General features: G+C 38.7%; 2 protein-coding genes across 4 annotated transcripts; one reads left to right on the top strand and one right to left on the bottom strand.

Annotated features, from left to right (window-relative positions):
- The first annotated feature begins 22,483 nt into the window (after positions 1-22,483).
- Positions 22,484-38,592, top strand: UBXN2B (UBX domain protein 2B). Of its 2 annotated transcripts, none has more exons than XM_085313567.1 (9): positions 22,484-22,632; positions 24,648-24,748; positions 27,124-27,195; positions 28,698-28,857; positions 29,394-29,471; positions 31,725-31,834; positions 32,381-32,518; positions 34,773-34,934; positions 37,151-38,592. In XM_085313567.1, exons 1-9 carry the CDS (start codon positions 22,513-22,515, stop codon positions 37,311-37,313), a joined length of 1,104 nt encoding a protein of 367 aa, XP_085169693.1. In that variant the 5' UTR covers positions 22,484-22,512; the 3' UTR covers positions 37,314-38,592. The 2 variants fall into 2 exon arrangements, with proteins under 2 accessions (XP_085169693.1, XP_085169694.1); XM_085313568.1 differs by having other exon boundaries at positions 34,773-34,959; positions 37,151-37,207.
- Positions 38,593-56,307: 17,715 nt separating this feature from the next.
- On the bottom strand, positions 56,308-62,735 carry CYP7A1 (cytochrome P450 family 7 subfamily A member 1). 2 transcript variants are annotated; one of them, XM_085313564.1, is made up of 6 exons: positions 62,653-62,735; positions 61,122-61,362; positions 59,817-60,427; positions 57,922-58,052; positions 56,887-57,062; positions 56,308-56,607 (listed from the first exon to the last, which is right to left on the bottom strand). In XM_085313564.1, the coding sequence occupies exons 1-6, from the start codon at positions 62,733-62,735 to the stop codon at positions 56,308-56,310; spliced, it is 1,542 nt and encodes a 513-aa protein (XP_085169690.1). The 2 variants fall into 2 exon arrangements, with proteins under 2 accessions (XP_085169690.1, XP_085169691.1); XM_085313565.1 differs by having other exon boundaries at positions 62,656-62,735.
- Between the last annotated feature and the right edge of the window lie 9,354 nt (positions 62,736-72,089).

Here is a 72,089-nt window from a genome sequence, read left to right as displayed (position 1 = left end):
TACTCTTAAGTCTCCCCCATTAAGTGTTTTTAATACATCAGTCAGACTACCCTTGCATTCATTCAGGGTGGAAGCAAAAACGGCCTTCTTGACCACCAGGGTTGCAGACTACCTGCAGAATTACAATTCAGTGTGATTTTCCCTCTGCTCTGTGCAGGATCTGCTATCAGCTATGTCTTCTTTAGACCCTTGTCCAATTCACCCCCAAAAGTACAAATTCTTTCAGAATAGTACCTATGCAATTTTGAATATAATTTCAGTTCAATATGGGTATGTGCTCTGCCCACTATAGCTTTCTCAAAATGTTTTATGATTATTAAAAAATTAAAATACATTGAAAAATGTATTGTACATCCTGCAACACAGTTCTCGAAGGTTCATAACTAAATCAAAACAAGTCTTAGCTCAGAGACGTGAAGGGAGAGCATTGTTTTTGTTTATTTTGCTCCAGAAGAGCAATGCAAAATGTTTAACTTCCTATCTGTCTAACATTAAATCTCCTTTTATTTTTTAAAAATATCTATAGTATAGACTGATACATTATGTATACAAAGAACATACATCATTTGTGTTCAGGAATAAGCAAGTCAGTTTTGCTCACATCTGCAGAATAAACTGCATACGTTTTAAAGTTCTTTCCTGTTGCCAGAAGAGTGTTTGGGAATCAATGTAAATGAGAATTACATCCTATGAGAATTAGATATTTAGAAATTTGACATGGATAAAGAGGAGAAATGAGTAAGTACCTGAAAGATATTGATGTCTTAATGGCTATTAGAGAAGGCAGAGAGAATTAATTATTTCTTACCAATTCCCCCAAATAAAAAATTTGAAATTTCATTTAAGCTTGAAGTGCATTCATATGACCTGATGGTATAAGAATTGAAATCAAGTCTATAGGATAAATGCACGTTCATCATTTCAAATGTCATGCTAATTATTTAATACAAATATTTTCCCCTAGCATCAAGCAGGAAGCCTACACTAACATTAAAATCATTAATATCTGCAAGCTTAACGAGAGGTTGAACTAGCAGAATTTATTACAGTTCAATCAGTATGAATAGTTTGTCCATTTTGCACCTGTTCATGTCAGCTGAAGGTGGACATTAGATATCTGATTCTGCATGCAAGCCAGTAAACATGAGAATTTACTAAAAAGAAACCAAGAAAAGAGAAAGGGTACTTTTCTGGCATCATTCTCATTGCTAAGGAAACCATCTCCTTGTTTTGTAAGTGTACAATGCCTAATGTATCTCTAGAGTCTATTACATTTACTCCAGTACAGCTCATTTCATTGTATGATAGTAGAAAGAATTTAAAGTCTTATCACTACTAATGGGTACATTTTAAAGCATTGCCTGATAACTTATTCAGATTCTCCAAATTTTCACTTTATAACCTCTTTCTCTCTCTCTCTCTCTCTATATATATATGTATTTCATCTGACAATTGATAAGGTTCATAAGTAGATATATTTTGCATCTGTTTACATTCTAGAAAATGTAAAAACAATATTCACTACCTGGGAACACATATAAATATTTTAAATAATATATGCAGTGCAGTGACGAATGCGTCCATTTTTATTTATTGCTTTCAAGCAACGATAGCATATACATCAGTATATAAACACCACTAGGACACTAAACTAGAATAAAGTAGCAGCTTATGCAGACTGGGATAAAATAATTGAATTACTTTGTACTTTATGGGCAGGACTATGCTGCGAAGCAAAAAAAGGGCATAGAAGTGAGTTTAGATGCTAGAATCCAGGGTGTCCACATTACTTAATTGTCAGCCTGCTCTGATTGGGACTGTTTCAGTGAGATGTCTCCAGGACAAATCTGCTCTAGAGGAGCCAAATACTAAGCACTGTGGATGCAAGCAAGACAGCATCACTCGAGGCTAGGTCCTCTTTAATTCACCAGGCTACATATAACCCAGCGTACCTACGCAAGAAAACGGAGTCCTTGCACAAATCGCTAGACTAACAGGAGCCTGAGGGCCTGAGCGACTACATGCATGCACTGCAGCCCAAAACAACATGGATTTTATCAGTCTGGCTGCGTCGGTTGGCAGAGCTGATGCCGCACAGTGAGACTTCATCTAGACCTAAGGTGATACGTCGCATGGCACTGACTGGCACCCTGCGCATTCGTGGCCCACATACTGCCAGCTCTGGCTTCTCTGCTCCGGGCCCTATACTGTTTCATTTTACAGACATACACTAAGCTTCTATGTTAGGGAGATTAAACTGGTATCACCCACAGTGATTGAAGTGCTGAAATTTGCCACAGCTGCTAGAGACTGTTATATGAGGACCATTTCTGTTGGTTAAGAAGAACAGAAATCATGAGGAATCTTTTGAGAAAGTGAGACTTTTTAACCCTATCTACTTGACATTTTGATTAATTTCTACTGTTGAATTTCTATGCTGTACAGTGAATGTTGCCTTGAAATATCTCATGATATCATTTCCTTTAACAAAACGTCTTTCTCTCTTAGCCTGGAGATAAAGAATGAGGGGATAAGTCTGATATTTTCTCCCCCTTAGAGATGTTGCACTTGCACTCTTTATTAGTTTTGTCTTCACTAATTGCACTGATATTTTTGGACATGACATGACGTGATCGTGACCAGTAAGTTGTGATTTAATCACGCTGACTGCCACAAGTGTTTTCTGTCTCCTTATGTTGTTTGCCCACAGACCTAGCGATAACATTTTCTCCAGTTGTCTCAGCTAAGTCTGCTCTATTGCATGCAGCCCTGTTCAGTATGTAACCACTTGACATATTCTTGGAACAGAGTAGAATAGACTGTTGTATAGGCTTTTAAGACTTTGCTGCCTTTGATGAATCTAGATATAAATATTTAAGGGAAAAAGAGGCAAAAAAAGTTACTCATTCTCTTGATCACATTTTTAGTGTAATAAAAATTACCCTTAGCCTTAAGTTTGTAAAATAAAATATTGCTAAAATTGGAGGTTCAATCCTACCCTGACTCTAGGCTCAGAGATAATGTAATATAAATCTGTCTTGTAGAATACTACTTACAAAAATAAAAATAACTCAAGTGATATATATCAGAATGATAATTTATAGCAGCAGGGCTCATGTGATGCTTCATGGGATAAACCCATCTGGTCTACCACATCTCACAAAGGAAACATAGGGAAGACTTTTAGACCAAGAACTTACAGCCCAAATATTTATGCAAGAGAACTGTTTAGTACTGTATGTACACAGGAAAAAGTGAGACTACAGGCATTTCTTCTCCATATGCATTTGCATAGCTCGACACTTAGTGTTACATCAACACAAAACATTGCAGGAGGCCTCAAATTGGAATCCAACCACTGCAGCTGACAGGATTGGACCATCTCAAAGGTTTCATTGTATTGTTTTCAAAACTAACATTTATAGTGTAGGCAGGACATTTATATCCTTTTCCAAAAATAATATACATCTACAGTGGCTGGGATTTTCAAAGGCAGCTGGGGGAATCAGGCCTGCTGCTGAGAGTTTGAAAGATATTAGATCCAAAATCCCTTGATGCTTAGAAAATGCCAGCCACTGTACATCATCCAGACATATCCTTTTTTTTGAGTGTAGCACCAGTGATAGCCCAGATAACAACATGGAGGATCATCCTAACCAGACCCCTAGATTTGGCAGTTCTTTGGATTTTCTCGCTGGCACCTTCCTATTTGCTTCAGCTCCACTAGTTCCCATTGCCTCAGAGAAAAGCTCCAGCCTCTGTTGTTGAGGAGAAAAAATACCACCAGCACCAGCAACAAAACACAACAAAAAAACACTTCTGCATGTCTCTGCTCTATATGGGCACCTACTCAAAGGAAGAGCCCCACATCCCTTAGCAATGTCCTGAGCTTGCTTTCTCCTTCTAACAAACTCTCACCACACAGAGGAAAACCTAGAATCCTTCCCCTTCCCAAAGCGCTTTTGCCCATAGCATAAAGTTGTGCCCTCAAGTTATTCTTTGGAGCATAGCTAGGTGAGACTACTTCAGCTGGTCCATCTTGATTGCTGTAGTACATGGATGCAGTGTTTTGCCTACTGCTTGTACAGAGCACCGATAAGTCTAACACCGTTGCCAGTGCTGTCGTGAGTAACAGGAGGTTATGGGGCTGTATAACTGCCCATTTTGCTCAAGCCAAAAAGCAAATGAGAATATCAGCGTTTGGCTACTACCAGCACCATCTGGAGATGAGAGAGAAAACAATAAGCAAAACAACACCAACGCAACAGCGTAACCAGGAGAGGATGATAAAGCGACTCGTTCCTCCCCACCATTTCCTGAAGGTGTAATTGCTTAGGACCTATAAAATTATCTCATTAAATATAAAGGGCCTTAGGTCAAGTCTGTTGTTATCTTGAATGCTTTTCCCATATTTCTGGCAAATAAATCGTGCTGCTTTTTGACATTTTCCCTGTTCAATAAGCAGTTGCTTATACTGTGTTGTGAGGCTTGTCAGAATGCTGCAGTCTGAATTAAACAGCAATTTTAACACAAATGCCAGCTTTCTGCAAAAGCCTTCCCTTCAAGGGAAACTTGTTTTCTGTATGTTCTCCATCACTCTGAGGGCATCTGCTTATTTAGTGGAATACTTGTAGATTATATAAAAGTAGATTTAAACATTTTATTTTAACAGTTTGGGAGTATTTAAACAGTTCCAGACTTTTGTACCTTTAAACCACTTAGCATTGGTCTTTTGAAGTCTGGTGGGAACCATACTTGTAACTACTCAGAACAAAGTGGTGAGGCAGCTGCACAGCACTTTTTAACCTTATTTTGTATTCTAAAAGCGACATATCCAATCTGGACAGAGGCATAAAAGTCTAATAAAATTATCCTTGCACAAAAACACACTGAGCTTCCATGATTTCTTTCCTTCTTACGTAAACTTGTCTAGGATTAATTCTTTTAATTAGAGTAGAATCTTCTAAGTGATGCATATATTGCACAATCTTATCTGTTTCTCAGATACTTCTCTTCTGCATAGATACGTTTCTTATCAAGAGAATTTCCTCCCCATCTGTTCAAATGCATTTGTAAAATGAAATGCTAAAATCAGCAAAAGGTATATTAAGCATATTCATCACTAAGTCATAGAGCCACAAAAGTATCAGAGGTGTCTCTAAAAGGTATCTATCTCCTCCTGGTTTCATGTGAGGTAGGCACCTAAATACTTTTATGGACCCACGCTTTTAATAACTGTAGTGTCTTGGGGTCTATATTCTTTTTAATTAGAGTTGTTTTTCTCTTCTTTCCATATGTTACATTTATCCAGCCATAACTTTGTCCTACTCATCTTACTTGCTGAATCTAAAGTTAATGAAGTAATACACTTAGCTTTATTGTTAATAAAGAGAACTGGTATTTCAGATTCTCTAAATGCTCTGCCCAAATTTCTGTTTGGTAAAACACGCTGTGAAACAGCCTTCTGGAACTTGGTAATTTCCTTCCATCTCCAAATTTATTACACTTGTATATTTTGATCAGCAGAGCAAATTAAGAATAGTCTATGCTGGTTTGAACAGAAATATTAATGTGTCATGTATAAATTAATTCACTGCATTCCACAGTGCTAAATGCAAATCATTTCCTTAGCCAGTTTTTGTCTAATTAAAACAAATACCTATTAGAATTTCCTCAAAATAAGATTTTATATCGCTTTTAAGTTGATTTCTTATATATTGCATTGCAACATCATTCCATTTTCATTTTAGGTCATTTTTGTGTCTGTGACCAATGGTTTAGAAAATTCTACTTTCTTTCAGCAGACATATCCACCTCCAAATTGTATCATAATACAACCTTCAAGATGCACACTAAGGGAAAGAAAATTGTTAATGTGCTCATAACTTATTTCAGAAATTTCCTTGGCATCAGATATGCTATTTGCAGAAATGAGCATAAGTTCAGCTGTTCTCAGATCCGCTTCTTGAGTTTTTGAGGCTCTCTTGGGGACATATTGGCCTCTTTAAAGTCACAAGACTATCTCCCCACTTCTCCCCACATCCTATCTACCACACTTATAATTATTAGCTTTCTTTTTTACCCTTCCTTGTACGTTTGCATGTCTCTGGGCCAATCCATTGACTTGTATGGAATTCAGACATTCAGTAACACCAGCTAGCAACTCTCCTGCTCAGTAGGTGACGGCCTCCTCTGCCCACACATCTAGGGACCAAGCATTCACTATTTGGCTCTTGCCAGAATGCCCCTATATTTCGTTCAGAACACAAATTTTCTTTGTAAGTGTTGATATTTCCAAAGAAACAGAAAATTCTTATCTGTGACCAGAAATAGGCAGTGCTGCTCCTTTTCAATTGCGCAGTGGAGCACCTCTACCACAGTCTTGGTCTGGAAGCCCCAGACACCATCTGGGAAGAGAAGAATATGCGCTAGTGGCTAGCTGGAGGGAGCAACCTCTTCTATTCATTCAGATGTATGCCCTGTTCTGGCAGCAGGGCCACGTAATCACTTACCTGCTCACACACTACACACGGAGAAAGGTGTGGCATGTCGGTTGGCACTAATGGGAGTAAAAGCCCTCTCAGCATGTCCTTCTCCTATAAATCTGCAGCTGGGCTTGACAGTCATAGTGGCTCTCGGTGTGATGGCCTCACTGCAGCATTTGCAAGGTTGTGACCTTGGAGCTGACCTTGAAGAAAATGTATGAGATTATTCTTGTGTCATGCTCAGAATGACTGCATGTGCTGATGCACATGGCAGTATGATGCTAAGACCAGAGCATGAACCTCATCTGTGTACCATATCACAGCCTGTGTATATATTATTACTGAACTAACACTAGAATAAAGGTTTCAAGCGACTATAATAAATGTTAAACTTTTCCACAGTAAAAATGGTTGATAACAGTGTAACAGGGGATGAGAGGTTCAATATAGGCCAAGAGATAGTTACTAAATCCTGTTGTATCAGTTGTAGAGCTGTATTACACAATGCAAGGGAAAGATTCAATATCCAATAGTGCCAATAATCAAGATGTGTTAGTGCTGAAGTCACAGAATCACGGAATGGTTGAGGTTGGAAGGGACCTCTGGAGATCATCTAGTCCAACCTCTCTGCTCAGCAGGGTCACCTACAGCACATTGTTGAGAATTGCGTCCAGGCAGGTTTTGAATATCTCCAAGGAAGAAGACTCCACAACCTCTCTGGGCAACCTGTTCCAGTACTCTATTACTCACACAGTAAAGTTTTTCCTCATGTTCAGATGGAATGTCTTGTGTTTTAGTTTGTGCCCATTGCTTCTCGTCCTATTGCTGGGCACCACTGAAAAAAAAGTCTGGCCCCATCCACTCTAAGCCCTCCCTTCAGATACTCATACACACTGATAAGATCCCCCCTCAGTCTTCTCTTCCCCAGGCTGAACAGGCCCAAGTCTTGCAGCCTTTCCTCATATGAGAGATGCTCCAGTCCCTTAATCATCTTAGTAGCCCTCCACTGGACTCACTCCTGTAGCGCCTCATCTCTCTTGGCCTGGGGAGCCCAGAACTGGACACAATACTCTAGATGTGGCCTCACCAGGGCTGAGTAAAAGGGGAGGATCACCTCCCTTGACCTGCTGGCAATGCTCTTCCTAAATGCAACCCAGGATACCACTGGCCTTCTTAGCCCCAAGGGTACATTGCTGGCTCATGGTCAGCCTGCAGTCCAAGATCATACTTTTTGCCTCGCTTCCTCCTCATAGAATCCTGAGCTCCACCATCTCATGGTCACTGAAGCCTAGGCTGCCCCCAGCCTTCGTATCTCCAACCAGCCCTTCCTTGTTTATTAATACAAAGTGCACTTCAACAGTCCACACCATGTATAGCAGACAAATAAAAATATTCATTAACTTTGTCTCATCTTTAGCTGAAAAGTAGTTGCTTACCTCTCAAATAATCACATTGATTTCAGCATATCTCTCAATCTGATTTCGAGTGACAAAATGAGACTTTATCCAGGAGGAAATCAATATATTTTCTGTGAATTATTTTTAGACAAGTATCTCTTAGGTGGAACTGAAAAGTTCAATACTATGAAATCAAAATAGCAATATACTACAATACCAAAGCATGCTGAAAGTCAGTTACGAAATGCAGTCTTTACTTATATTTCTGGAACAACAGTTTTATGAAACAATGCATTTCTGGATGCTAGTTCAGAATATGGCCTTTTGTGTCATTTTAACCTCTTGCACAAATCTCAATAGATAGACTCTATAATCCAACAATCACAATCAATGCCTTGTTATACTGTTGAGCGGAAAATGGTTCTTTGACAGGATGATTCAGTATTATACATGCTAATGTGAGCCATAGCATCTACAGAATAGCTCATGAATATCCCAAATACTGTTCAGCACTCCAGTCAGAGATGTGTTTTACTTAGCTATAGTGTCAGATGCAGTTTCATTAACCTTATTTCTCTTTCTTTTCTGTACAGAATAATTCTGTTGAAGCTTAGACTCACCAGGATACAATGTCATGGATACCAAGTAGAGTAAACAGTATTAACATAATATGCACAGTGCTTCCAATTTCCACACTTCACACGGGGAGATGTGTAATGACTACAGTCTGACAGTTTAATTTATTCAGCCTTATTACACTGGTTTGTTAAAAAAACCCTTCAATTTCAGATTCATTTTGCTTTTCTTAAACCATGAACAAGGAAGTAATTTACTTCCATTCTGTCTTAATTTTTAACTGACCCATATTGCACAGTGCAGTGCAATAATAAACTGTTTTGTAGTGCAAAAATAAATATAGACTAGGGACCCAGTCCCTAGCCTATATTTAAAATTCTAGCTACTTCTTGTTATTGGCCTCATCCCATAGTTGCTCAAAGTCACAGAAAATTACCAACAAATTAGTTAAATATATATTCAGAAGATGAACAAATTTAGAAATATGATCTTAGAAATAAGTTTCAGGATACAAGGAGACAGTTTGTCATAACAGGAAGAATGTTGTTCTATCTTCAATTTTAGCAAAGTTTTAAAAAGAAAAAAAAACATAAATCTATAGTATGTCAGAAGTTGATGGAAATAAATTCATTGCAAAAATTAGCAAAAGTATGCCTCTGGAACAGAACTTTCTCAAAGAGTACTAACTTGAAAATTTAGTTCAAGAGTACATCATAGGTTTGCTGTGTAATCTTAATCATTTCTGGTCATATTTTTCAGTGTATTTAGACACCAAATCCCATTAGTCATATCTAAATATCTGTAGCCACCTAAATAACTTAGAAGATAATCAGACTGTCTGTGTTATAAAGTTCATTTCTAATGCAAGGTTGATGGGTATGCTGACCTTGCTCAGAGCTGTGACAGTAAATACATTAAATACTGGTGTTATTCTGATAACACATAAAACACATGGAAGAAAATTTGCTTGTGAAACACAACTTTGCCAACATTCATAGAGCTCAGATTTTGATTTTTGGCTTTGCACAGTTCTCTGACTGTCAATTTCTAATAAATTCCCCTTAAGTAGTAACATAAAGTACAAGAATTAACTATCTTGGAATAGTTAACCCATCTAGATCACATTATAGCCTGAAGACAAGTTTACCTGTGAAAAAGTTTTGAAAGTTCTAACAGCATAATTATTCTGATGATTAAACACGATTGGTACATAATGCCTCTCCGAATGCTCTTATTTTTAACCTCATCTAAAGTGTCATACCCAAATCAAAATTCCCTGTCTTTTTGCTTGCACTTTGTGTAAGGTAATAATGATCTTTTATGTGGATAAGTCATGCTATCTTGCATTTGTTACACACTAAGAACACACATAAATAGTTACCACTGCTCAGTTGATAAATAGTGACTTCTCAAGTCACAGATCACATATGTATATCCAGAAATAGCAGTGCACCCTTACGAGTAAGAAGTGCAGCAAAAGGGGCAGGAGACCTGCATGGGTGAGCAAGGAGCTCTTGGCAAAATGCAGTCAGAAGAAGAAAGTACACAGAATGTGGAAGAGGGGACAGGCTACTTGAGAGAATTATAGGAGTGCTGTCAGAGTATGTAGAGATGCGGCGAGGAAGGCTAAGGCCCAGCTGGAATTGAGTCTGGCAAGGGATGTCAAGGACAACAAGAAGGGCTTCTTCAAATAATACATCAGCAGCAAGAGGAGGACTAGGGAAAATGTGGGCCCGCTACTGAATGGGGTGGGGGCCCTGGTGACAAGGGATACAGAGAAGGCAGAATTACTGAATGCCTTCTTCATTTCCATCTTCTCTGCTAAGGGCAGCCCTCAAGAATCCCAGAGCCTAAAGACAAGGGAGAAAGTCTGGAGAAAGGAAGACTTTCCTTTGGTTGAGGAGGATGGGATTAGAGATCGTCTGGGCAAACTTGACATTCGCAAATCCATGGGCCCTGATGGGATGCACCCCTGGGTACTGCGGGAGCTGGCGGATGTTGTTGCCAGGCCTCTCTCCATCATCTCTGAAAGGTCCTGGAGAACTGGAGAGGTGCCTGGGGACTGGAAGAAAGCCAGCGTCACTCCAGTCTTCAAGAAGGGCGAGAAGGAGGACCCAGGCAACTATAGGCCGGTCAGCCTCACCTCCATCCCTGGAAAGGTGATGGAACAGCTCATTCTGGAGGTCATCTCCAGACATATGGAGGAAAAGAAGGTGATCAGGAGCAGGCAGCATGGATTCACCAAGGGGAAATCCTGCTTAACCAATCTGATAGCCTTCTCTGATGGAATGACTGGCTGGGTAGATGAGGGGAGAGCAGTGGACATTGTGTACCTTGACTTCAGCAAGGCTTTTGACACTGTCCCCCATAACATCCTCCTAGGCAAGCTCAGGAAGTGTGGGTTAGACGAGTGGACAGAGAGGTGGACTGAGAACTGGCTGAAAGGCAGAGCTCAGAGGGTCGTCATCGGTGGTGTGGAGTCTAGCTGGAGGCCTGTGGCTAGTGGCATTGCCCAGGGCTCAGTACTGGGTCCCATCCTGTTCACCTTTTTCATCAGTGACCTGGATGAGGGGACAGAGTGCCTCCTCAGCAAGTTTGCTGATGCTACCAAGCTGGGAGGAGTGGCTGACACACCTGAGGGCTGTGCTGCCATTCAGAGAGGCCTGGACAGGCTGGAGAGTTGGGTGGAGAGGAACCTCCTGAGGTTCCACAAGGGCAAGTGCAGGGTCCTGCACCTAGGGAGAAACAACCCTAGACACCAGTACAAGCTGGGGGCTGACGTTCTGGAGAGCAGCTCTGCAGAGAAGGACCTAGGAGTGCCGGTGGATGACAAGTTGACCATGAGCCAGGAATGTGCCCTTGTGGCCAGGAAGGCCAATGGTCTCCTGGGGTGCATTAGGAAGACTGTTTCCAGCAGGTGGAGGGAGGTGATCCTGCCCCTCTCCTCAGCCCTGGGGAGGCCTCATCTCRAGTMYTGTGTCYRGTTSTGGGCTCCCCAGGACAAGAGAGACATGGAGCTACTGGAGAGAGTCCAGTGTAGGGCTACAAAGATGATCAGAGGGCTGGAGCATCTGCCCTATGAGGAACGGCTGTGAGAGCTGGGCCTATTTAGCCTGGGGAAGAGAAGACTGAGGGGGGATCTTATCAATGTGTATAAGTTATCTGAAGGGAGGGTGTCAAGGGGACGGGGACAAACTCTTTTCAGTTGTCCCGTGTGACAGGACAAGAGGCAATGGGTATAAATTGAAGTACAGGAAGTTCCACCTGACCGTGAGGGGGAATTCCTTTCCCGTGAGAGTGACAGAGCACTGGAAGAGGTTGCCCAGAGAGGTTGTGGAGTCTCCTTCTCTGGAGATATTCAAAGCCCGCCTAGATGTAACCCTGTCTAACATGCTCTAGGTGACCCTGCTCGAGCAGGGAGGTTGGACTAGATGATCTCCAGGGGTCCTTTCCAACCTTACTGATTCTATGATTCTATGAAATCCACGCTTTACCTTAAACCAGCATATGCTTTCCATGCAGTCAAGCCTTTACACTCCAACACAAATTTAACTTGAAATTGTAGTCTCATCACTTAGTATCGAAAGTAGTTTCTGATGAATGAAATGATGCAGAAGTTCAACAGTTCAATCCAACAGTCCATCATGTTCAGAGAGAAGTGGAAGAGTTTTAAAAATTCAGGAGATACTTAGACAGGTAAATTGATATTAATGTCAATAATAATAAAAGAAATTCAAAAGGGTACCTTAAAGACCAAAATATGTTCATTTTTAATTACTTAATGCAGCAATATTCTATTGCGTAATCCACCATCCTTTTCCCCTTTCTTTTATTTCACAATAAAAATGGGTTCATTTGTTTCCTGATAGAAATGTGATTATATCTAATTGCTTCACAAACATGCTGTGCCAGTGCTATCACTACAGAATGAATCTCTCTGTTGAACCGAGATCTCTATCTGGTTATTGTTTCTCTATCGGAAATGGTATCCTGCCAAACACAGCTCACTCACAACATTTGCCCCAGCTCTGCTAGACCAGTGTCAACATACTTGAAAGCTCCGAGGCTTCCTAATATCTTATCTTCCTGGACCAATGCCAGCTACTTTGTAAGGTAACTAAGCTAGTCATATTGAATGTAATTTCACAGTCACAAGTGTAGAGACATGTAAAGGCATCCCTCAACAAACCAAATGTTCCCAGGAGCCCATAAACTTTCAAAATTTTGACAGCAAATTGGATAAAAAGCTGATAGACCAAGGAGTTGATGCCATGTAATACTAAGTAATTTCAAACAAGGCCAAAAATGCTCTAGAGCAACTGACTACTTGTCCAGCCACACAAAAGATTAGGACTACATAAAACATTTCACAGGAAAACTTTTTCTAGGGAGTTTAGCTCCAATGTCATGCACTGCCTCTGTGTGTCTGGCTCATGAAAGCTTTGCCCCTGGCTACTGACTCATCACATAGAGTTTCATAATACATCAGAAAGTGCTGAGTGTTCAGGACCTCTGTTATAAAGTAATTTTCATTTAAATGCAAAACAAGTCAGAAGAAAATCAAAGTTTGCATAAACACCTTAAAGGAAACTTCCAACAACCTACTTTCTGAAATCAGGCTGACCTGTGAACAGTTTGTAGCTCCTAAATGACCACTTGGTACAAAAGCATGATTCAACTCTTCAGCAATTCTTTTAATAATCTAAGTCCTGCTAATGCTGCTTGTCTGTTCTGTAGCAGCCAGCAACTCTTCCCAGATAAAGGGCTCTCCAAAAGGACATCCACCTTCACATGTCACCAGGATAAATACAAATCTCAGTCACTGTCCATCCTAGGACTGTTTTTATCATACTGTTTTAACTGGCTAGACCACATGTTATTAACAGGTTTATTTGACAGGAATATAATTTCACATTGGACAATCTGAAATACAGTGCCACAGCAAGGTAACAAAATAGTACCTTCACTCAGACGTGAATTATTAGGTGAATTTGGAGCACCTCAAGAGTATTTTGGTAGTCAGCTGCGGGGAAGAAGAACAATGCAACAGGACTGCAGAATTGCCTTATTCTACTCTATTGTAAATAGTTGGGTAGAAATTCCTCAGTCAAGCGATTCTTTAACTGCAAAATGGCAGATTGTCAAAAATGACATGTTAGTGAGGAAAGGGCTTTCATTTCAACACATATTTGTTCTTGAAAACATTTGAGGAAAAAACATTCTGAATCTGTCAAAATATCTATTAGCATCATTATCAATTGGGAGATTCCAACTAACCTCTTCTAAACTACTACTTATTTCAAAATTCAAGCTATCTCAAACTACACAAATCAACCAACGAAAAATCATTAAAAATAAATGATCTATTTCATTTTGCTCATGAATACTTTCCCAGATTTTAATTTTTCATGTGGATTTCAATAAGGGTCAACACTTATATTAGAAAAAAATACATGAATGTAAGAAAAGCCTTTTACTTCCAAAAATGAGTTGCAGTTGACTCCTACTGTGCTAGTTTGCAGAGACCTACGAGCAGCAGACTACTATCTTATACCACATCAAGTGACCTTTCTTACCACTCCTTCAGTTTTGTTTTCTGCAGAGCACTTCAAAAACTCATGGGAGCTGTCTCTTTTTCTAGGATGCTTTCTTCATAGATATTTTTCAGGTGATTTCTTTTTCCAGAGTTCAAATGCATCGTAACAGCACAGGCAGCATTCATCATCTCTCAGCCTGCAAGGTGTGACAGGTTCTGTGACTCGACTGTGGGCCAACCCTGCTAATGCGGATTAATGGGGAGGAAGTTTGTATTTCCAGATTTCTATCATTTGATTGTAAGTGTCTAGAAGATACTGTCATGGCTGTCGAGTAGCATGCCAACAGCTGCCTCTTGTTATTCATCTCCTTTCATTCTTTTTTCCTTCCTCATTGCTTCCACTTTGTTCGACAAGTGTACAATTATTTTTAGCTATACGTTTCCAAGCATCACTCCACAACCAGAACCTTTCTTAAAAAAAGAAATTTCAGTTATTTCCAAAAGAAACAGAAATTTAATAAAACTCCGTAATATCACACAATGCAAATAATGCAAGCAGGAGAACTTCACATAATTTTACTTATAAGCTACAGAAATTTACAACTAGTAAATTAAAGAATAAATTAGTATTGCCTGGGATTAAATTCCTTGTGATGCATTGACTGAATTTGGAAATGATGTTACCCAACAAACATTTCACATTAAGCTCTGGTAGAGCCATGCACTGATAGACAGGAGGAAAAAGAGACCCAAGGATGTGTATATTGTTTTTCCAGCTAAACAAAAATGCTTTCTACAACCGGAGGAGGCGTTGAGATATTTACATGGAGGGCACTTTGCAGAGAATATACATTTCATTTATAATTTACAGATAAATAATTCAGTTTCATAATTCAAAGTGGTAGGGAGGATATTCTACACAGAGAATATCTCTCTATGAATTATTTTTAAAGTGCCTGCCATGTAACACAACTTCCAGTTCCAAGCACATGCTCTTTGTGATAATATAGAGGTATATTAAATAGGTGTAAACTATTTAAAAGGTACAGAAATCATCTCAATTTGACCTTCAATCTACTGGTACCATTTTATCAAAATTCCTGAGAATTCCCATGACTGCTACAAAACACACTGCTAACCTGTTTGCTTAAACCAGTGGAAGAACAAAATGCTATACATTGTCTTCTTGTTTTATATTTATATAGAACTTAATACTGTGTAGCCTTGGTACATCGCTGCAGCTCTTAACCCCCACAGCAATAAAATTACAATATTTAAAATTAGAAAGTGAGGTAGAAAAGGTATCTGCTCAGAGATAATGTTTTGAATTGTTGATTTCAAAATTCAGCCTCCAGTTACTGCTTACTGTTGTATCAGCACCACCTATGGGTGGATCATAGCCTTTTTTTTGTAGTGCTCTCAGTTTTACTTTCCCTTTACTTTTTATTTGAGCTCTGAAAATATTTGGGGGACATCAGAAAGAATGATTGTTATTTTCTAAACGCTGTTGATGTCATGTAAAACAATCTGTCCTGAACATTATTTGTTGTAGTGAGCGTAGAATAAGTAAATTACCAAAACATTTTAAATCCCGATTTAGACAAAACTTGCCCTGAGGCAGACAGTTTACTGATATAAAGGTAGAAAGAGGAGTTGGCTTCTGGCTTGCACAATTTTGTGCATGTAATCTAATTCATCATCTTTTTGCAACTGAAACAAAATGAGATTCATTGGCACAGTGAACAATCCTGAAAAGATTAGTATATATACTTTATTTCACATGTGACTGTTAATAGTCTCAGCATCTCAAGGGAGAGATTCAACTCATCTGACCTAGTCGCATCCCAACTCATGCCACCGATGAGCTGAAAGGGTCTGACTAGACCCTACAGTCACCAGGAAGGCTAGATCCCTCCAGTCCCAACCCTTCTTCTGCCAGGCATTCCAGTTTTGTGGATCCATCTCTCCCCTTACTGCAGCTGAAACTGCTCTTTCCTGTCACTGAGCTAAATCCCTTCAGTTCAGTTTACTCAACCCAGCAGGAACTATCTATGATCAGAGGGCTGGAGCATCTGCCCTATGAGGCATGGCTGCGAGAGCTGGGCCTCTTCAGCCTGGGGAAGAGAAGCCTGAGGGGGGATCTTATCAATGTGTACAAGTACCTGAAGGGAGGGTGTCAAGGGGAYGGGGACAAACTCTTTTCAGTTGTCCCGTGTGACAGGACAAGAGGCAATGGGCAGAAATTGAAGCACAAGAAGTTCCACCTGACCGTGAGGAATTTCTTCACTGTGAGGGTGACAGAGCACTGGAGCAGGTTGCCCAGAGAGGTTGTGGAGTCTCCTTCTCTGGAGATATTCAAAGCCTGCCTGGATGCAACCCTGGCTAACACGCTGTAGGTAACTGTGCTTGAGCAGGGAGGTTGGACTAGATGATCTCCAGAGCTCCCTTCCAACCTTACCAATTCTATGATTCTACAATCTAATTTTTGATGGGTTAGTTTTCTGTTAGTTTACACATTAAGTTTGCTCACATGAGTACACAAAGCTATAGGGCAGGAAAGAAGAAAGAAAAGGGATCTTCACTTTTTGGGAGCAACAAGCTATTAGGCAAGCTGACGTCATGCTGGGAGTAGGGTGTCTCAGCTCTCCCAAAGTCAGAGCAACAGGTCTCAAGAGATATCATTCATCCCATGCTTAAAAAAAAAAAAAAAAAAAAGGAGCCTGTTTGGGTGAATGTCCCTTCTGAGGTCTCTGCAATAGATGCTCTACCAATCAGTCAGCTATCCAAGCCAAAGTGGTTTATGCAGCACTGATGTCAGCAGCTGTGTCTGCGGAAGGTCTGTGTATCGATATATATTAGACATACTGAAAAACTGATAGATGCATGGTTTTTTTTCTGTAGTGAATGCCGGGAAAGGTCACGAGATATATACCACTGTTAAAAACATTTGAAATACAGGAACGCAAGATCAGGAGGCATTTCCAAGGCCATCAAGTCCAGTCTATTTCTATTACTTGATGATACAATATATCAATCTTCTGCTAAACTGAAGTTAAATTCTACTTTATTTTTGACAGATGTTTCTCTGTACTATCAGTAGGAATAAGGTATGCAGGATTTGGCCTACAGTCATGAATTTCCTTTATACCTATTATTTACTCTAACCTTGACCATACTATTCTATTTCATTTAAGTTGGATGTTCAGCTCTTTGTATCATAAAAAGTTAGATTAATTATATACAAATAATATTACGTGAAATATCTGCTCATGGAGAAAGGGCTGCACAGTTAAACAGAGGAACAAGAAATGGGAGTGCTGAGGGTAGAAAGTTTATTGAAACATTACTGGGGAGCCAACATCATTGTTTGTTTAGTGGCAAAGATTGTGTCATATTTGCCAGAGGCTGTGACCACATGAACATTTTTAAGGCTAGTTTATTTAGAAAACTTAGCTTATGTGATTACACTGTCAGCACACCTTCTTATCCATCCGTTAGTCCTTTCTCTTACCCTTGATGACCCCACTAGCCAGTTTCAATTGAGTTAAACTGAGAAGCAGAGGCCTCAAAGTAAGAGGTAAAGGCCTCAAAGATACTAATTTCCTATAAATATAAGAAATAGGTGCAAATAGGTGCCCAAGTAAAGCAAAGAAAGCTTATTTATGCATCTGGGAATGCAGGGATAATGAAGTCTATTCATATTACTGGGAGACGGACAGACAGTCAAGTAGGACATACGCAGCTCCAGACAAGCAGATGATATCCCTGGTCCAAGCTAATGGGCTAAAATAGGTAGCTCAGAGACAAGGCAAGGGAGACGGGACATAGCAGTGCAAGGGGTCTGGGGACACAAAAGAGCTAATGATGCTGCAGGGGACTGGAGATGCTGAAAGAGCTGTAGGGAGCATGGGAGAAGGAAAGTACCTGGTATTTTCATAGCATTGGCACTGAGGAACTGGAGAGGGATATGATGGAAGAAGGTATAAAGGGAGAAATGAAAATAAGGAATGTGGAATACACATTTTGGGGAACTTGGCTTCCTTAGTTCTGCAGAACAATTTGTCTAATACTTTTATCTTTAAAACTTCTTCATTTGCAGCTGTGGTAGGAGACCCATTGCAGGCTTGCTGCTTCTAAACACGCTCTCACATCAATGTAAGCATGACCTTACTGCTTTTCGTTGTCCTGCTTTCCTCCTGCAGTCTCTAAGAACTATTTTATAGGTTGTAGTGCCTGCTCCACTGCAGACCAACTGTTAAACCTCTAAAACCTCAATCTTTCTCTGTACTTTGCCCCTGTACTCATTAGTTGTCCTGAGGGAGACAAGATGTCTACTAGAGCATCATAATGAAATAAATATAGGACTGGCAATATTAATTTACAGAATCACAGAATCACAGAATGGGTAAGGTTGTAAGAGACCTATGGAGATCATCTAGCCCAACCTCCCTGCTCAAGTAGGGTCACCTAGAGCATGTTAGACAGGGTTACATCTAGGCGGGCTTTGAATATCTCCAGAGAAGGAGACTCCACAACCTCTCTGGGCAACCTCTTCCAGTGCTCTGTCACTCTCACGGGAAAGGAATTCCCCCTCACGGTCAGGTGGAACTTCCTGTGTATGTTTGAGCCCATTGCCTCTTGTCCTGTCACATGGGACAACTGAAAAGTCTGGTCCTTGACACCCTCCCTTCAGACACTTATACACATTGATAAGATCCCCCCTCAGTCTTCTCTTCCCCAGGCTAAATAGGCCCAGCTCTCACAGCCGTTCCTCATAGGGCAGATGCTCCAGCCCTCTGATCATCTTTGTAGCCCTACACTGGACTCTCTCCAGTAGCTCCATGTCTCTCTTGTCCTGGGGAGCCCACAACCAGACACAGTACTTGAGATGAGGCCTCCCCAGGGCTGAGGAGAGGGGCAGGATCACCTCCCTCCACCTGCTGGAAACAGTCTTCCTAATGCACCCCAGGAGACCATTGGCCTTCCTGGCCACAAGGGCACATTCCTGGCTCATGGTCAACTTGTCATCCACCGGCACTCCTAGGTCCTTCTCTGCAGAGCTGCTCTCCAGAACGTCAGCCCCCAGCTTGTACTGGTGTCTAGGGTTGTTTCTCCCTAGGTGCAGGACCCTGCACTTGCCCTTGTGGAACCTCAGGAGGTTCCTCTCCACCCAACTCTCCAGCCTGTCCAGGCCTCTCTGAATGGCAGCACAGCCCTCAGGTGTGTCAGCCACTCCTCCCAGCTTGGTAGCATCAGCAAACTTGCTGAGGAGGCACTCTGTCCCCTCATCCAGGTCACTGATGAAAAAGGTGAACAGGATGGGACCCAGTACTGAGCCCTGGGCAATGCCACTAGCCACAGGCCTCCAGCTAGACTCCACACCACCGATGACGACCCTCTGAGCTCTGCCTTTCAGCCAGTTCTCAGTCCACCTCTCTGTCCACTCGTCTAACCCACACTTCCTGAGCTTGCCTAGGAGGATGTTATGGGGGACAGTGTCAAAAGCCTTGCTGAAGTCAAGGTACACAATGTCCACTGCTCTCCCCTCATCTACCCAGCCAGTCATTCCATCAGAGAAGGCTATCAGATTGGTTAAGCAGGATTTCCCCTTGGTGAATCCATGCTGCCTGCTCCTGATCACCTTCTTTTTCTCCATATGTCTGGAGATGACCTCCAGAATGAGCTGTTCCATCACCTTTCCAGGGATGGAGGTGAGGCTGACCGGCCTATAGTTGCCTGGGTCCTCCTTCTCGCCCTTCTTGAAGACTGGAGTGACGCTGGCTTTCTTCCAGTCCCCAGGCACCTCTCCAGTTCTCCAGGACCTTTCAGAGATGATGGAGAGAGGCCTGGCAACAACATCCGCCAGCTCCCGCAGTACCCAGGGGTGCATCCCATCAGGGCCCATGGATTTGCGAATGTCAAGTTTGCCCAGACGATCTCTAATCCCATCCTCCTCAACCAAAGGAAAGTCTTCCTTTCTCCAGTCTTTCTCCCTTGTCTTTAGGCTCTGGGATTCTTGAGGGCTGCCCTTAGCAGAGAAGATGGAAATGAAGAAGGCATTCAGTAATTCTGCCTTCTCTGTATCCCTTGTCACCAGGGCCCCCACCCCATTCAGTAGCGGGCCCACATTTTCCCTAGTCCTCCTCTTGCTGCTGATGTATTATTTGAAGAAGCCCTTCTTGTTGTCCTTGACATCCCTTGCCAGACTCAATTCCAGCTGGGCCTTAGTCTTCCTCGCCACATCTCTACATACTCTGACAGCACTCTTATAATCCTCCCAAGTAGCCTGTCCCCTCTTCCACATTCTATGTACTTTCTTCTTCTTTTGGAATTTTGCCAAGAGCTCCTTGCTCACCCATGCAGGTCTCCTTCCCCCTTTGCTGGACTTCTTTCTCCTTGCAATGTACCGCTCTTGAGCTCGGAGGACTGATGCTTGAATACTAGCCAGCCTCTTGGACCTCTTTCCTTCAAGGGCCTTAACCAGTGAGATTCCTCCAAGTAGGTCTCTGAAGAGGCCAAAGTCTGCTCTCCTGAAGTCCAGGGTTACTTCTGGATAGCACCAACTGCACTGAGATTTGGAAAATAAAAGGTGTGTTATCCTTCACCTGAGTCACTCCCAAACAGAATATGGTAAATGATGTTCATTTTAATTTATAGAAGGAAAATATCTAGGCTAATTGAAGAGTATTTCAGACATAAAAAAATGCAGGAGCAATTCTAATTAAGGAACAATATCTACTAGATAGTAATTAATTGTTATAAATGTATAGTTGTGCAAGAAAACATTGATCACAATAATAATGTTATGCAAATTAAAATGACTGCTTGGGATAGACAGATTAAAATTTCCAGATGTCTGTGCCAATATAAATTCTCAGAGAAAAATTAAGTGCTAATCTGTATTCAGGTGATCTCTTGAAACATTGTTGGCAGTCTTAAACAAAGAGGAGGCAATCATAGACAAACATGAATAATGCCAATGTTTAAGGAAGATAGGGCTGTCAAAATATGGGACATCTAATTAAAAAAACTGATTTCATAATAAAGTTATTTGGCTTTTAAAGCAATTACAGTTTATACATTCTCTCTGCTAATTCAGTCTGTATCACCACAGGACAATTTCATTTAGATGACAACTGCATACTACATATCAATTCAAGGAAGGATGAATGAAACACGTGACTACATTTTTATTCTTGGCATATTCATATAAAGGCTTCAACTACAGGTGCCAACTGAAGTTGGATCATATTCCTACTCTTTTGTAATAAAACAGAGTAAGAAGTCATTACAGCAGACATGATCCACAAACATAGTCGAGAACATGTGAGCTACTTGAATTGTCTTATATGTGCAATCCTCACTATTGTTTTTTGTCAAACACCTGAAAGTTCTGAGGAAAATAAATACCCATTTGTATCTACATTTTTGTTTATAACAACGCTACCCCAATGGTATAGTAGATATTGACTCTTGGGATGGAGCTGGGTAACGGACCACAATTTTGCTCCTGTAGTTCATCAGCTGAAACGGTTCGCTCTGTGTGCTCGCTCAGGGTCTGGCTATGAAGGCACAAACTAAGTGCACTGCTTAACTGTTTCTTAAAATGTCTGTGTGCCTTCAGCTCTGTTAACCACAGTTCCGAGCGTTTCTGAAATGTAAGCTATCGTAAATAGGGTCTAGCCAGATTCATTAGAGAAAGTGGTAGATGTTGCAGCTGAACGGGAGTTGAAAGCAAATGAGGCACATTAGCTGGCTATTTCAGCTGAGCATGAGCCATATCCAGCTGTATGCTTTAGTATTTCAGTCCAGCATTCAAGTCGTAGCCATGTACTAGCTGAATGTTCCCCCTTAATGTTTCAGTTTGGGGTTAATTGTCCAGTCTGCGTGAAACTGGATGTGATCCCAGCTGTCACTTCACAATTCCAATGAGGATTTTTTCTGTTAAGTTTTAGAGCACTTCATCTCATATGATGTCACACATTCTGTTCCCATTTTTAGAAAAAGCTTTTAACCCCGATCTTTAAGAGTCAGAAAGCAAACAAAACCTCACACTTGTCAAACCAATCTGGCACCCCCGAGGCCACCATTTTGTGTGCTCGGCATTAGCACGACTGCTGCATCTGCCAGGCTGATGCCCCTTCTGCCTCCGAGTCTGCTCCAGCGCTACACCGAAGGGCCCTGAATATTTAACCGCTATTGACGGGACGCTGCAGTTCTGCCCTGGCCCGCCATTTAACGCCGCGCACAGCCCAGCCGAGCCGAGCCGAGCTCAGCCCGCCTCCCCTCGCCTCACCGCGCCCGCCATGACGGGGGCGAAGCGGCGCCTCCCGCGCCGGGGCCGCGCACGCGCTTCCCGCCTCCCAGCCAGGCGGGGGCGCGCGGGCACCGCGGCACAGGCCGGGACCCGCCCGCCGCCGCCGTTGCCTCGGCAGCCGGCGGCGGCGGAAGCGCGGCCGCGCCCCGCCCCGCGCGCCCCCGCCGCGGCCGCCGCAGGGCGTGGCGGCCGCCGACGAAGATGGCGGACGGCGAGGGAGCTGCTGCGCCGCAGGACGGCGGCGTGTCGCCGGCGGGCGGCGGACGGCGGGGCCGGGAGCCGCGGAGTGGCGGCCGCCCGCCCAGCGCCCGGGATTTGCAGGTGAGCGGTGAGGATGGGGCGTCCCGCCGCGGGGCGGCCGCCTCGGCTTCCGGAGGCCCGGGAGGGGCGCCGGGCCCGGCCCGGCCCGGCCGAGCGGCCCTCTAAGGAAACTTCCCTCTTTTATTTTTCTTTTTTTCCCTTCTTTTGAGCCTGGGAAGAGCAAGAAGCTTCTCAGCGAAGAGCAGGCACTTCAGAAAGGGATGAGGAGTCTGTGTGTGCGGTGGTTGTCTCTCCACGAAGCTCGAAGGGCTCTCCTGAGACTTTAGTTAATGGGTTTTATTTGTAATACCAATTATTTCGGCACTTTTTTTTACCTTCTTCTGATCGTCTAGTAGGTGTGTCTGCATGAAAATGTCAGTCTTCCCAAATGCATGGACAAGACCTTTTTGTAGATTTCTACAGGAAGAGTTTTGACAAAGTGTGGTCACAGATGTAACACCATGTTGGTCCTTAAATTTTCATCTGTGAGCATTTTTAGTGACATTCACTCTTGTGACTTCCAGATTGGCTGAAGGTTCAAAATATTTTAGCAATAAATTGACTAGAGAAAAGGTGAAACTTGCAGCAACTATGTTCCTGTTTAATTTTACGTAATTATGTAAAAACATAAAATTTGTATCCATTTTTCTCATATAGTTATTACTCAGGTTTTTCAGCAATTCTTGTTGAGATCAACTTTGTTATAGTATGTGCCAGTTATGTTATCTGTGTTAATATTCTTGGTTCATAAGATTTTCAATCAGAAGATAGAAGTAAGCAGGCTTTTGGGGTAGATGATTTGTAATAAAACTTTAAGAACCAAAGAAATGCTCTTCTTAGAGTGGCGGTCCATCTAGCTCAGAATTTGATGTCTAATGATGGCAATAAGAGATGTGGTATAAAGAAAGCACAGAACCTTGACTATTCCCCCTCAGCATACCACAGTCTTTGAATTTGGGGTGTTACAGAATACGTCTTTGCCCGTTCCTTTTACCATCTGCTTATGGACCTGTTGTGTATGACTTTCCTCATTTACCTACCTAGAAGATGCTTGTATTCTCAGAGAAAGTAGATATCTTAGACAATTCCTTAAGCATTTTCTTTACTCAGTTTTTCTTAATAGCTACAATTCTTCAGTTCGTTTTTTCCCAGAAAATGCCTCATAATGATACAGTATTAATATGCTTTCCTTTTTAACAGCTTGTTTTGAAAGACAGATGGTGTTTCATTTTATTTTAATGTTTATTGCTTGTACATAAAACTGTAATGAAATTATAGCCCTGTAGTACCTATTCTGGTGTGTATGATAAAATGTTAATATTGTTGGCAGAGCCCAACCCAAAAAAAGAAAAAAAAAATCACATTATGGCACTGTGAAGACAAAATTTCCTTAATCTTGAGAAACAAAGTAGAATATTATTCAGAACAAAAGTATATGCTAAAAATAGCATGTTAGATGTGCATCCCACAGCATTTCTTAAAAATGAGTGTGCCAGTGGTATGGCAGCATTTGCAGTACCTTTGGGGAAAACTCACTTAAAGTATCTGCAGTGCTATATTGAATTCAAATTATTAAGGCTGAATTTGAATCTTCATTCTAGTACAAGCTTATTCAAGTTGCACTTTTCTCGCTTTTGTGTAAAATGTTTATAAATTTCATTTTGTACTTCTCAGTTTTAAGAGAGGGATGCACAGCAACTTTATTTCAGCATAATATTAGTGTGTAGATGTACATATACAAGTCTCTCCTGTAGTTCTGAGTCTAATACAGGCTGAATGTAAGTATCGAAGCAGTGTGGACTAAATAAATGCATAGTACAAGTTCCAAGTACGCTTGTATGATCATGTTGAACGTCATGCATTTTGTTCATAAGGCAGAAAACTGAATTTACGGAAGTAGTAGGGGTTCTCACTCTCATGAGGATATCTTTCTTTTTTTAAATTCTTTTTTTTCTTTGTTGCATTAGCTTTGTCTTATTTCTGCTGTATATAATTTTAGAGTTACAGGCTTTTAAGAAGATTCTTGTTTCCTGCAGTTGGCCTTGGCAGGGTTGTATGAAGATGAAGCTGAAAGGCACTCACCGTGTCCTGACAAAGCAACAACTACAAAGATCAGTAACTCAAGAGTACACCAGGGGTAAGACATGCTTTGTACTTTAGGAATGTGTTAATTAGGTATTGTATCAGCTCATAAACGTTTGAAATTTGTCATCATACTAGTCTTTCTGTACAAGTAGGAGGTCAAATAGAAATTCATAATCCTGAATTGTGAATCCCTTTAAAATCAGTTGCTGTCTCAGACTACTTTACTTTTAGGAGCCTCCATGCTGTATTTCAAATCACTCTAAACCCACTTTAGAAAAGATTAGATAATATTAAGATGCTGTAAGTCAAATGTAGTGTTACTGTTTTCACATAAATAGAAAAAAAAATTGCTGTACCAGAAAAATACTGCAGCTGTCCACTTCTTCAAAATTCAGCAAATCTGTGGATTGTGTGAAACCGGGTGAGTGAGCTGCTTTCACGTTGTACTTAGGTCAGTGCTATTTAAGTAACCAGTCCAATAAGGCAATCATTTTCATTAGAAAAATGATTTAGGTTCACTATGTTATGAGTGATGAGAAGAATAAGCAGAACTTCTTCGTTTTTCTGTGCCTTTGGGCAGAAAGTAAGGGCATGTTGGCTATAAAGCCAAGTTTTGCTGACATGCGGTATTTGCAGTTGCATAGCATTTAAAGACTCGATACAGTTTTAAAATTCCTAAAGGGAGGTCTTGGCGGCTCTTAATGAATTTTTATTTCATCTCTTTGTAAAAAGAGAAGTCTTTAAATCATTAGTACCAGTGAGGCCACAGTAAGTCTTTCATTTGGCTTGTGTTTCAGCGACTGCTGCCAGTATGGATCTCTGTTTCATAGATTTCCATCATCAGAGCTATACCTCAAGTACAACTGCAAATGCAGATCTTTAGAAAGAGGGATTTTAGTGCAAGATTTGTCACTTGGAAATTAATAGGTTATTTTTTCTGTGGTAAAATTATCTAAGATGACTAATCACTCAATTGTGTTTAAAAACAAATTAAGCAAACCACTGTGTTTGCCAGTACGTATCATGAAGTTACAACTTTATATTCCAATTCAAGAAACAGCTACAGTACAGTATCTGGAATACTTCCATGTGATAGCTGTTGGCAAACATTCCCTCTTTGTTGGCATTCATGCTGGAAGCAGTCTGAAAGAAGAAATGGCTGCTGTCTGTGTGATACTCAGAATAAGTGTTTTTTTTTTTTTAATAGACTTTAGTTTACTCTCAGATGAGTAGCATATTAACTGCAAGGAAGCATAGTGCTGCTCTTGAAGTCATCTGCTCATCTGGTCTTGCAAAATCACAGGTAGGGAAGGATGTCTCTGGCCTCTGCTGGAATAAATGCCATGTTATATAAGCTATCATGTTATAGAAACTCCAGCACCTTTAACAAAGTTATGACTGTTAGCACAAAAAATATAAGTCTCACAAAACTTACAATGTACAAATTGTACAAAGGGAAGAAAACGGAAGAGATTAAACTAATGCTTGTGTCCAGGACCTAAATCTGTAACAATATCATTTTTTCTGAGAAAGTAATAAAGAACAGATACTTCACTAGGATATGAAATTACATTGTTTCATCAACACTGATACTTTGATTAACAAGGTGTAGTAGCCAAACAAGTTGCCTAAATCTAGAGAGCTGCGATTGAGTAGCAGATTGTATGTATGTTCAAATCCCATAATAGTTGGCTACTTTTTCATATATCTTGTATTGAGGAGTTTTATCATAGAGTGATGTAGGATAGGGGTGTACATCTGTACAGCTGCTCCTGGCGCACTACAGGTTTGCAGACTATCTAGATTGTGCTCTGGTAGCTCATTGATCTGTCCCTATCATAAGACAGAATCTGATTTTGCATTTAATCATCTTTGAAAATGTTTCTAGGATCCTTATCGACAGGGATTTCCAGGACATCATCAAAGGAAAGCAGTAGTGACTAATACCTTCACAAAATCAGCTAAAAATGTTGTAGAAGGGATTTGTAATGTAATTGATACTGGTAGACTAGATTCTGCAACAGTTGTTCAGATTGCATATTACATTTATCTGTGGTACCAGCAGTATCATAAAGCAGAGTTCTGCATTCCCCAGGATACTGCAAAATGCTGTGCCATACGCACGCCTCTCCCCTCCTATTCTGTGGTAAGTATACATGAGTATGTACTTTGGCCAAAGAAGCGTGATGTGAAAATAATAAACTCACTTTCATTACATGAACAGATATGGGAGACCATCCTTGGGATGCATCTTCTGGAGGACTTTCTTTTTTTAAAAAAAAAGAATGCTTCATGTTGTTTAAAAAAAATATTATTCCTAGTTTTTGAAAAAAAAAAAAAAAGTTTCAGCGGTACTTATTACCTCTGATACACTGCGAAGTGCATCTGCTAGATATGCTTAAATATTCTGTTTTATTCTCTTGGCAGTCTTAAAATTGATTCTTTTAGAAGTCTGAGAAAACCAGAGAGAAGCATGAGCGATGACAAAGAAAACCAGAGGTATTGTAAAAACAATAGTCATTTAACAATTGTGAAAGTAACTTTTTTTTCTGATGTTGATTTGTTCCTTCTCCCCATTTTTCAAAATGACTAAAGTAAATAGTAACTAAAGGGGTGCTATGTCTCTTATTAGAGAGGGTGTTGGAGTATATTAGCTTTATACTCCTATAATAAAAACTAAATTTAGCAGAAACTGGCTCTAGTGATCTAAGGCCAATTTATACTTGAATAACTTACACTTGGAATGAAGAGGGTTTTTTGCCTTGTCATAAACCTCCTGAGTGGTTTTGTATATCCCTTACTCAAATATTTGATTATTTCCTCATTGTTGAATTCTTATCAGAGTTCATATTTTTTTCATCTCCTTACCATCATAATTCTTTAAAATTCTTATATCTAAAGATATTCCACATAAATGTCAGTCAGGATGATAAATACAGTCTTGTAAATAGAGAGGAGAGATGGTATTTAGGGTTTGCCAGTTATGTGACATTGTAATAGTAGCATGGTTATATGTGCTTCATACCCACTGCTGCTACTGAGTAATTGTTGAATGTGGTGCAGTCAACCTAATTTTGAAGATATTGGCCGTGGTAACAGTTTCAAATGAATGAATTGATTTACGTGGCTCCGAGTGGTTAAGTCACAAACTTGAGGAAGGCTGAAACCACTTACTTTATTAGCTGTTAAAGCTGCATGTAATCGAAGAGGAATCAAATTCTCAGGTTTGCTAGTTTTTTGTATTTATACATAGTTTTGGGGGGGTATTTTGTTTTTTTTTTTTTTCTTTCTTTAGTATCATTGGTGTTTAGGCATTCATAGCCCCTTCCAACTGGAGTATCTTGATCTTCATAGTCAAACAAATGTAATTTTAAAGAGAACTATTTGTAGTCCCACTTCTGAATGTGAGGGCTATGTAGCAGAAAAAGGTAGCAATTTAGCTTTCACAGCAGTTTCTGCAGACTTTAAAATGCCTCAAAAGGTTAATTAAATAATGTTTCAGAATATTTCAAATATTGGCAGGAAAGAACTGGATCTTTAAAAAGATCAAATTTTGGCACTGTTCAGGTTTTTCCGCAACAGTTTTATGCTCATTCTGCCAAGGCAGTGTTAATTGTGAATCTGTATTCTAACCAGCCCAGGCACAGTCCCATGCACAGGACCCCCCCTGAGGAGATCAGTCTTTCCAGGAGCTGACGGAATCCACATAGGATGAGGTGTGTAAAGCCATGGCTGCATCAGGGCTGTGTTTGCTTGATCTTGGCTCCTAACCTCTGGGGTCTGTTCCAGAAGGCGCTTTGGTAGTTTTCTAAGTGTAATGTCTCTGGAGCAGTGCTGCTTGGATTACTGGGAAGGTCAGAACTAAGTGGAACACTTTTGTAATTAGAATGGAGAGGTTTTGTGCCAGAATTTGTCTCTGTTCGTTAAGGCTTTTAAGGGGGAGAGAAAAATGATGTCCAGTATATAAAGCATTGCCACTCATGAACATTACCATTCTTAAGATTTTATTCAGGTGACTCAGAATATAGAGAATTACAGATTTCTGGGGCTTCTAATAATCCAAGTAAAATTGTTGCTGAACTCTTCAAAGAAGCAAAGGAACATGGGGCTGTCCCATTAGATGAAGCCTCAAGAGCATCTGGTGATTTCAGTAAAGCTAAGGTATGAGTAAAAAGGTATTTTCCTCTGTATTTTCATTAGGCTCTGAAACTCATATAACCATGTGAGAGCAAGTATGTCTTTTTGTGGTTTGAGAATAGCAGAAGATGTGATCAACACAGTTGTATACTTTATCTGTGTTCAAATTGCTTGCTCTAGAAAGTTAAGGGGGGTGATTTCAGAGGAATCTTTAAAAATCAGGCTGGACTGGGACTATTTGCTTTATTTTTAGTTAAGATTGAAATTAATCAACTGTAGTTGTATCCTAATCAAATTATCTTTTTATATGTTGAATTAATAATGTTTGAAAAAGTGCACAGATCAAAAACCAAACCATGTCATATAAAACCTGCATAGCCTGATTATAATTGCTAGTTCTAATTATCCATTTACAAAGCATACAATTTAGAACAGTGCATTTGTTTTTATCATGGAAGAAAGTTTGTAGATGCTTTTATTTGCACCTAGGTAAATATCTTAAAGTGTTTCAGGTATTCAGCTGTGAAAGCCTTTTTGTGTGGGTTTTCTTTTTTTTTCAGTCATTTTCTGGTGGTGGCTATAGATTGGGTGACTCATCACGAAAGCGTTCTGAATACATATATGGAGAAAATCAAGATGTAAGTAAAATGCTGAATAGTAGAAAGTGATGTCTCCAACAGCTGTCTGATTAATAATGCTTAGAACCTGAAAAAAACAGTATTATTGTAACTATGGCAATGAGAAAAACTAATATCTAAATGAGTAGAAGTTAAAGTGTCCACAAAGACAAAATATTCATTTGATACATAATATTTGCATGAGAGAATTTCTGGGCAAAAGGGTTGAATGATTAGATCACACATGCAAATTTGTGTTGCTGGAAGCATTTTGATCTTCTGAGTTGTGAAGCAGAGGTTAGAATTAAAAGCTTTATTTAATGGGAGAGGAGATAAGGCCTGTATGAATTCACAGCATTGATTTGCATCAATTAAGTATTTCTCAGCAACTAGTAACTTGTGTCTAATCTTTTCTTGTCATGTATCAATAATAGGCATATATTTTCTAATATATGAAAATACCTATCGGCTGGATATCTTTACTGGGCTTGGTATAGATCACATTCAAAAAACCAATCAATCTCCAAACAACTTACTGAAATTTATGATTTAGGAAAGCAATTCATCTGAATGTTAGATAATAGTACAATTCTATTTTGCATCACTTACCTTTTTGGTATTGTTGGGACTGTACAGGTAATTGAACTGGGGTTGCCTGTAGCAAAAGCCAGAGCAGTGGAGGGATGCTTGTCCAGATTTCCACATACCGCCCTCATTTTATTTAAACAAGTTAGGGCTTGAACTAAAGATTTTATTCCTCCAAATGTGTCCCAGCTACCATAAATACAAGCTTGAGCATGGTGGCAGTTTTGTGAATGTCTACTTTACTTCATTGAGACAAGTGCTCAGAAACAAAATTCATCATAAATACCAAAAATAACTTTTAGCACCTTGAAGCATTTTGTTAATATTTAATGGAAATTAGTTTTCTTTAGACACGATCCAAATTCAAAACTGTCTTCAGTATTGAAGTTAATGTAAGGTATACTTTTTCTGAGTGTGGAACCTGATTACTTAATGGCATGTTCACTGTGTCTTAGTTTTATATCAGCTGTGTACAGTTTATGCCAGGGTCTTTTTTCAGCAAATTATTTTCAGTATAGCATGGAATGCAGGATTCTTCTTCTATTGCAGTTTGAAATTAGAGGAAAAGGCTCTAATTAGAGACAGGCTCCTAGGCCACAGCTGTAAAAATGCTGATTTCACTACTTGAGAAACAAAGCAGAAAAAGTCATTCCTTGTCTTTGCTCTTATCTTTTGCACGTTTCCATGCCTGTGACTGACCGGAATTCACTAAACCATTCACTAAACCATTCCGTTACAGGAGATTAAATGAATGACTGACACTCTCACCCTATTAAGCTCTTCTAGAAGCAGGAACAAAAATGAGTGAGGCTAAAAGGTATGATTCAGGCTGGGGTGTGCTGTCCAGGCACATTAAGAGCTGCCGCATTCTGCAGTTGCTCTGAGAATGGTCAGCTGTACAGAGCCAGAAATGTGTTACAGCTGGATTACTATAACTGGGGGCAGGGCTAGTTTTCTGAAGGAAAGTCAGTTTTACTGGCTGGGGAAACCTAGTTGTGCAGCTCGGCTCCAAGGCATTAGTTGCAGGGAGGAGAAGTGTTGAGAGCTGCAGACTCCAAGGACTGCAGTGTCTCCAGTGAAAGGTTCTGGCTGGAGGCAACAGGCAAGACAAGAAGGGAGTGAAGGAAGCTATCTTCAGGATTCTTTGAGTTTGAACTGAATGGAGATAGTATCAGCTTTATTAGAACTCAGCACGTAAGGGTTTGGGAGGAAAAAACAGTTTTTACTAGAACTGGTATATCACCATTAATTTATCGTTTTATGGATTTATTTCATGGTTTATCAACAACAGATATTTATTGTTTTTAAAAGTAGTTGCAACACTGTAAAGCTCAATACACGTTCGCCATGTATTATCTGTCATGTCAAGGATAGTAAGAGCATCTTTTTCCCCAAGGGTAAAAGTGGTCTTGGTGCAAGTAGTAGCCTATAATTGTGGTTTACTTTTCTGAAAATTCTAACAATGATAGTCTAAAACATACTGCAGTGTTCTGTCCTCTTTTGTCATGTGCCTTCATGTTTGAGTCTGCTACCAAAAACCTGTGAGAGATGTGTGGTTTTATATATATATACATGCACACACACACACATATATATAATATGTATTTTGAAATATTTAAATTATAAATCTATATTTTATAAATATTTGTATGTATATAAAAGTATTTTTTTACTGTTTTTGCTTGATAGGTTCAAATTTTGTTAAAACTGTGGAGGAATGGCTTCAGTTTAGATGACGGAGAGCTGAGATCCTATTCAGACCCAACAAATGCTCAGTTTCTTGAATCTGTTAAAAGGGGGTAAGTTAAAATCTGTAGAGTTTTTCGATTCTGGGTTTTTTTTCCTTTTTTCTCTTTTTTTGGAGGTATGTCTTTCAACTGAAGAGAAAAAAATACTTTCTCCTCAAGGTTAAAATTATTAAAAGCTTCCAGATTTTTTCCCAGAAATTGTTCTTTACACCAGATTTTTGCCTTTTTTCCTTCTTCCCTGTCTGCAAAACAGATTCTCTATTTGTCATCAGATTCATGAGATTTTTAAAATTGGAACATTCTGTTTCATTCTGGTTGCTTAACTCTGGATATTACTTTTAAAGGATGGTGATTAGTTTTACATTTTCTGTCAGCACGCTCTAGGATTCAACTGTTAGCTCGGTGATTTTATTTGCCTTTTAGTTTTTCATTTCATCTGTTGTTTTGGGATGAAATCAATTCATAAAGCAATTGGATGTCTATGACCTTTAATGTAAACCTTAGTATCAACTTTTACTGTATCCTGTGAGGTTTTTGTGTAATTTTTGTAGTGCAATTCAGAACATAATTGAGAAACTTCTTATTTCTGTAATTAAGAGAAATTCCTGTGGAACTTCAACGACTGGTTCATGGTGGCCAGGTTAATTTGGATATGGAAGACCACCAAGAACAAGAATATGTGAAGCCTAGGCTGCGTTTCAAAGCTTTCAGTGGAGAAGGGCAAAAACTTGGAAGGTAAAAAAAATACTAGGTTTTCTTTTCTGTTACATCTATATGCTGTTTCAAAAGCTCAGTTTAATCCATTAGAAAACTTCTGGAGAAACTGATCAGATGACAAAATCAATATAAAATTATTCTGTACTACATATATTTCAGACCAATTTGACAATCACCAGTAATCATGGAATTTTATATAAAATCTTAACAAAAGTTGAGTTAATTTATTAATTAATTTGTTATGTAAGTTAAGTTAATTTGTTTCATCTCCTGGACCCGCTCACGGACTAGAGGCCTTGTCCTTTGCCTGCGTTCCTATGGATATGGGATTTCTCTCCTAGTTCTTGCCTATAACTTTTTAACTTTAACCATGTTTAAAAGGGGAGCAGAGGAATCTGAAAAGTGATTAGTACTACTGCACAGATTTCTGTCTAGATAGAAGAATGAGACTTAAACAGTTGTTCCTCATTTAGCGGGAAACAGGCAAAACTTAATTGTAACGGGATGTTGGCCAATGAGAACATACTTGATTCTGGATTAGGTGTAGTGCATGCTGTGCATTGTTGCTGGGATCATCACAAGAGGAATTGGAGATGCTATTGCAGCAATATGCTCATGCTTGACTTAATGTTTATGACGGTATTTTGTATAGAAGCAACTCTAATATCTTTTCTCTAAAATGAAGCAGTAAGAATACTGTGTTCTGAAATGTAACGTCATATACAAGGCAAGTCTGTTCTTTAAAAAAGGGAATTAATTCAATAAGCTTATTTGGATTTTTTTTTTTTTGATCCAGCATGTAAGTGTACCATAAGTTATATTAAAATGTCTTAATTCTCACTAGGATTTAGTTAAAACTGTGAATGAGGCCACAAAAATCTATAGTCGGAGCTATTTTTTAGAATTGGATAGCTAGAGAAATTGTGTATGCTCTCCTGGATGAAGTAGTATTAGAAAGCCAAGCCTGGATTGTGGGAGGGAAGCAACTTAACCTCTGGCTGAAGCTCCTCGACTTACCCTAATTGTAATGTCACCTCTGCCTACAGTATATAATTATGGATATAGTAAATAAATTGAAGTTTAATGATGTAGAAAAGCTTTTTGTCTAGTTCTGTTTCATTTGTAATCCTGGTACAAGAGTAGGCTGATGCTCTGAAAACTGTAACAGGTGTGTAGTGTAGCTGATCCTGTGACCGTGTATCTCAGACGGCTTTATTCAAAAGGTGACCCTAATGTGTGCATCTCCCATAAAAATGTGACCCCAATAATACCAGTCATCAGCTTTTCAAAATAAAAAGATTAGAGGCTTCATAACACCTTTCCCCAGCGGATTTGTTATTAGTTGTTGAACTGTATGCACTTAACTTCTAGTTTTCTGTTCATGTAATACCTTTGTTTGACAGAAAAGGGTATTACTGGTCTGCTTTTTCAAGTAATTTAATTCCATCTACCTTATCTTTTTAAAAAATGAGACAAGAATAACCTGCAATCAGTGATCTAAAAAAAAAACAGTAGGCTGTGGTAGGGATGACATAGTAAGCAATTATACATGGTAACTTCTTCAATTGGACACTTATTCAGGTTATTTAAAAAAAATAGATAGGGAAGATGGAAGATTTTTTTATAAGAAAGATTTATAAGAAAGGTTCTGTATAACAAAAATTGTACACCTGCTGTGTGGCTTTTTTGTGCTGGTGGCTTGCGAGTCTTAACGATGCAAGAAATTAAAGTAGAAGCCAAAAGATTATCTCTAGTCAAGTCTCTTTATTTTTTATACTAAACTAAATAAAATTCCAGTCTCAGTATGTGGTAGTTTCAGTTATCCATTGGTATTGTATGTGCTCTAAAAAGATATGAGATGCTCAGACTCTCAAAATGGTGTTCATGAAAGCAGTTACTAAAGCAGTTTGGGTCAATTTAGTCCAGTATAATAGCACGTCATTATTTTATAAATATGATCTATAAGATAAAACATATAAAGCTTAGTATCAAGGACTCATTTTATTCTCTATAAGCATAAACAAAGATGCAAATATAATGATCTGCACAGCTGTAAGAAAATATATATAAAAATTTGAAATCAAACTATAAAAATATTCTTTCTGTCTCTGTATTTAGAAAGGTATGCATAAATAACTTTAAGAATATTTTCATTGCTCATTTGTATTAACTATATATATTAGGCATTCCAATGGAAAAGATGCTAGAACATTCTTCAGTTCTGCTTACAGCTCTGTTCATGACTCCCTTTTTCCCCCCTCCAATTCTCTAGCCTTACACCTGAAATAGTCAGCACACCTTCTTCCCCAGAAGAGGAGGAGAAATCCATTCTTAATGCACCTGTTCTCATAGATGATTCCATGCCAGCAACTAAAATTCAAATTAGATTAGCAGATGGAAGCCGATTAATACAAAGATTTAACCATACACACAGGTAAATTGATGCCACATCAATGCAGGTAACCGTAGCTTATTTTGATAAGTTTGTGTTTTATCTTTAAGTAAATATCAGCAATGCATCCAAAGGGAGAAAATCTAGCTCTGCTGAAGTGTTACAGCTCATTTTCACAAGAGATGCACAGAATTCCACTTTCAAAGTCTATGTAATTGGAAATGCAAGGTATTTGATTCAGGTCAAACTTCCCTGACCAATTATGTGTCCTGTGATTTGTAAAGAGACAGGACCAGCCATAATGAGTGTCTGTTTAGGTATGAGGTCCTGTTCTTAGGGCAGCTCAAATATGGGCAACCTTGCTATATTGTCATCCTTAAGTCTGTATAACCCCAAGTCCTTCCTCCTCGGGAGGATCCTGGGACTGACTTGAACGATGATATGAGGATGCTTAATTGTAAGACATCAGGAAGTGTAGTTTGAACTTGGAATGTAGTCCATACTACAGGCAGAGAAGTGCTTTGGCCCATACTCAAGAACACCAACTTTCTCATTATATTTGAGAGCCTACGACAAACAGGGCGTAGTTAATAAGTATAGGCTGCAGCCCATACTGAGAAAAGTATATAGGCATAATGTGCTTATTTGCAATTCTGTCATTCTGGTGTATAGACCAGAGATAATACTGAGAACCAACCTTTGTTTTGTTTTAGATTTTAGATTCCTCTCTGGAATGGGTGTGAACTTGATGGGGTTTTAGATCTGTTAGTAGTCTACTGATTGGAGTTTGCCATCAGTTTTATCAATGTTGGGACATTGCCACAAATGGTATTGGCCAACCTGTTTTATTTGCCGAAGAGGTGGTGTTGGTGCAAGGTTCTGCAAAGCTCTGCTTTACACTTGCTGTTCTGTGTGGCTGAGGGAACTTTGAGCAGAGATTTGTGCAGTGATTCCACCCACGCTCCAAAGTAGGTTCAGGCCAGCCCTAGACCTAAATCTTTACCATTGTGTTAGAGGGCAGCTGACACTGAGGTTTGTGTCCTGCAGCAAAGGTGAGCTTACTGTGGACCCAGTCCCATGTTAACACTATTACATGACTTTGAGAGTTGAACTGTTTTTTATTGGTTTAGAATAAAGGCAGAGCCAAAGTGCAGCTATCTTTACCTGAAAGCATATGCAGACCAAAAAGAGCCAATTTTAGCTAAGATGGCACTAGTAAGGAAGACGCTGCAGTAAATGTCCTATTTTAGCAGGCCTGATAGTACAGGCTTTTCCATCCCAGCATCTACTGGAGAAATGACTTAGCTGAACAATATAGCTGCTGGGAAGCATCTGTAGCCATGATGGGTTTTTGCCTCCCTTGAAAACTAGAGGTGGTAAACTTCCCAGTAAGAGTGGAAATCTCTAGCCAAGGGTATATTGAGAGAAGCTTGTTTAATCATTATTACCTTTCTCTTGGATGTGGATTTTTTTTCGTTATTCTTGCATATGTATGATCAAAATCAGCTACTAAAGTGTATTGCGTATATCATAAGTAACCATATAGAAGACTGATAGAAAGTTAGTCAGTGCTTACTTGGTTACAATGAATATGCCTACTTATTGGTTACAGTGAATCAAAGAGTACACTCAGCTTACTATTTTTGGTGAGAAATATATATATATTTTAATCTATCAAATCCTATATAATTTTCATCCTTGTCTTATAAAGATAAATGACTTATGTTATACTGTTGCTGTGGTTGTCTTATGAACAGTTATATTAATTATTCCATTATTAACTGAAAGTAAGGGAAACCTTGTGTTTTTCAAGTATATTGCTATTCCCCTCTACTTTCTCATCACTGTCAACATATATTATCAGATTCTTCCTTTCATTAATACTTTAGTCTCTTTAGCATACACTAATTAGTAGGGATGTTTTTTTTGACAGCTAATATTTAAATTATTTGACTTTGTTTAATTTTAAAGAAAAAATAAAAAGCTTATCAAATAAATTTTTTGTTGTACAACTTTTATTTTTATGATTTGAGAAATTAAGCCATGAATTCGGTTTTATTTTTCAGTTTTTGTAAGCAAGAAACAGAATTCTAAGCTACTACAATTAGTCATCTGGATCAAAGTGGAAGAGTTAAACCAATAGGATATTTTAAATGGTTTAGTTTCTTAGACAATTCTGTGTACTCTCGTCTTGATATTCAGAGATTTATGCAAAAATTAAATCATGCACGGTTTTCACGTCCATATCCTTTCCACAGGATTAAGGATATTCGAGATTTCATTATCCAGTCCCGACCAGCATGTGCAACAGCTGATTTTGTTCTTGTGACTACCTTTCCAAATAAAGAGCTAACAGATGAAAACCTGACGCTACAAGAAGCAGATATACTTAACACTGTGATTCTTCAGCAATTAAAATAATCTTACAGCTATTGGTTCAACGTAGGGAGTGTGCTGTGTTGTCATAGGAGAGTATTTAAGAAAGGTGAAAGAACAAAAGATTAGTGTCCCTTTTTCCCCTCCCCACTGCCACAGATCAGATTTTTTTGGTTTAATATCTTCCAGCTATACCATATGTAATTTTATTTTATTTCAATTTCTCAAATTGTTCAGTTTTTTTAATGTTAAAATTAAGCTTCCCTATGTTAGCAAATTTCAAACTGTACCTTGTACTAAATGTGAATGAGAGATCACTTTCTACTCTTCAGTTATTTTGGGTGGGGGAGAGGTGAGCATTTTTCTGAAGGGAACAGTATCTTTTACTCAGCTGATAAGATTTGCACTGTAGAAATGTTTTATGCTGCATTGACAAACAGCCATTTGAAAACTTAGCTTTTAGGTTATGTTTACCTTCCAAATTGTATTAATATTAAAGTATTCCATTTTGTAGGTTGAGAGATAGTTAATGGCCTAATATAAGTTTTGTATATTCTGTTTATAGTGTTTCATTGGTGCAGTATAACTATTTATATTCTACATTTGACGTAAGTTTCCCTGTGTCATGGCCAATATGAATCAGTATCAAGAGATGCAAAGGTCAGCTGTTGCAGACTATGTAATAGATTGCTCTCATTTGTATTCTAGTTGTTCTACTTGTGGTGAAAATAAGGATTCTTTTTTTTTTTTTTTTTTCCCTGAGTTAGAGAAATGGGAGAGACCATTGACATCTGGAGAAATGCTGTGATTCAGATTTCGTGAGAGTTGGCCTGTGGTCACTTTGAATTTGAATCGAGCCTTGTGCAGCTACATAACGCTTCACGTGACTGGTTACTTCAGTAACTCAAAAAAAACATTTGTGTACACAAACACAGAACCTGTTTTTGCACTTACGTGCACAAATGTAGATATTTTATTTGGTCGTGTATTTTTGACTTGAATGTCAGGTCTTTGTATTTGGAATTTTGGCCAAAGGCATTTTGTAGTATTCAATGGGGATTTGGTTGTGCAACTTTCATTATACTCTTCTGGAAGCTGTATGATTAAATCCCATGATTAATCTTTGAAACTGTATATTTTTTCAAATAACTTGGCCCTACACTGCTGTATGCAGGTAGGAATCTTACATTATGGAAAACTGGCAACTGTGCTTTAATAGTATACAGATTTGTAATATTTGTAGCTTTATATCAGATGAGTAGATCACACTCTGAAGGAGAGTAAATGGGCTGTATTTCTTGTTCCAGTGTATATGTTAAAAGTACTGTCTTCACTGATTTATTTTTTTCTGAAAATATCAGCATTTATTTATCTATACTTAGCTTATCATTGGTCAATATATTTGATTAACATTACACTTTTACCTCAAAGTACATATATTTATGAGTAAATTTTAAATGTACATTTAAACGTGTATTTGAAGTCCTATGTTTTATAATCTGAATATCTGCATGATTTAAATCAATTCTTTTCATGTGCAATAGCAATTAAACTTTTAAGCTTAAAAGACCATAGGCAACATTTTATTCTTCCCAGTTTATGTTGTGATGAAGCAGTGGTTTTGTTGCGTGCCAAATTCTTAAGCCTAAAGGGAAAGGAATGGGCATTTAATATGCATATATTTTATATGCTAACCCTTCTCTATACAAGAGCAGAGGCCAAAGTCAGAGTAGTTGTACAATTAGCATATATTAGCAACTATGTCATGCTGTTCTCACTCTTAGTGACGATCTCTCCTATAATAAATGAACCAAGGAAGAGCCTGCAAGTACTCAGAGGTGCTATTGTTAGCTTAGCTGCTTGCACAAAGCTAAAGCTCAAATGATTTTTAAATGTCATTGTTCTGCAAGGAGAGTAGACTGGGATGCTCCTTCCTCTTGCTCATATGATTTAAGGCTTACAAGCCTTCGAGTGGGCATGCAGCATTCTACAGGCAGGTGAGGGAGTGAGAGCAGCAAGTCTGGAAATAATGAATACTGAATTCTTGGCATTCTGAAAGCAATAAATTTCTGTAGTTCCTATTGGATGGCTACAGTTAGAATGGGTTCCTGAAGAGATTAGAACTAGAACTGGTCTCATTCAGTTAATCATCAATTCATAATGCATTGATAAATAACAGTAGACAGCAACCGTGATGAAAATTTGGTAAACTAACTGTCAGATCAACTGCATCCGTAGACAGACAAACATTAAGTTACAAGTCTAGAACCACCAATTACAGAAGACACTAGCCTGGAAAGTTGTGATTCTGAAAAGTAGGTGGACAGCAGAATAGGAAAATAATGCAGCAGAACTATTTGCACTCTCTGGAGATTTAGAGAGTTTGACTTTTTGATTTGGGAGATGATTTTAACCTCTGTATCTATCCTTGATGAGTTATGTGTGCTAGTCCTGGTTCTTAACATTAGAAATTGTGTACAAAAATCAATGAAAAAGATTTAAAGATTGAAGAAAATATGTTGAAAGAGCTTATTACAAGTAGGTTATCAGGAAGAAAATGATGGTGGAGATGACTTGAGCACTTATCTTCAGAAGATGTGGAGGGGAAAGTATTACAGAAGTCTGTAGAAGAGAAAAGCATCTTAAGAATTGGAAGCTTGAAAAAAGTGGTTCAAATACTTTCAAAGCAAAAATAAAACACATTTTTTCTATAGTTATTGAATGAACCAACAATGAAAGTCAATTTCACTGTGTTCTGTTTTCATTCAATCTTCATTGTTATGCTGGCTTTTTGTAAGATGTCTTAATTATTAACACAATTTATTGGGGGTTTTGTTACTTAGGCAACAAGGTAAAATTAAATGGCTTAATATTTAGAAGCAATTTGCCTTGCCTTGCCTAGCCATACTTACAGTAAACAGATTCTTAGGTTTGATGCAGAAACAGTTATGAAATAATATATCCAAATTCATCAAAATGCCAAATTTCTTTATGGGAAATAATTTGCATATTTAAAGGCTGGAAATGTTAAATTCATCTTCAGTATTTTCATTACAGACGCTCTAAAGTCTGCTGAACTTAAATATTTAACAGAATTGATGAACAGAAGTTGTTCATGTAAAACTGAAAAGTGGGAATAGTATTCAGTTCCGGTCTGTTTGTTAGTAGCTACCTGGTTTTGAGTTAAATGCTTATGATTAATAAACTGCACATTTGGCCCCTTTTTTGAGGAAAGATGATATCTTATTCTGAACTGGACTAAGGTAAACTGAACAAGATGGTCTTAATTGTGGAATTAAACTTTCCTTTAGGGAATTATTTGGGAAGAGCTATTACTTTATATTCATAAATTCACTTCAGACCAACTTAATTTGTTTATGTAGGTAAGCTCTTAAACCATTTAAATATTAGTGACTGAGTACTCCCAAAGGGTAGCACACAGGAACCACTTTGCTATATCGTGCATTTTGTTAAGTTTAAATAAAATAGATTACTTTTGTAGGACCGTGAAAATTGTGTTTAGTTTGTGGATTTCTTAGTGTCTTACTAGGTGCTGATATTGAAAATTTTGATTGTCATCTTTTTTTTGTCCAAAAAAATACAATTCCTGTTGTTTACTAGATCTAAAAAATAATAAATCAATGAGTATATTATTGGTTTCTCCAATTTTAGCTCCTAGTAAGTCTAAAAATTGCCAAATAATTTCACGTGGAGGACAAATTAAGTTTACTTCAAAACTTTACTTCAAAGCCTTTCTTCTTTCAATTTCTTTATCATAAAACCACAATGTAAAATAAATAAAAGCTTAACTTGGGTACATTAAGCAAATCTGGATTGTCCAATCTTCACCCAATGTCACTTTTAAATATTGCACTTCACTTGCTTGTATTTAATGGATATTGATAGATGAGCCTCAATTAAAATCATATAATCAAAATTTAACTTCTCTTTGTAGTCAGCTTCTGGTGCTGGCAGAGAATTCTTGCCCAGGGACTGCAGCCCTCAAGGTTCTCAGAAGGTCAGCTGTTTTCCCTCAGGTTCACAGTTAGTTACCTCACGAATTATTTCTTGGCTTGGTTTATTAGCAAATAAAATTCAGTTAGTCATTTTGTATTCCAGGCTGCACTAGGCTTGTTTTCTATTCTATGTTGTCTTGATAGTTCACATTTAATTTCTTATATAGGTTATCTAACACTTTTGAACTTTGACTCCCTCAGGGAATGTTAATCATGTTTGAGGTTTACTAAGATAGTGCTTTTTGTATTCCTGTGGTTGCATACCTTAGCCTTTGGAGGATTGTTTTGCCTTTTTTTTCCATATTTTTGTAATATCATGTGTTCCAAATTAAGAAGTAAAGATTAGGTTGCCTATATGATGCAGATATGGAGCAGGTCACACTGTCAACAGATAAATTTGAGAAAATTGGAATTTTGAAAAAATTTTGGAAAAACTTTAATTCTCCATGTTTCTCCTCTAACCTGCACTGACCTCTTGCATTCAGTAACTTTTACTTGTTATTTACACAGCTAAACGTTATCTGTGTACAGAAAATCCCTTTAAGTTCCATGTCAGAGGCTTGAGCCTGCACATTCTTATGCTCCTATGTAATGTTCCTGTATGCTCCTAAGTAATTCCCTAAAGACAACTTGTCTACATGTGGGCACGTATGAGAATAATTAGCTTCAGGTTTAATGCTGCGATCCTTAGCTTTTTGTGGTTAGGGCCATGTTTCTTTGTGTGTTTACAATTTCTAATGGGTGTTGCAATCTTCTGGCCTTACTGCAATATAATTTTGAAAAAATAATAAATCAATGAATATATTATTGGTTTCTCCAATTCTAGCTCCTAGTAAGTCTACAAAATTAACTGTTATTATTGCAATTAAATTGTCTTTTTCATGGATCTCCAAGCTGATGCATTGATGCATGCAATTTATAGCTTCATTGTAGAGAAAAATATATGGAGGAGAATTGCTTGTTTTCTATTTCTTTCTGTTTTGAAGCGGTAGTTCAGTTTTAGCTGAACCCTTGAAGTCAGAACAGGCCAACCTGGCAAGGTCTGTTTGCCTTAGTTGGCTGTATAGGCTTTATTACCCAATCAATCTGCTGCGCAAGCAGAGAAGGTAGAGGTGACCTGGAGTCAGGGATTTCCAAATAGCCTTCACTCATAGCCAACGCCACCAGTAAATACACATTTAGTTTTATTAATTTTCTTAGAATAGTAGCATGTGCAAGCTCAGATAGTGCAACTGAATAGTATTTCTACAAGTATGGTAATTATCTCAATTTTCCTTCTAGTCTACCTCTACATGGAGAAGTTTACAAGCACTATTTAAGCTGATAATAGCAAATCAGTAGGGCAGATTTTTCCTTTCTTCTCTCTCCTCTATCAAGAATGACAGAAGAAGTTGATTGTATCCTGTATCAGGTAGTCTTCTGCTAGCAAAAGTTACACACGTGGCAGGAAAAGATACTGCTGTCTTACCCCAGCTATGGTAGCATTCTTTGAGCTTGCAGTTTACATTTCCCATGTTGAATGATTGTTACTCTTTTTTCATAAATATCATACTTCTTCCTTGTGTTCTTGTCTATTTGAGCATCTGTAACTGAAATTGAGTCTTCTGACATTTTCATTCCATGCTTTCAGAGTTAAAAATCTATTACGTAGTGCCTCCATTCACTTTATTTGACCTTCAGCAGCTAATCTACTTCATGTGTTAGACTGATGAGGAAGAGTGAGTAATGCTTTGCTTGGGTGGCTACTTAGGCTGATCATGTTGTAGTTTCTTTTCTACCTAAAACTTACTTTCTTGAGGCTAGAACACAATAGATTGCATCTCAAGGATCCATCTTGTTTGCCATAGCTAAGCTAAATTTTCCCAATCAAAGAACCTGAATATCTTGTGTGCTGCTTCTCTGTTGCTGTTACTCTGAATGTATTTGTATCTGGCTGTTTCTCAGCCCCTCTCTGGCCAGAACAAAGCCCTTTAATCTATAGGGAGAGGAAGAAAATGCAGGATTTGTTTTAGAAGCATGAGCTTTTTCCCCTTACACAGAACAAACTAAAATATTGTAAATGTGAGGGGTGTTTCCAGTGAAGCTGGCTGCAAATATTATAGTAGATATAAGAAGGGAATGGTAAGGACAAAGGGTTAAGGTTATCAAGAGAGTAGGGGGTGCCTGGTTCTCACTTAATAGTAGATTATTATAGGTCGTGTCCCCCCCATTGCTTTTCTGTCTTTTGAATGTTAGGATGATGAAAAAAGTTGCTTAGGGCCTCCCTCTTTCCTCACCACTTTTGACTAAGGGGACATTTACCAGCTTTAACCTGAGGTCAGAGCATTTTGCCAGTATTTTTGACTCAGTCTCATAGTTTCATGCCAGTAATGAGATTTTAGTTGTTATTGGAGCTGATCTGTCAACCAATGACATGCCAAAACCTGCAGATAACACAGTCTGTGGGAGAGCTTCATCGTCACCGTGGTGGTGGTGGTGGTTTTTTGCTTCTGATTTCCTAAAGTAGACCATCGGTCTGGATTCCTGCAGAAGTTAACAGAGGGTTATTCTCGTTCTGTGAGCCAATAGAATCTTCTAAGTGAGGAAGTAAGGAAGAGCCAAAAAAGCTCTAGCAGAAAAATGTGACTTTGCTTATGAACTTTTCCTGAGCACTGTATCTGTCCCTTGAAGTTTTTTTTTCCCTGGTTGCAGTATCCAGAGACTGGGTTAAAGTAGGAGTGATGAATCATAGCTTGCAACCTAAATTATTCTATCTCTTTGAGTTCATTCGTACCTCAGAGGTCTTTCACCCTACTCTCCAGAGTTAGCAAGGAGCAAATAAATCAGCTTGAATTTAAATCTGTGGAGTTGGAGGTGAGAAATACTGAGTAGGAGGTAGTGAATGACTTGGCTGAGGAAAAACAAGCAGAAGTCCCCAAATCTCCATCTTTTCGTTTTAAATGTGCATCATTTGTTGGGATCGTTGGCACCTGTGACAACTCTTACAAGAGGGACTTGATACACAGCAAACAAAGTGACGATCGGTGACTTCACTTTGTGAATAGGAATTTGATTTAATTTCTGACACATTTTAAAATAAACAAAAGATATAGCTCTGCACCTAAGCTTTACTGTAGAGGGTTTATGCAACATGCATCTCACCAACTGATTTGGACAGAAAGGCTACTGTATTCATGAGACTGCATACCAAAGTGTAGTGTCAATAGAATGGAACGTCTCTATGTAGTTTGATGGATCCATATTTGTGTGTTCAGCAATAGATATAAATCCATTCTTGGAGTCCATCCTGATGCGTGCCTCTCTGGGGATTTTAATTAACAGAAATATACGAAGCCACTTTCTGCTCTCCTAGTCAAACATATAGAGGCAACTTTCAAGAACACTGCATATTGTTTTTCTTCCTATGGAATTTTTAGATAAAATTCCTGCTGACATTGATAAGATTGGAAGTAGACTGATCCCCTAGTGATTTGGGCAACTTTTAGTACAAAAGAACTCCACAGAAATGTCTTTGAAATCTTTTCAAGGAAAAGAAGCTGTATGAGATTTCAATATATGAGTGCATAGTAAAAGAAAGTTAACTAACAGTTCTATGGTTAAAATAGAAAGTGCAGAAGTTCTAGGTACTGGCAAAGCTATGAAAAGAATTAATTTCAGAAAGAATGGGATAGAGGCCTGAAGCAAAACAGTCCAGAATCTTCAGCAAATCACAACATCTTGACAACTGGTGCAGATCAAGTGAAAAATGTTTCATATTTTAATGCTTTAATTTGAAGTAATATTTGAAATGAAGTAGCTTTTTAAACAGAGAAAAGAAAATAAATGTTTCATTCTGAGCAGAGTGAGAGGAAAGAATTAATCCATTTTTGGTTTGTTTTTATTTCCAGCCCTAACAATTTTGGAAAAAACAAACCAGATGTAATGATTTTGATAGACCAAAATTTGCTCTTTTTTTTCCCACAAAACATTGGTGGCCAAAATGTTTTTCCAGATCCGTGTGGTCTTGACTCCCTTGGCTTGTGCACAAAATCTATGATGTGATGCCTAAACCAAGAACAATATCTCTTCACAGTGCCCTTTCAGAGTGTAATTCAGAGCAAAAGTCTTTGGGACAGATGTATTCTTTTGCGTGATCAATAGCTTGTGTTTCTGTAGAAATATAAATTTCTTTTAAGAGCTGATGGGCCAAAACTGAATTCAAAGCACGCGTTCCTTTGAAAATCCTTGAACTGAATCCCATTCTCAGAGTTTCAGAGGCTGACACTGACGTATGAGTATCCTCCTATATGCATTTACATAGGAGAAAAGTGTCCAAGCTTCTCTTCTAGTCAGTGGAGATGCAGGGCTTGATTAAGTTGTCATAATGAGATCTGAGAAGTCTTTAGGTGTCTAAGATGCCGTGAAGTTGACAGATTTGACTTACAGGAAACATATCTTTATGAAGTGACCCTAGAGATTGCATGGAGTACCACAGGGCATTTCAAGTGGTTCTAGACACCTGTTTGTGGGCAAACCTCACCAACTTCAGTCATTTAAGTCTACCATTTTGTTCATTTCACCCTGAAGTAGACACCCATACTTGGGCAGCAGCTGACTTTCAGCTCTCTGATTGTATTGTCTAGATCTCTACTGACTATAGACCTAGTTCACATACAGTTCTACAGGTAGGTTTCTTAATCTGTGAGCTAACTCCTGCTCTAGCACTCTGTCATTCTGAAAATGGGGTGCTTTTTTATTTTAATTTTCTAAAATAAATAATTGTGCAGTCTTCAGCTGTACAATTTAATATTCTATTTTTCATATATATTATTTCTATATCACTCCATACATATGTAGTGCCCAATTTTTTTCCTTCTTGTACACTCACTGCATATGCATTGCAAAATCTAACTACACTGAAGTTAAGAATTTGAAAAGACGGTTAATGTAGGAAAAACACCCACATTAATAATATAATTTTCCCATGACTAAGCATAACTAGCAGTTATGCAGCTCCTTTTTTTTTTATTATTGTCTAGCAGAATTTGGCAATAAATAAATTATAATAGTGGCCATACAGTGCTGCTGATTGTTGCACATGTTTTACTTGGAAGGCTTAAAATACATTATTTTCTGGAGATTCTTACTGGTAGTCCTCTGTACAAAGGTTCAAAGTTAATTGGCAGTGAAATTTGGTGTACTGATCTTTAGCAATAGCAGTAGTAGTGGAAAACCTTAATAAATGTTGTTCAAGGCCAGCTTCCAAGGCAAAATGTTCAGGGCTGAACATTATCACCTAATAACTTTGATCAGAGTGCTGGCAAATATTTGTATAAGTACATGCCTGTGAATTCAGTCTGCTGTATGTTATTCACTGTTTGGAATAGGGTCTGTCTGAGATCTGTTCTGGAAACATAGGTTCATGGTTTCTACTGACTGGCACCCTTACTGGGCTCTCCTCTTCTTCTTGACTTCATCCTATTGTAGCTTATGAGTGTCCCCGTGTCCATTCTTCTCCTGCCTCCCACTCATTTCCTAACCTCTGTTGTCCCCAGCTCCTTTTTTTTTCCTCTAACAGAAATTTATGTCATGTTATGTCATGATCAGTCATTCCTCTCTCACTTGCCTCTGAGCTTGCTGAACACACCATTTATTATTATAGTCTGGAGTGCTTCTTAAGTGTTGTTTTTCTAGCTTCCCATCATTTGAATTTATACCCTTTTCACTCAAGGGATCTTCCCAATATTTTTAATCAGGTCAAGCCTCAAAACCAATATCTTATCCTCAACCCTGGTCACCCATCAGCAGTCTCTGAGGAGCAGTTTTGCTCCTCTTATTAAAATGTTACCTCTTGGCTTATGCATAACTTATTCTCTATGCGTTATTCCTTTATTCTCTAAATTATTCCTTTCCCATCTATCCTTGTAACAAAACACTTCTTGCTCTCTGTCACTACAGTAATTTTGCCCTCTGGTCCTACCTACATTTGTTCATAATTTTGCTGCAAAGGTCATTTATCTAGCTGGTGATCCCTCCTCCCTCACATTCTTCTCCTGCCTCCTTTATAGCAGCAAAGATAAACAGCTTCTTTTCACTTTCAAGGAAGATCATCGCTTACTCCTTTCATATCTGTCATCTGGTATTCACTGTCCTGTTGTCGTGTTTTAGATCGGACCTGATCAAGATGCTTTCAGTGCCTGTGGTAAACTTGACATTAGCCAAGCTGCTCATCTATTCAGATCACTAGGTAGCTTGCTGCTAACACTGCTCCACTGTTTCCTTGCACTCCTCTAGAGAGATCCTATTCACCTTTGCCTCTTATCTTTTTCTTAGATTGTGAACTCTTTGGGAGAAGCATAGTCCTTTTGTTCTGTGCTTTTGTAATTCTTATGAGGTCCTGGCAATAATACTGATAATAAATAACAACAGTAAAAATGTTCTTAGCAGAGAGGCCAAAGAATAAGAATGTAACTCGTGCCAGTGTCATTTAACTGCAGAATCCATGTCTTAGGTCAGATTCAGTTGCTGCTCAGCCCCCACCTCTCCTCAGGCTGCACCAGAAGCCTCAGCAATTAGCTTGGGTATTTGGAATTACGTCCAGGTGTTTACCTTCTGGCATTGCAATATGTCCAGTAGGAACCTAATGTCAGAGATAACTCTGCAGTGTTCTAGATTGTGGTGTAGCTGTACCTATATCATCTGATTATGATTTCTGCAGAGCTGTCCATGGTTTATCATGTCATCAAATTTCAGGAAAAGTCCTTTAATAGTCTTTTATAGACACAGGAGAATGTCTTCTAACTCCAGATGTGCAATTTTAAAACTGCAATGGACAACAATTGTCTTGCTCTTTTTACACATTTTGTCTGAAAAATGCATGGAAATAACTAATGTGCCAAGAGTATGAGGCATAAGTAACAGAACCACTATAACTAAATATTGCTTGCAGAGTTAATGGTTTCCTCTGTAATTTTTAACAGTAGTTTTTAACGCTTGTAAAGATGCTATTCCTTACTCCAAGTTCTTATGTTTGAGAAAAGACATAGTCATGAAATAAGTCAGTTTGATGTGGAGCAGGTATTTTTAGAGAACTTGCCTTGATTGTGCACCTTCCCTGAAGTTTCACTTACCTGGAAAGAGCAGTCAAGCTGAACTGCCATGTAAAGCAAAGAGGTCTTTCTCCCTCCACTTAAAGAGCAGTACAGTTATCATTAAAGAAGAGCAGAGCTGAGAGCACCGTAGGTCAGCAAGGCCCAGATCATCTCTCCCCAGCTGATGTGCCTCTTTGGGCAACTTTCTTCATCCTATGCTTCAAGAGATCATCTAAAATTGGCAGAGGTGAGTGGTAAAGCTGCCAGAAGAACTAAATGTTAATATCCAGTTCTTTGTCAGGCTCTGATTTACCGTTCAGAGGTGCTCCACACATACAGGCCAGACATTCATACAGACCACGAGCTGAGAAGAGACAGAAAGGAGCTAACATTGAAGCATCTACAAACCAAGTGAAAAGAAAGATTGGTCAGGCTGTATCTGGCATAGGCAAATCACAGGGATGCTCTGTGTTCCTGCAAGCTGGTGCTTCACACAGCCTGTTACTTCAGCATTTAATGCAAGGCCAGAGGCCTCTCAAAGGCCTCCAAAACCTAACAGAAAATCAGCCCTTTTCCTGAAAAGGGCTAGTGCTTGAAGGCTTAGCACCTTTGGGAACTGATCCATTACTTACACAGAACCTGAAGAAGTTTCATTGTATGTTTGTCCTAATCCTATACGCTTTTGTAGGCACATGTGGGATATTATTAGAAACAGAAAGCTAGGGTTAAATGGACCTTTAGTCTGACCTGATGCCAGACTGTGGTCTTGCGATGTTTTTGTGGATATTTATACATCCAAAGTCTGCAGTTGTTGGAGACCGAGCTCCTTCCAATCAACTGTTACACAAATGCAACTGAAAAATATTGATATGGATCCTCACACTGAAGTGTCTTCAAAACAAGAGTGGCTCAAATCAATCAAGATGATTTAATCTTTCAAAATCCCTATGGGATCCTTCTAGTTGATGAATTGTATTTCAGAAATGACTTATCTTTAAAAAGACAAGCGGAGAATGCAGGATATTTTTTATCAGTGAATCAGGTAAAATGAACTTTTAAAAAAGCTGTAGCTCTGCAATGCATTGGGCTAAGTGACCTCTTTCTCTTTTCATGACACGTGAAGATCATTTGATTTTAAGTGTTGTCCCACAGAGTTGGCTCTCTTGGCAGAGAGCAAACTAAAGTCAACAACAGTTAGCAAGGTGTGTATTTACACTGACAATAGTCCATTTAATAATATGTAACCTTTTTATTGTTTAATCCTAAAGTTACTCTGAGGCAATGCCTGCTTTTATCACCAAACCTCCCTTATACAACTAGCTAAAAAGGAGCAGCTGCAACCATAATTATGTGCAACCCCCTCTGCATCCTATGCAACTCTGTTGATATAACTGTAGTTGTGGTGGTGTAAATGGGAGCAAACCTTGGCCCTACCTTCAGCCTGCTGACAGCACTCTGCTCATGAACAGTAGATGCCTATTTATACTGCTACAGCTATCTATTTACATTGAGACCATGAACGATATCTTTAAGTACCTTGTTGACCTAAGCTATAGTTGTCACCAAAATTTATTCCATACTTCCTGAAAAATATCCTTTCTTCTTTTTTTCCCCTTCAGAAATTGTTAACATGAAAAGTCAATAATATAAACAACAGTTTATCCTGATATCCTCTACATTAGGATCCAAAAAGGATTTTAAAACATTAGGTAGGACTTGAAAACCTTTGTCCCAAATTGCAGTCACCAAAAACATCGTTTGGATGTTGAAGATTGGCTGTCTGAACTTGGAGGCAGCTCTGTTACTAAATGCTTATATTTTTGCTTCTGTTCGAGCACGAGACTGCTTTAGTTTCGACTGGGAAGAGTTGTCGTTTTCAGCCTCAGTCCCTCAGGATCCATAATCCCCTTTCTCCACCACTGGAGATCACCTCAAAGCAAGCCTCACAGACTCTGTCCCCACCCAGCGCAATGGCAGCTTGTGCCTTTTAAAATTCGTCTATGCTGGTTTTAGCTTCATCCTATCAAAACAGTTCCCAGTCTTCTGCAGCTGTACTTTGAGAAAATTGCCAGTGCGTTGCAGCTCATGAGGTCAGTTCCTTAATTTCCCCAACCACTGAGAGCCAAAGCTACCAAAATCCCCATCCATGCCCTGTCCTCCTAAACCGTTTTGGCTACCTCCAAACGTGTCTGCTGCTACTTCACACTCACTCTGCTGGGAATGAGCTGGTTAAATCACATCCAGGATAATTTTACATGTCTCCCAGCATCCAGCAGAAGGTTGTCTGATTTAGTATCTCTGTGGATGAGTCGCAGCTGGTGAATAGCAGCTGTGACCAGCACAATTTCAGAAGTGTAAGAGCTGTGCCTTGTCTTCTAACACGTCCTTCTTCATTAGTAAGGACATTGAGTCACTTCCAAGAACTCCATGGTTGGAAATGTAAAGATTTCTTTTAGCTTGAAAACTGTAAAACATTTTCACTACTCACACCCCATCTGCTTCAGTCAAAATACCTCTTTCTGCTCAGATTTAGGCCACCTGCTCTCACTCAGCTGCCTGTGTGTTATTCCCAAGATTGCTGTGCAGAGACACCAGCTATCTTGGGTGCAAAAAACCATATGCACTTAAACTCCTTAGTGTGCCTCATCCATAATATACTTGCACCTCTCTCATGAGTTACTGCTGACTCTTACTCCTCTAGAGAATAGCTAAAATACTCACTTGGGAGAAAGAGTCTTAGCTCCATTTTTCCCATATTTATATATATATATTTTACCTAGTAGTTATGTAAAATACTCGCACGTCCATGCAGTAGGCTGCCTACTCCATCCAGACTGGGTCTGCCTAATATTTTTTAATTGTTCTTGGTCTGCTTTTTTGTCTCTAATCTTAAGAAAAGTATTGCTATTTGGAGAGTCAGCAAACAGAATTGTCCTCTAATAACCTTGCGGTGTCCGTGACCTTGGCAAGGCAGATGAGTATTGATTGATGAAGTATTTGATTATATTAGCTGAGGCATAGCAGCCACAGACTTTGTACCGCCTTCTCCCCTCACTTATATCTGTGTGACCCTGGTAACAGAGGTTTAACTGAAGGTAGAAAATTAGCAGCCATGACAGCAAACCAAAACATTTATGTGCAACCATACTGCTAAAAAAATAAAATCTCTGCTCAAAACTTTGAACTGTTCATGTGTATTTCTTTTGTCACAGAGTGGAAAGAGAGTGCTCTTTTTCCTTTCATTTCTATTAATACAGTGTGTTCAGGTACAAACTTTTCTAAAGAAGGAGTACAAAGAGCTTTTATACCAATGGTGGATCTGGCATTAACCTTTACATTTTCTTAACATGTGTAAACTTTGTTTTAGAAGGGTCTTTGACAAAATTGCTTCAGTTTGATGGGCCTATTAAACTCACCTATAAACCTTACTATCATGGTCTCTCAGCTAATCTGGGTAGGACAGAAAATTCAAAATTTTTGAGTAACTACAGGTGAAAGGAGGAGCATTAATAATGTGGAGTACAAGAGAGACCAAAGCACTAGAGCTGTTGATGCCTCTTCTGTACTATATCAGACTCATGGTCTGATTTTGAGAGTAGTAGAAGGCTGCTGGGAAATTTGGTCCTCCCCAGTCTCCTGCAACGCAGCTGCAGATCAGTTTTATTATCTAAAGGTTTATTTTAATTTCTACCAAAAGGGAATTAAATTGACTTGAATTACCATCCACCTTCAAGCCTGTATTTGATGTACACTTACACTAGACAGTAGGATGAGATATATGATGAATTATCCTATATCATTGAGGCTTTTTTGTAAAAATTCACTCTAATGATGATGATGATAATATGAAGACATTCGAAATGTAATAGAATAGTCATATCATCACATCAGAGAAATCACACCACCGACTGTGATTCAGATCCTCACAGGGCTGCTTCACACTAGTGGGCTGAAAGGAAGCCCATATGATAAAAATGCAGTTTATAGTCCTGAGTACATTTGACATTCCTGTAGTTTATGTGAAACTGCAATTCTCAGGAAATCCACGGGGTCTAGTTAGCCCTAGGGTTTCCTAACCTAGCTGTAAAGGGAAGGCAGCAGTAGGTCCTGACAGGAAGCAGGAGCAGACCTGCAGCTGAAGACTGTAAGCCTCCCAGTGCTTCTTTACGTTGAATTTCTAACTTCAGTATAGTACAGATTTTGCAATGTATATGTGGTGAGTATGCAAGAAGGTAAGGAAAAATTGGCCCTGCCTTTAAGAAGCAGAAAGGAGCCGCAGTGCTGCAGCAGGAGCACAAGAGTGACTGGGAAGCAGAAAACCAAGGAGGGGACAGTGATAAACCTCAGAATCCCTAGTTTAAAAAAGACTGCCTGAGTTTAAAAAAGACAGTTTAGATAAAAACCAGCAAATGTGAAATAAATCATATTAACTCACTCCTGGAGATTATATCAGCTCTTTTCAGCTACATAACACTAGGTCAGCTCTGTGGCATAACTCCATAAAGACCTCTGAAGACTTGCTGATATGCTTCTTATGTTTTCAGGACTTCAGAGTGAGGCAAAAAGAGTTGCTTGCCTCTGTTTTTCTATGTTTCTTTCCCAGTGAATAGCAATTCACAGATTATGGATCCAGGCTCCTACTCAGAATTCCTATCCCAGCAAAAGAGAGGTGGTGGGAAGGTGAGTGGTGAGTGCTGTGCTCCTGCAGGGGATTTGGTAGGACCATAGGAGCACTTGAGCCAAACATGGAGTAGCATGTTTATGGTCTGATGACAGCTCTGCTTTTTGCTGGTACTTCCTCAGTGAAGGCATTGGACTTGGGTGGAATGGATAGGGACCCTTGTGCCTGCCTCTATCTGCAATGTGGTTGGTTAGTCAGTCTGGGAATAGCCTAGCTGCTTCAGTTCTTTTTTATATTTGTAGTGCATACTGATGCACATGATGAGCAGCTTTCCTTTAAAAATGATCTACCTCAATATACAAAGTACACAAATAAAATAGAAATTTCAAAGAAATTTTAATAAATCTGCTTCCGTATACTCTTGCTGTGGCAGGTTCTTGTGACTCAATTGCTTCTGGAAATATTTGAATTAGCACTGTAGGAGAGCAATGTGAGATGGCCATTTTAAAATATGCATATCTGTATTCCTATTGCTACAAGATGGCTGTGTTACATGACCCTTGCCTTTGTGTTTTGAAAATAGTCTTCATAATGAATAATGGCATTTGTAAGGGAATGAACCTCCAGTTGGCTCAGGTGCCTCAGAGGAGTAGATAATATTGTAAATCAAGTTGTTATAAATCCTTTGTAGAAAGACTTGAGTTCAGGACAGACTGTTAGCCTGCAGCTGGAGCTTTCCCTATACTCTTAATAAACTTTAATAAATCTTAATAAGTCTTAATAAGTCTTTGTCTTTGCTGTTAATAGGGTTTAAATCAAGTGCGTAATATGACTGAAAGGATGAGTTGAGAAAAGAAACGTGTAGTGTTGGAATTTTCTTTAATAAAAGACTAGGTCTCTGCTTTTGTTTTTTATATATAAAAGCATAAGCAAGTAACAAAGGCAAAATAGAGAACATTTGGATAATATTTGGATAATTGCTTTAAATCCCATGCTGCATAATGAATGTGGATAGAAGACAGATTTCTAAAATAAAGTCCTAGTACATATAAATTTAATCTGTGCCTGATGTCTGTAAAAATATTTCTAGTCAAGCTTAAAGTTATAATCCTCTGATGTAGATTAAAGAGGATATATTTATGAATATTTATAAATAGTTTATGGAAAAATTGGCTGGCTGCTTAAAAGGAGTCTGGCTAGAACCTGATGTCCGAGTGGCTTTGTGGTGTTACCAGCCCCTAAGCAGCTCATGAACATTGCCAGCCCAGCTGTGGCCTTATATGGTCATAGACCTTACCCAGATGACCCAGAACCCTGCTCTTCTTTCTTTTTTAAATGTTACAGTGTCTTGCTTAACTGCAATAGCATAGTCAAGCCAACTTGGAGGACCTTGTCTCACCACCCACTTTATTTAACATTAGTTGATTTCCAGTTTCTTCTAGGATGAAATTTGCACTTTAGAATAATACTGGCTTTTGGCCCGGAATGACTGTGTAGTTTTGGGAGGCCTAAAGAGCTAGCCTTGAGCTAAGTATTTATGCAGCATTTTCATTTGTTGAAGAAGTTTCTGGGGCACATTCTGAGATAAATCATAACGACTCAACCACAAGATGCCTTGGGAGATCTCCTGACCGTTCCTCAGTCATATCTGCTCCAGCAGGATATGTTTCCTACTGAACTTGAATTTATTAAAATTTCATGGAAGATCTGTGTGTGTGTTTGTGTGTCTGTGTCTGCGTTCGTGTGTCTGTGTGTGCATGTACTTTGCATGTGGAGAGAAATCATTCTTAAAAGAAAGTAAATCATTATGTGAAACAATGTGCACTACAAATAAAAAAAGTGCATATACCTATTTTAATTGCAAATACAGTTTTAAGGATATCAGTTTAGATGATTTACATTAGAAATTTGTAGAGGTTTATGCAAGTTGCAATGAAGCACTTCTTGTCCTAGATTGTCAACGGTAATGCTAGCACTGACTTCAAAACCAGTATACAATGGGAAGAGAAAATAAATATAGTAAGGGGAATATTTAGTAGTTGAGGGAAGAGTGTGTTTGTGAGTCTTGGGAAAGAAAGCACACTATACAACCATCTGACCTCATGTATACACTGTCAGTATAGTGGGGAAGGCTGTGGAAATAAGATAGAATCAGTCAAAATCAAAGCCAGGAAAACATAATTCCAGTAGATCTGGATTATTATATAATAAGGGAAGGAGTAAAAAGTACCAAATAGTCAATGCAAACATGGAGATACTGCTTTTGTATTTCCTGTGCCGTCTCTGAGAGCATCAGCATTTGGGGATAACATCAGTAGCCATCCCACAGTGTTCAAAACTTGATTTTATTCTGTTTGATGCATTCTGTGGTGTTATTAACCTTCACCACAGTTCAGTTCTGTAGGTATTCCTTGGGTGGCTGAATGTCAGATCAGCTTTAGGACCTATTTAATACTTCAGTTTTACATAGGCCAAGGGAATGGAAAGAAAACATTAAACTATGGAAGTATGGAGTTTACAGAAGACTGCAAAATCCAGCCAAACTCACTAGTTAACATATGAATGGCCATTAATTTATCTCTGTACTGGCATTTGAACTGGCCGGTTTAAAGCTGACCCAGCTGGCTTTGGATTAGCAAGTAAAACATTGAGAATGTAACACACTGAAATGACAAATGGCTAAGGTACGTTATGTTCAGCCAATATCATTTATTTTAATATATTTACAACTTTTGAAAAGAAATATATTACAATGCATATAATACAAGTCCTTGCAGTTTCACTAGAACGTGAAAGGTTTGTAGATTTTCTCCAAGTCTTTCTCTAGTTTTTCATGAAAACATAAAGATACTTCCCCTGGCAACTCCCTCTCCCCACACTCAGTCTGCCTTTTTAAAATAAAGGTGTTATTTTACCTATGGAAGAGGAAAAAACCCCAAATGTTTCAGTTATAAAAGAGGCAAAATTTTAATTGTCGTTGAATTTTGAAAATTATTTTGAACTAGGGGACAAAATTCTAACTGTATTGCTCTGGAAAAGTATTTGCTAGCAGAAGAAAAGAGCTATTGTAGCTGCACAAATTCAAGATCTCAGCTTGCATTTGGTAAAAGGGGAAACATGTAACAGCATTGGGCATTATCCCCACTGCATTCCAGTACCATAATGGTATAATTTATGCATTTTCTGTTAGACCGATAAATTAGCATCTTCCTTCAGATTTTTCTCTCAGTCTTATAACATTTATATATATAAAAAATATATATACAAAGTTTATGTTTTATGAGGTGGGTATGTAGTATATAGTTTATATGTATCATATATAATATATATTTTCATACAAATTTCAATCTGTACCTGAAATCAACATCATTGGTTGGTTGTAAAATACCCAGTCCTGCACGGGATTGGTCTAAAGATGGACATTGCACATTACTATCCACAAGCTCTATCTCAAAATATGAAAGTATCAAAGTCAAAAATTGTTTAATTTCATGGACGGCAAATAGCCTACCAGGACACTTCGCAATTCCTGTCCCAAATGGCATGTAATAATATTTTAACTTGCGACCATTGCGGTAGAAGTCGGTCTTTTCTTCTCCGTTCTCATCAAGATAGCGATCATACTTGAATGTCTGTAATAAAATCCATTAAAAAGGTACTTAATATTTGAATACCTCTGAGAACTGGTTACTACCATTAAGACATAAAATGCAGACAGGGAAGGAAGAGCCCCTTGCAGCAGGCATTGCGCAGGACAGTTCCCTTGCCTATTGACTCTCCAGGGAAAGGAATAGACTGTCTTGGGCAGAATAGAGAACCAGCCATGGTGGAAGTACTGATAAATGTTTTAGTAAGGTGCATATTAGTTCCTGCTATAGCCTGGAGTTGAATGCATTGTAATAAGCACGTACCAAGGGATCAGCATAGATTTCTGGATCAAAGTGCAACAGTTGAGGATAAAGAGCTATGATATCATCTCTGCGAATGTTATAAAACTCCTTCTCTAAGTGCAATGTGAAATCCTCCTTAGCAACTCGGAAAGTCATGGAGGCACTTGATAACCTCATTGCTTCCTTGATGATGCTATCTATAGGGAGAGGGGAAAAAAAAGATTAACATGGAAATAACATACGTATGTCCTTGAGGGAGGTCAAATGTTTTGAACTATTCCAAACCTACTATCAAACCTTGCATTTACTTAAAGATATAATTTAACAATAACTTTACAGATGTCTAAGAAAATATCTTTCTCATTTGTTGTTAGCATTATTATCTTTTCTGCAGATAACACTTAGGTCATAACCTACTTTTCTCTAGAATGATGTAAACATCATCAGTTGATGCAATATCATCATAGCTGATGCAACAAAATATTTGAAAGTCAGAGACGTTTTTACTGCAATGAACAGGACTTTCTGAAACTTAGAGGAGATGCATAGAAAACAGTACTAACAAAAACAAATTGTTTTTGTTTGCTCTCAGTATAAATTGTTTTCTTTTTAAACTTCGACGTTTTGGAAAAATGTACCTATCATTTGCAGAACATTAAGAAGAAATACATGTAGTGGTATTAGAAGATCTTGCTTCACATAGTAAGAGTTGGAACATAAAATCTGACAACACTCTTTTCTTTGATCTTAAGTCATTACTAAAAAATATTGCTGTGAATTAGCTGTGGGTCTTCAATGCTATGAAGCTGTGTAGCAGTTTTCATACATGCCGTTACCTAGGAAAAAGTACTATTCATTCAAATTCTGATATTCTCAGTACTACCTGGGACATTGGGAAGACTGGTTGGGTTAGTCATTGCTAAGGAATGTTTAAGAATTTTGTTTTGGTGTTTACTGGCTAATAGTAATTTAGTTATAAGCTTTTATAAGATAAAAAATAGGAGATTCTGAAAATTGCAGGGTGATTTCTTGTACTGCTCAGTAAAATAGTCATACCTAGTATGGGCATATTATCCAAATGTTTTCGGTTCAAGGAAATATTTTTTCTGTCTAAGCTGATCTTTTCTCCAGCACTTTCCAAAATAGTTTGCACTTCTTCAGTAGCAGCTCTCATTGCTTCTGGACTCCTAAAATCAAAATAGCAAAAATGTAACATGATCTCGTACTTCAGAATAGTATAAAAAGGGGTTTTGCCTTTCATTTACTTCCTGACTAAAATTCAGTTTGTTAGCTGACAAGTACAACCTTCTAAAATGAAAATGTCGCCACAAAATCCACTTATGTAATTACAGTTTTTCATTTATTGGCAAAGATACCTTAACTTCAAAAGTGGAAAAGAACTCCACATATTTGATTTTATCTCCAGTGATGAGTGGGACAGAACTAATGTGCATAGCACAGTTAAATAAATAGTGATGTCACTAAAAGCAATTAAATAAATTGTGATCTCAGTAAAAGCAATGCCAAGAAAAAGAAATGAAACAATTGATCGTAGGTTAAGCAATAGCCTCATTGCAGGTAAAAAGTTTGGAACCGGATCAGTTTTACAACATCATTTTTCCTTAGAGATGTACTACTACTACTGTCAATGTTCTGTCTATCTGAAAAGAGTCTTTCTAATACTAAAATCAGCACAGTATCCTTCACTTTCTTGACTTTCTTTCAAACATAGAATATAGGAGTTATGGTGAAATACGTTTAATTAGCAATATGGGATGCAGTACTGCCATTGTTATAAAGACACGATCAGAGTACTAAAAGACTCCAAGACCGGAAGAGTTAAAGCCGGTGAGGCTCTTGGCATGAAAAGTCCCAGAGAACTTCAATTATTAGCATATGAATAGAATGATATTCTAGATATGAATAGAATGCAATCCACTGGCTAAGTAAAAATGTCAGAGATTTAGATACGTATATAGAGTTAGTCATGCGGTGGTAGATTACAATCTATGCTCACTCATTCTAAAATGGACATGTAACAGTATTACCTAAATTGTGCACTCCTCTCATGAATAACAAGCCCAGTAATCACAGTCTGCACTGTACACATCCGCAGATTGTAGGAAAATACTACATAGGACAGTCTAGTCTGGAAACTTGAGAAATTAGGTACAAGAATTCTGACCCACATAAGGCTTTGAATGTCGCCTTCTATTAAGGAATGTTGACATATATCTTAAGGGAAACTCAAAAATCACAGGCCTTAAACCATGCAAAACCAACCATGCATTCGTCATGTATGAATGCAAGGTTTTGGGCCTGGCTCTTCATTCTGCCGCAACAGCTTTATTCACATGTAACAACACTGCTGCAGAGCTGGGAAGGAGAGTGGCAGGGAGTTGCCATCAGATTCTTGGTGTATGTCTACATAGTTCCTTCAAATTCAGTAGATCAGTCAATGTATAAACTCTTTTCTATTAAGTAGTTGTGAAAAGAACAATTAGGTTAAAGCTTATTTCACCTAATCTAGGGAAATAGTCTAAAACTTTCCCATTGCACTGGGAGCCTTCAATAAATTTAATATTCTGACTGCCACCAGTACTTTTAAGGTCACACTGTGTAGATTTACTCCAAAGTTTTCACTGATGAACTGTTGTACACACTATTTTTATGCTAGGACTCAAGATATTGTTTTAGAGTGTTTTTTTTTTTTTTAAAAAAAAATCCTGTGGAATTCCTCTGTGGTACCATTGCTTGGTCAGAGGTGAGTGAGGGGGGTTCTGTGGAAGGCCACAACAACATCATGCCACTGCAGTTGTAATCAGCAAGCTTTTTGACTTTGACATTGAAGAGGTATCAAGCAGCAGAATTTGCCTGTAATAGTGACCTAGTTTCTGAAAAATAACAAACATTATTTTTCTCATTTGGAGAAAATAAGCATTGGAACTTACTTAATAAGATAGAACAAGCTCCAGAAAGTGGCAGGAATGGTGTTGGCTTGTGACGCCCACAGCACTGCCACATGGGTTTTTGCTTTTTCCTTGTCATCAAAGGTTGACAGAGTGTCGTTCAGGAACATGCGGAGGGTGACAAGCTCGGAGAGCTTGTTCCTCTTCAGTAGGTTCTTGTGGAGCAGTGCCTCTCCCAACTTCTCACGTGCACTGTGGGCACTCTTGAACAAATGAATTGGCAGGCCTGCCACAAGGGCTGGAAAGATCTTATCAAATTCCTTGAAGTTTTCAAGGGCATTTAGGATATGAGCTCTCTCAGTTTCCTGCTTTGACAGATTTTTATCATGACTTGAATTAAATTCTGTACCAAAAAGTGTTAAAAAGCCAGACTCAAACATCACTCGGCAACAGAATGCATAAAGTCCTTCTGTCACCCAGGTATTAGGCTGGAGTTTCGATGTTCTTGATTGCAGCATGACATATTGTAGGTTTTCCATCATTGCTTCAATGAGGGGATCTAAAGCATTACCTTGAAGAGTTCTAATGAAAGTCTGATGAAAATTTTCAGTAGTGTTTCCCTCTATTGGGTCAATACTACCGTGCCCAAAAGCCTGTCAAAAAATAAATTGTATATACAGTAAATAAGACCTATCATAACCTTGGTGAAAAAGTCTAACAGAAATTAAAGTCGAAGTATAACTTCATAGCTTACTAGAGGAAAGCATAACAAGGACTATTAATACTAGAACTGGTACTTTCTCAGCGAACCATAGTGGCTGTTAAGTAGGCAAACAAAAAGAGATTCTGATAGGTGCTTGTAAATAAACAGACATAGTTACCTAAGGCTTTCTTCAAATCTCACTGACATCAACAGGAGCCTTTTTGCTTGCTTCAGTAAAAGTCTGATTGAGCTTTTACCATGTTACATCATTTTTTAAGGCACTAACATACAATCTTCCATAGGGGTGAATAGCTCATGAAGAAGTTTCCACCTTCAGCAAGCTACATATCATTTTGCATAGGATGCTAACTCTATATTCACTTTAGCAATCTGGGATACTATGTGACTAAATACTGTCATTCTTGGATAATCTAAATGACTGCAAATTCCCTTTCCATTGAAAAAAAAGAGAGAAAAAAATAAGACCACCATCTTTTAAACTGATAAAGTGCAGAAATATGAAACAAATTATATTTCAAAGATGTAGTTATGCTATGAAGTTATGTAGAGATTAATATGGTACTGTCTGATCTGATAGCAGGTATTTCGCATGTTAAATATTATAACCATTTTTAAAATAGTACCTTGGCAGAAGTAGTAAAATGGAACTTTTTCCAGTCCAAGTGTTTTCCATGGCGTATCAATGAATGGTATGAAAAAGGGTCAGTGAGGAAATGAATGTATTTTCCAGCTACTTGGCAAGTAAAAATGTGGCCATGCTGCTTCTGCTTTTCCCTGAGGAATTCAAGAGGGTTGGCACCAAACTGCAAGGCACAGCCCAGGTATGGAAGGAACCCATTTTCAAGTGGTGGTTCACCTCGTCGCCTACAAAATGCAAATGAATGTTTAATTTAAAAGTGTGCATCAATATGTCTCCTCCAAGATTACCAGCTAAGTGGTGATGCTAGACTTCTTGTAATGTTTGTTTTCTGCTATACTGTTGACAAAGAATTTCCCCCCACCATGAACAGTAAGTCTGTTATGAGATATATGGTATACTAGTAAGAATAACTTTATGCATTTCAATAAACATAATAGAACACAGTTTGTCTGCATCACCTTTTTTTTCCCCCCTGCCACAGGAGTTTATATTTCATCTGGTTAAATACAACATTGTTTCCACTGGCATAACTTACATGCACAGATACGTGATTGACCCATAAATAAATAAATAAATCACCCCATTAATATTGTTTGATATGTCCTTGTGCAATTCAATTTGAATACCAAGAGGAATAGCCTTCTGAGTGTAGAAAGGTTGTTATTATTGGTATGTCCCATTTGGAGTAGATCCTGCAATGCTGAAAACAATGGGAATTTTGCCATGATCTTCAGTAAGCATAATAGTCTGTCAGGCAAAGCATCATGAAGCACATGCTTATAGTTAAAACTATGCTTAGATGACATGTTTTAATCTGAAAGTCAAATAACTACTTCAATGCATAAGTTGAAAAAAGGATGATAAAATAGCTTCCAAACAATACTTTTGCTCTTCTAGTATGATCCTATTGGATATGATACAAAGTTAACTATTTTATGCCTTTTTTATTAAACTTTTAAAGAAAAATTTTAAAAAAAGACTGCTAAAAATATAAAGTTACAATAGGTACACAAATTACTTTTTCTTTCTGTAAAGGTGGCACAAACCAGTAGCATAAATGCTTAAGTTCCTGCTTTTTAAAAAATAGGTATTGGACACAGTATACAATACAAGTATTATCTCTATTAAAAGCATGTAGCTAGGGATGTAAGTAGGTATTAGACTATATTAGAAATAAGTGGGTATTAGCTGTGATTACAATGCAGGTAAAACTATAGCCTCATACTTTAGGAAATCAGAACATGCATATTAATATTTTATTTACCTTTATGCAGGTACAGGCTTACAGATTTGTATCTACACCTATGTCTAAGCATTACCTCACTATTTTTAAAAAGCCTGTACACAAAAAAGTAACACAAATCTCTCAAACGTCTGAGCTACAGTGTTGCCTGCGTTATCCTGCACCTGTCAACTTGATATTCCTTAGATTATACTGCTTTTAATCTCACACACTATATTTGACAGAAATAAAGGTTGAGTACACTAAGATGCATTTTAAAAAGATTTCTTACCGCCTCCTCCTCCTTCGTATAATAAACCAAAAAACACAACAGAGTATTGTCACTGTTACCCAGATCCAAGATGTTACAAACATTTTAGATCAATGCCCAAAAACTTCCAGGTGGAAAACTTGGTAACTGCCAGTATGACAGAAGACCAGGTGGCTGAGAATGGTACAGAAGACAGTTCACTTTTTATATGCGGTAGGTGCATCAGTGTATGTAATGGAATTCAGTCAACTTAACAAGCTATTAATTAACTATTTCTGGACAGTCTATTTTGTCTTTGTCATGGCATCCTTCTGTAGAGAGTTTCGTTGATCTAGACGGTTGCAGACATGACCTTGAGCTGATATCACGTATCAGTAGCAGTTCCAAAGTAATCAAACAGCTGTAATAGTTGATAATTTGAAGGTCTCTCAGATGTGTTTTGATCTATCTCAGAGATTTACCAACTACAGTTTATAGTTCAAGTTTAGCAATAAGTGAAATGGCTACTGACAGGTGTCCAGTGGATACAGGCTGAACTAAATGGTGGATAAATTTACTGCTGTACTTCAGCTACAAGCCTACTCATCTCCTCCCTTCTCTTTCTTGTGGATAAACTAGGCTCTAATATGCATGGGTAAGATTTGGTTGGGGGAAAAAAAGCTTGCTAAAGAAATGGACTTACTCTCTCTAACAAAGCTTCTCTAGTGGAAAGGGAAAAATGGGCTTTCTATGATACAGAGCAGGAGAGAAAAAAGCAGAATTCAACCACCACATTGTTCCTCAATGTTTTTGGATCCTCTTCCATCTCCAATTCACCTTTTATCCTCTCTTTTTTTTTTTTTTTTTAACCTTTTGTCTTTGCCCCAAACTGTATAGCACCAGTTCAGCCAACTATATGGCCTTTGAATATGGCCTCTAGTCCTGTTCCAGAAAATCTCTGAGGAACATATTGGATTTTCAGAAGACCTAGAAGACCAAGCTCCTTAATTTTTCTAGTTCATTCCTTTCAGCATTCCTTTCCACGTTCATAGATTACTAAGGCCTTTCTAATTCTCCATTTAACCAGTCACTTTTGCTCAGAGGTGTCCTTTAAAGAGATTTCACAAACCTTACATTGTCCTACTGCTCCAATGATAGAAATCATCCAGAAGCTTCCTTTTCTTATCTCAGAACCCACCCTAAATTTTAGTTCTACGTGCCTCACTACGTGCCTCTGATTCCATACATCTGTGTTTTAAAACTCAAAATCATTTTATTACCTTAGCTCCCAAGCTCCAAGTCTTTCCCTTGCCTACATGCATCATTACAGAACCACAGAATCACAGAATGGTTGAGGTTGGAACAGACCTCTGGAGGTCATCTAGTCTAACCTCCCTGCTCAAGCAGGTTCACCTAGAGCATGGTAGACAGGGTTGCATCCAGGCAGGTTTTGAATATCTCCAGAGAAGGAGACTCCACAACCTCTCCGGGCAACCTCTTCCAGTGCTCCATCACTCCACAGTAACTCACGGTCAGGTGGAACTTCCTGTGCTTCAATTTCTGCCCATTGCCTCTTGTCCTGTCACACGGGACAACTGAAAAGAGTTTGTCCCCGTCCCCTTGACACCCTCCCTTCAGACACTTATACACATTGATAAGATCCCCCCTCAGCCTTCTCTTCCCCAGGCTGAAGAGGCCCAGCTCTCGCAGCCGTTCCTCATAGGGCAGATGCTCCAGCCCTCTGATCATCTTTGTAGCCCTACGCTGGACTCTCTCCAGTAGCTCCATGTCTCTCTCGTCCTGGGGAGCCCAGAACTGGACATGGTACTCAAGATGAGGCCTCCCTAGGGCTGAGTAGAGGGGCAAGATCACCTCCCTCGATCTGCTGGCAACACTCTTCCTAATGCAAAAGCCATTGTGTGGAGCAGCACTGTCCCCCAGGCACCCCACCATGGGGGCACCATCTGCGAGTGGGCTCGAACCACCAGTTTTTCAGTCAACAGCCAAACATGCTGCCTGTTGCACCACAGAGATCCGCCCCCCCAGAAGACTACAAGCTAAGATACATCCTCCACATCAGAACAATATCTATCCTAATCTCCTGCACCTTCCAAGTAGATCCAGTGGCTGGATCTTACACAGCAGTGTTGACTAAATTCTTCTTCTCAATAGACTCATTTTGGCTTTAAATGAGTTATGAGTAGCCTTCTCAGTAGGTGAGGTGGAGTCAAAGGTTTGGGACAGAGATGTCTGTGAGAAGATCGTAAAAAAATGATTTGCTTGGAGAACAAAGCTTATGCAGAGCTGTATATCACATTACAATTAGTTCAGATCCTGAGGGGCCAAGAAGGGAGAGGTTGGAACAAACAGTCTGTTAGCTCTGGGGTGGAGATACCTAGGCATAAAATAACCACTGAAGGTATTCCTGCTGCCCAAAAATCAGTGCCACAGGTATTCCCGGGTGTACTGTTATTTGGTAAAGAATAAGCCAGGCTCCTCCCTGCTTTTTTCCCTGAAGACCTCTGCTGTGAGAAGGAGAGTACTCTTGATGCTCAGAGGGGAGAGAGGGTAATCTGGGGTTAATTTAGTGATTATTAAATAGAAATCACCTCTTGTCTTTCAATTAAAGACTTTAAGAGAAGTTAAGGGAAAAAAGGAGAACTATTTTATTGTGTGACAGTGCTTTTCTTGATTGAAATGAACACATTCCATGACTTACCATAATGAGGGTTGTTGGATCACCACTGAAAACAGGACATGGCTATATTACTTCTATTGCAATAAGGATTTAACCCTTATCATAAAGGAATTTTTTTTTCCTTTCAGCTGCTAAGTAGTGAGGGCTCATACTTTAGCTTCACCCTAGTACTGGCATGCAGCCATCCAGAAGGAGGTTCAGACATTATATAGTGATGTCTCGTGAGTATCTCAGGTACTAATGTTTCTAAGAGAAAAAACTTCTGGTTTGTTTTCAAGTTCACTTTTATACCTGTTTTTGCTGATGTCCTTACAGCAGGGTGATAAAACAGTAAAGGCTTGGACCTTTTGCCAAAGTCTACCACTTCAAGTACAACACTGAAGGCATCAAAGTGCAAATCTGATGGATGGGAATGTTTCTCTGGCTTCAAACCAAGGTAGGTAGTAAGACATAGAGTAACCATACAAAACAGTTAGATTGGAGGCAATTTTTAATTTCCTTTTTGAGAAAAATGTACTTTTTACTATGTTGAATTTTGCCCTCATTTAATCTAACAGACACCTCCTTTGGCATGTCAGGTCAAGATTCAGTCTCCTATCCCATTCCCTTTTAGATGGATGTGTTTCTTTCATTTCCCTAAAAAAAATTCCTTTTCATCTGCCACAGTGAGCTTGGTAGACAGAATCATTTTATATGATTCACTTTCTCATTTCCTGCTTATTCTCATTATGGGAAATTTCAGTTCTGGATGTCATTTCTGACAAAATACTCTCATTTCTTCATCCTAAACAAGTATGAACATTTTATTATGTTTGTGTCTACTTCTGCTATTGCACGTGTATATGCCTCAGCCTTTTTATGTCCAAATAACACTTAACAAGAAAGCAGGAAGTCTATCAGTTTTGTGTATAACAACACAATAATGTTTATCCAGCTATCTATACCCGTGTCTCCTCATACTGTAATGTGTTGCAGCAGGTAAAGCTGTCAGTTATATCTGCCTTTTCCTTACGTATTTTGGTTAGATATACCACAGTATGAAGAGAATAGCATTTACAAAGGCCATTCTGCTGCCACAACAAATGGAGTAACTACTCTGAAATCTGTCTGCCTTCTTTTCTGATTTGAACATATATAATAGCATTGAAAGTGTAACCTGGTATAAGTAAGGGCTCTTTGGTAGTCTGCCTTAAATAGTTGGTCTTTTTGGTAGCAAAATCAAATGTACCCCCTCTTTTCCATTTAAGAGACCTCTATTTTGCAGTACCTTTGATAAATGACTATAACAACAGAACGGAGTTACTCTCACACTGTTTGAGGTGCTTAATACAAAATTATCTCCCACCTAGTTTCTTAAATAAGCCAGTTATAGTCCAAAGCCAGTCAGCACTATAGTAGGCTGCGGTCTATGATGTATGTACTGTAATAAGTGTAAGCAGTAGCATTGTCTGCCGCAGATATTTCCAGAAATTCAGCAGATGAGAAGTATGATTCTCCACTCATTTATACCACTGGATTTTACATGTACCTGATTTTTCACTAACATCAGTAGGGCACCTTGAAGCTCTGCATATCATTTTCTAAAGTTCTTCAGTTTCAAAAAGACAGAGATATATCATCTGGCTGGACATAGGTCCCACTTCCCCAGCCAAAGCTCAGCCAGTTGCCTTCCAATTCATATAGCAGAGCTCAGAGGCACCATGTTGCCCAGGTGGTTCTCCTAGACTGCCTGCAGCCACAGACGATGGCCACTACTATGATCAATGGACAGTATATTTTCCACAACACTTTATGTTTTGCCCCAGACCTGAAAAGGCAACCCGAAGAGGGTACAGATACAGTCAAAAAAAATCATAATCTAGCTTTGCCCTGCTTTGTGAAGCAGACTTCTGGCATAAATGGTAAGAGGAATGTCAGTAAAAAAGAACCAACGTGACTCGGACTCAACAGTTGCCCCAGGCCAATGATACCAATGGGAACAAAGCACTATGTACATTTGAATAAATGAGACCTTTACAGTTCTGAATATGCCAGTCTTGGGTGTTGATCCCTTAAGAACAGTGGAGAAACTCAGCAATGTACTGCTGTACAGTTCAACAATAGTTAGCATAAGTTAATGGGACATGGGGTTAACTTTTTAACACCTATTATTTGATCTTTTCTTTAAGCCCTAATGAATGCTGAGCTACAAGCAGTCCAAAAAAGAGCAGCTCAAAGAGGACATGAATGCAGACAAAGCAGCAAGCTGACATTTTAGCCGGTGAGACATGCTCAGTGTCCACTTCCATCTCAGGGTGACTACAACTGCACATGCTGGTTGGAGGATCAGCAGATATAAGGGTTTTGTTGAGTATTCTGGGCCAGGGCTTGGTCAGGATTACCTTGATGCAGAGTTACTTTGTACCATGTTCTCCCCTCAAAGGCTCCAAAAGCTTTTTCTCCTTGGTATGCCCATTGGCTATGCAAAGAGCCTGCCACTTGTCCCACACCTCTCCTTCACTGATGGAAGGTCATGGATGCCATAATTGCATCCATGGAGCCAATACTCTGCCTGTAAAGCAAACACACCCAGCTCGCTTTTGGAAAGGAGTTACTATGATTCTTGAAGTCTGTGAGGGGACTTCTGGCTTATTTTGCACAGCTGCTCAGAAGCAACTCAATATCAATCCAAACTCTGGCTTCAACTCATATGTTATATCCATATGGCTTTCATTCACAAGGTCCACCCATGGTGTTTAAACAGACAATACTAGATAGGCAAACTGAAGTTTATCTTTTTTACCACAGTTACTAATAGCTTCATAACTCAGGAGTACACTGGAGCACAGAAGGGTGTAACTAAATTACAACAGCCTGCTGATTACCTGCAGCAATAAACAGCAAATTTATAGACAACTAACTATAAAATTGGTTTATTTAGTGGAAGTCAACAAGAGATACACCCTATGAAGAAAGGATTTACTTTTTCCTCTTGCATATTTTCTGAGAATGGTTAATATTTTTCATCAATAGATGAAAAATATAGAAACAATGCAAAAACAACACAAAAAGCAGTGCGAGAGCAACAGTATAGTAACACAAAAGATCAAGAGGAGTTTCTGACACATTGCAGCTGTGAAACATGTAAAAGGTATTTCAAAAGATGGAGCAATATGGAAGGAAAGCATGAGACAAAAATGCAGAAATCCCACAGTGTAGCTGCTAGTAGCTAAAAATCTTTTGTAACTAGGAAATAACTGATTAAATAATTGCACATCACCACCTACTGGTAAACCTATTGAAGCAGCACTTGTATATTGTATTCTACAGCAGTCATTGAACTTTGTTACTCAGTATTTGTGTTTCCTATTTCTATAAAGTATTAATAATATTTATGCTTAGTACCCCTTGGAAACATAATGGTATCCATTTAAAGGAATATATTTGTCTTTACACATAACTGTAGGGTTTATGATAGTTATTATACTATGAGTTTCTGGAGAAGGAAAACCTCAATTTGTTCAGAGTGTAGGTATTTTGCAAGCAGTGGATCACTGCCTGTGCAGCCATGCTGGGTAACATTGCTGAGCTTCCTGAGGGCTGGGGTGAAAACCCTAGGGTCACAGTCCAGAAATTGAAGATCCTTGTCCAGTATCAGTGTTGACTTGACAATATATTTCCAGAAATCAATCCATCTCATTAACCCCTTCTGTTTTTCAGAGGTCAGTACTGGTTCCTTGCTATGCTCAGGCACAGACCTGTGCCAGCAGTGAGCAGTTAAGGGTAGTCAAGCAGTACAGTACCTCATTGCTGCTCCACTCCTTTTTTTCTGTGTTTCCCCTTAAGGAAAAAAAATGGTACTAGAGAATGGAATTGTGATACTGCTTGATTGTTGCCTTTTCTGATCCCACCTTCTTTTCACCATCATTTCAGCTCTGTAGCAACAGTGTAAACTAGTTGCTGTTATCAGCTGATCTTGCCAGAAATGTAGTCTCTTTTGCAGAGACTTTAACCCAAAGTAAATCCAGTAAATCCCTAAACTATTCTGTTCACCATGTCTTCTGTTTTCTTAGGCCAGTGGAAATGGTGGTAGTCTTGTGTACCTAAACAAGGATTGAGTATTTCAAGAATCTGAATAAAATGACATTAAATATGCCATAGAGAATAATGCTTCATTGACCCATTGAAGTATTTAGTAAGCTATATAATCTATAACAGTTTAATACTATTGCAGTAGCAGTCTACCACTCTATATTAGCAGCTGTCATAGTTGTTCAAAGGGCAGATTTTGCTTACATTGTACTTTTCCTTCTGCAAAATTTGTGAGTCATCTAGCTCTAGCTATAGGAAAATACTATACCTATTTTTTTTCCTATGTATTGTCTGAATGTAGTATAGTAGAGGTACGGCTCTTCTGTCCTCTGAGACCTTTGTGATTTCTCTGGACATGTTGGTTTTTTGCCTTATGAAGCATTCTGCATGTGCATGGCATTGTGTCTGCATTGGGATAATCGACACTGATTGATTAGCAAGTTAGGCAGCCTTGGGAACTGGTTTTATTTGAATCGTGTTTCAAGACAGTTGCCCCTCAGCATTTCAAACTGAGTTTAATGTTATAGGGGAAGATGTTTCCTTGAATGAACAAGCTAATATTTGTATGCTTATATGTTTATATTTTTATCTCAGAGCATCCTCTGAATGTGCTTATATATCAAACACTGAACTTTGTTTCCTTACACTATATCAATTCATTTTCTCTCTGGGATTTTCCTTGTTCTTTTGGAATGTCAATTTAAAATTTATTAGCCTTTCTATTAAAACTTGGGTCATACAATGACATGCTCTTTCCTCTAATATGAAGTGTTATAAACTAAATCTCAGGAAAGAATACCATCCTTTCTTTCATTTGAATGAGAGTATTTTAATAATGTGCTGCAGTCTTGACAGGTTTCCCTAAAACTATAGAAAAGGGAATCACAAAATCTATGTTTGCATGACTAGCAATTCAGAGTAGCAAGATCTAAGTAAATTACTTTTTCTGCCATAGACAACAACCTGAAAATAAGAGCAAAAATGAGAGTGGTGACAAAAGAGAATTGAGTTGGGGACCCAAGCATGAGAACAAAATGGATACTAGATGCAGAATAAAAAAATCTAGAGTTACTACTACTCATTCAGTGCAGCAACTTGCATGTTTTCAAAGCAAGCATTTTTCTTTTAAGCTCATGGTTGAGTAGTATCATTTGATAACAAAACAACAGTTTCTAAACTATCCTATTATACTTAAAAGGCTAATTACAGGCATTTGAACATTGAACAGGGAGAAATCAAGCAAAGCTCTGCTCTGGTTACAAAAATGATACTGCTTAATATTGCTAAATAACTATTTAGAGAAAGATAGTTACATAAGCCAGCAGAAAATTACTACAATACAATCGACTTGAATGTGACAAGCTATTCTAGGCTGCCCCAGCAGATGGAGCAGGGAATGTAAAAGAACCTTCTGCTCTGCTTTGTTTCTCTTGGCTTTTTTTTCCACATTTTTTTCTCCCTTCCTTCCTACCTTCCTTCCTTCCTCCTTTCGTTCTTTCTTTCCTTCCCTGTCTTTCACTGCCTCTCCCTCTCTCTCCCTTTCTCCCTTTCTTTTTCTTTCTTGTGCACAGTCCTTCTGCCTCCCACATATCATTTTAGTTTACTAGTTGCTCTTCTGCAATTCATTGCATGAACTCATCTCCCTGAGTTAAGCCATCCTGCTCTAAACAGTAAGGGTAGCTCTTAATTCCTGTTTCCTACTCCATCATACTCACAATTCACTTAACATTTCCATCTAGCAGTCATGGAGGTTGAGTTGTTGGAAGATCGCTATTCATCCAAGTTTATGTCAGCAGTAGCAAGTGATGTAAAACAATAGGAGTAGATCCATAAAGTGAAATGGTCGGTGTTAAAGACCTGATGCCCACTCTATCTATATTTTGTTTCTTTTTTTGGTTTACTTCACACTAGTGGTATAGTCAAATGGACTGAATACCCCTTAGTGGAACAGACCAGATGTGTTCATAGCTTGTAAAGGTTTATATTCATCTAACATCAAACAATGTAGTTTATGAACTCCAAATCTGCTTCACCAGATGCAAACCAAAGTATTGTAAGAGGGGACATTTGCGAGATTCACTTTGCATTCCTGATCCAAACTAAAATACTTTTCACATATTTTTTCTGCTTATGTATCTATTGTCTGTGCCTTGTAAAATAATTAAATTCACTGTTGTCAGGGAAAAGATAAAAATCCTTACTCTACTCAGTCTTAGCCCAATCAAGTCAAAACAAAGGCTCCAAATCAGCAAAAAGGCTCAATATCACCAACAAGAAAGCACCAAACACTGTGAAGTAATCCTCACTACTGGTTTAGCAAAGAGCTTAAACAGAGACAGAAGAAGTATAGTAAGAGAGAGATGGTGTTTTGCTGTTTTTCACCCACCAAGGGGGAGGAAGCTCCCTAGATGACATTAGCTTCTTTTTAGCTTCAACACTGGAAGATAGTTGCAGGGTTTTGGCAACATTATAGGAGAAGGCAGAGACTTCTGGCCAGTTTGTGAAGGACTGGGCAGGCATATATGTGAACATTAAGAAAATAACTAGTGATGCCAGTATTTATGCTGTGAGATTTATGCTATTTATGCATCTTCAAAACAAGTCTATTGTTTACGGCTATCTCCATGCTTTTTATGCAGGTCTTGGTATCCCTCTAGCCCTGCAGTTCAGGTTTGTGCCAGATCAGCACGCTGTCACATCAGGTTGCTGA

The sequence above is a fragment of the Rhea americana genome, unplaced genomic scaffold, assembly GCF_003343005.1.
Source record: "Rhea americana isolate MKP2758 unplaced genomic scaffold, rheAme1 scaffold_39, whole genome shotgun sequence".
Lineage (NCBI taxonomy): Eukaryota > Metazoa > Chordata > Aves > Rheiformes > Rheidae > Rhea > Rhea americana.
This window is presented reverse-complemented; position numbering and strand designations above follow the sequence as displayed.

What these genes read in the sequence shown, in the direction of transcription:
- UBXN2B (XM_085313567.1), top strand. Translation starts at nt 22,513, where the DNA reads ATGGCGGACGGCGAGGGAGCTGCTGCGCCGCAGGACGGCGGCGTGTCG. An exon ending in AACTCAAGAGTACACCAGGG is followed by an intron (nt 24,749 to 27,123) that starts GTAAGACATGCT and finishes TTCTCTTGGCAG; the next exon opens with TCTTAAAATTGATTCTTTTA. An exon ending in GTGATTTCAGTAAAGCTAAG is followed by an intron (nt 28,858 to 29,393) that starts GTATGAGTAAAA and finishes TTTTTTTTTCAG; the next exon opens with TCATTTTCTGGTGGTGGCTA.
- CYP7A1 (XM_085313564.1), bottom strand. Translation starts at nt 62,735, where the DNA reads ATGTTTGTAACATCTTGGATCTGGGTAACAGTGACAATACTCTGTTGT. An exon ending in AGCTTGTTCTATCTTATTAA is followed by an intron (nt 58,053 to 59,816) that starts GTAAGTTCCAAT and finishes TTTTGATTTTAG; the next exon opens with GAGTCCAGAAGCAATGAGAG. An exon ending in AAATCTATGCTGATCCCTTG is followed by an intron (nt 56,608 to 56,886) that starts GTACGTGCTTAT and finishes ATTTTATTACAG; the next exon opens with ACATTCAAGTATGATCGCTA.